Consider the following 72,089-nt stretch of genomic DNA (forward strand, 5'->3'; position numbering starts at 1 on the left):
CTTCCCCTTCAGATGCCAGCGGGGGAACTTGAAGACAGGCACGCCATCCTTCTCTGCCTCCTTGGCTGTGTAGAGGAAGGGGCAAAGAGATATTCGAATGAATGAATGAATGAATGAATGAATGAATGAATGAATGGTCTTTATTGTCATTGATATAGTACAGGTACCAAACAACGAAATTTGGGAGGGGGGGCTCCCCTGGTGCTAGGAAAAAAAAACTAAAAACAAGAAGGGAAAAGAGCTGGTTTACATAAATAAAGGCTATGTACACTATCCACTATACTATACTATACAAATAAAACACTGTGCTGTACTCTATGCTATGCTATACCTATTCTAACATTTCCTATTCTCTGAAACTTATGTACCCTACGGTTGTCATATTGCACATAGTGTTATTGCACATTCATTTAAAGTGTCGCAGTTTGCAGGTTTGAAATGTACACATTTGTGTTTCAGTATTACACTTGATTTCAATCTAGTAGCTGCCATCAATTTGTCTAGATTGTCCAGGGCCTAGAACCTAGGTCTTTGCTGTGTTCAGGGCCTGAATGGCCCTGGGGTAGAAGCTAAGCTTCAGTCTGTTTGTCCTTGCGAACATGGTCCTGAACCGCCTGTTCGAGGGCAGCCGAGCAAATTGTTCGTACCCAGGGTGGGATGGGTCTCTGGAGATCTTGGAGGCCTTCCTGAGGCAGCGTGTGTTGTACAGCTCTTCCAGAGAGGGGAGGGGGGCGCCGGTGATCTTCTGGGCCGATCTCACGACTCTCTGTAGCGCATTCCTCTCTGCGGCTGTGCAGCTGGAGAACCAGATGCAGATGCAGTAGGTGAGGATGCTCTCCACTGCGCAGCGGTAGAAGGTCACCAGCATCTCCTGTCCGATGTGGTCTTTCCTGAGGACTCTCAGGAAGAAGAGCCGCTGTTGTGCCTTCTTGATGATGGCTGCTGTGTTGATCTTCCAGGACAGGTCATCCTGTATGTGCACCCCCAGGAATCGGAGGGTTGAGACTCTCTCCACGCTCCCTCCATCGACGAGCAGGGGCTGGACCTCAGATTTTTTCCTCCTGAAGTCCACGATGATTTCCTGGGTCTTTGACTGGTTCAGCAGCAGGTTGTTAACCTTGCACAGCTTGCTCAGCTGCTCTACCTCATCCCTGTACGCCGCCTCGTCCCCCCCCCCGAGATGCAGCCCACCACGGTGGTGTCGTCTGCAAACTTTACGATGGAGTTGCTGGGGTGGACGGGGGTGAAGTCGTAGGTGTAGAGGTTGTAGAGGATGGGGCTTAGCACGCAGCCCTGGGGGGACCCAGTGCTGAGTCTGAGGGCTGTGGAGGTGTGGGAGCCCACCCGCACCCTCTGGGGGCGGTGATAGGTTTGAATAATGTTTTCATAAATGTTTAATGTTGTGAAAATGTTTGTTGAAGAGTACATTTTGAAGAGTACATGAACTCTATACATTTCTGTTCTATTCTGAGAATTCAACTGTGTGCTTCTTAAGCACAACTATACAAGGCCCCTTTCCACTCCTTATCTTCTATCCCAGCCTGGGTAGTTTTCCCTTCCTGACATTGTGTTGTCAGAGGGGCCCTGTCGTAAATCTGATTTTGCTAAACGCTGTACATTTCCATGAGAATGTTTGTGTTGGGCAGAGCAGTCCATGGGAATGTATATGTTAAGTAGACATTTCCATGAAACTGCCTCCCACTTTTCCATGTATGTTCTTAGCAATGTGGGCTTCCTCACGGGGCTTGGCCCCCCTTCCCCTGTGTGTGTGTCTTCCTGTACGTGTGTCTTTCTGTATGAGAATAAAAGACTGGCTCTCAGGAGGAGAGATCAGTATGAATGTGGGGCCTCTCGCAGGAGAGGCCTTATATTCGTCCTCCTTGCAAGTAAATAATAATCATGATGAATTCCGTGTCTCTTTGTTGTTTAAAGTCTACTACGGTCTGTTTGAACTAGCGATGGGTTAGCATGGCCTGCTTTACAACCAGGCTGACCAGAATATAGCATTTAACCCTACTAGAACCGAACAGGAAGTCCTTGATCCTAGCACATATAGAGTGTGATAAGTCCCAGGTCTAGTAGTTTGGTCACTAGCCTGTCTGGAAGGATGGTGTTGAAGGCAGAGCTGAAGTCCACAAAGAGCAGTCTCGCGTAGCTGTTTCCCCTCTCCAGGTGGGATAGAGTGGAGTGGAGAGTCGTCGCGATGGCGTCCTCTGTGGACCTGTGGGCTCTGTAGGCGAACTGGTATGGATCCAGGTTGGGCGGGAGGCGTGTGACTATGTGGGCCCGGACTAGTTTCTCGAAGCACTTCATGATGATTGGTGTGAGTGCCACCGGGCGGTAGTCGTTTAGGCAGCTCACCGTGCTTTTCTTCGGGACTGGGATGATAGTTGAGGTTTTCAGGCAGGGTGGGATGGTGGCCTGGGACAGGGACTGGTTGAAGATGTTGGTGAAAACTCCGGCCAGCTGGTCGGCGCAGTCCCTCAGCACCCGTCCCAGGACGCCATCCGGCCCTGAGGCTTTCCTGGGGTCCACCGCCTTCAGCACGCGTCTCACTTCATGATCTGTGAGGGTGAGGCTGCTGAGAGCTGGAGAGAGTGGTGTTTGTGTTGTGGTTACCTCCGTTCGCCCCTCGTCGAACCGGGCGTAGAAGGAGTTCAGCTTTTCCGCCAGCAGGGGGTCGTCCTCCGCGGCTGTGAGCCTGTTGGCTCTGAAGTTTGTCATGTGCTGAACCCCCTGCCACACCCGCCTGGAGTCGTTGCTCAGGAAGCATTCCTCAATCTTCTCTCTGTGGTCTGCCTTGGCCTCCCGGATGCCGCGCTTTAGGTTAGCCCTGGTGGTGCTGTACAGCAGTGTGCCCTTCCCTGAGAAGGCATTGTCCCTCTCCTTGAGCAGTTTTTGGACCTTCCCAGTCATCCATGAGAGATGAGATAACGTTTATTGCCATTTATGCATACACATTAAGCATACACATATAGGAATTTGATTTGGCGTTACAGTAAGAGCATTTCTAAATGCAATGCAAACAAAACAACACAGGACAGACAGCAGTGCAGACAGAACACAACAAACTGTAAAACCATAGCTGCCATGTGCGGCGCTGTGTTGGGGTAGACCCGGACCCGTTTGTCCACGGTGGCTGAGTTGGTGCAGTTCACTATGTGGTTCAGAACCGACGACGTGAACTGTTCCAGGTCCTCATGCTCATATTCCTGCCATGAGGTGTCATTCAGGCAGATCTGCAGTGGAGCGGACCCTGCTGGCCAGGTTCTGACAGTCTTAGTGGTGATGGGAGCACTTTTCCTCATGGGAGTGTAGGCTGGGATCAGGAGGATTGACACATGGTCAGACATGCCTAGATGAGCTAGCGGTCTAGCCTTGTAAGCAAGCTTGATGTTGGTGTATACCGTATCCAGTGTTTTTTCTCCTCTTGTTGCACATTTAACATGCTGATAGAACTTCGGCAGTACTACCTTCAGGTCAGCATGATTGAAATCTCCTGCGATGATGTGTACGTTTTCCTGTGAAGTGCAGTGTATTGCATTTGTGTATGAAATGGGCTTTTTATAAAGGTTCATTTAATTAGAAGTTGGGTGTTTGAGGGTACCCTCAAGGTGTACATGACTCTTGTGATGCCAATGTTTTGTTGAAGATCTCCTTAAAACCATAATCTGTGTGGCCAGTGGTCTAGCACTCAATGCTCATGTCAACATGGCTGCTCTGCTCACATGCCTTACTTTCCTGTATCTATCCAATCCAAATATAAGAGCGGGATTGCCCCACTCAAAAAAAAATAGCCTTAAAAAAACACAATCTGTAAATAGTTTTTGGATATAGCAATTTATTACATTCCCATTTATTATTGAGTAATATGTGACAGGGTCTGGTAAAAAAAAATCTGAAACTAGAGTGTGCAGCTTCTACTTCATTCAATAGTATTTTTCAGTTTTTGACAGATTATGAAAGGGCAGATTGTAAGCTTTCAAATGATGTGTCATACATTGAAATCGGGAGTTTGAAGTGCATTGAAATCAATCACTTTTACCTTCAGATCTAATTCAGATGGCCATTTGTATAAAGTGTTGTGCAAATGTATGTTGTGTGAGTTGTCTGTGTTCACTGCTCATGTGTACTTTAGGTGCTATGGTATGAGGACCAAATATGATAAAGGTTGCACCCATTGCAATAATATGCTCCCAGATATATGTATATACTGTCCTGCAGCGCACTCATGACATCATGACCTACTCACCTAGGGGGTCGGCTTTGCCATCCTTGTCGGGTATTGTGAAAACTCCAACAATGATGTGTCCCTCCTTCCTTAGCTCCTTGTACACCTCCTGGCCGAAAATACTCTGACCTATCACAGCAATCTTCATCCTGAGTGCTCACAAGCTAATGTAGGTAAAGACAACAGACAACAGGCATAAGAGCATTTTATTTTTTTAAGGCAATTCTCTCTAGAGTGTAGTGGGTATTCATAACCTATTAATTTGAAACATATGCATTTGGATTTTGCATTACATAACCAAATCATTACTGTCAAATATTACTCTTATCGTATCCACAAAAGTAGCATGGTTGTTTAAAAAAATAAACGATGTATAAAAGTGTTTAGTGGAAAAAAACGTGTGTGTGTTTTTTTTTAAAGGTTTAATTACTAATGTCTGTATAATAGTTATATAATACTACAGCAGTTTTTGGGTGAAAAGGGCGTGCCCTGTTTAACCAATCAGATGTCACGGCAGAATCATGCATATGGGGGATTGACCAATCGAATCCAAGTGGATTTAAAGTACACTTGACAGCTCGCTAGCGACCCGCTACGTGCAGGAATTTTCTTTCTACATGCAGACTTACTTATTATTAGCAAACACATCATACACATTCAAATGTGCATACATCTGCAAAGCTATTTCCACGATGCACGCTGTTGACAATGTTGAGCTCAATACAAATGAAAGTGCCCTATGAAAATAAAATAAAACAGTTGAGCCACGAAGCAGGTGTTTTAAGATATATATATAGATATATTTCATTTGCATACTAGAACGCGTGAGACAATGTACTGTAGGCTATGCAATAGACATATTCGAGACTGATTAGCAAGCATGCAACCTAAAAAAAATTATCGCGCCCTCAAGAACAAACCAAATAACTAATCATAACTTCAGAAACAGTTAATTCATTCAATACGGGGGTGAGAATGACTAGTTATGATGACAGTTAGATATCTTGTTATAATATAAAAATGGAACGTACCCCTGTCTTTCGTGACCAACAGTCTTCTCTACTGGTGTGAAAAGAGTGATTGATTGGATCAGGTTGTTGCTCTGATGTCGCCTGTGTGTGTCGCTGCCATAAGCGAGATACGGTCATTACTAGTGTTGTTCCGATACCATTTTTTGATCCCGATACCGATACCGATACCTGACCGTGCAGTACTTGCCGATACCGAGTACCGATCCGATACCACGGCGTTTAAAAAAAAATAAAAAATATATATATAAATCACAGAGAATGGCGTGGACCTTCAATAATAAGTAATAATACATTATTAAGTAAATATAAACGACAAGTGAAAATAAAAACACAAGAGAAAATACAACATTTTAGAGTAAGACAAGAACAAAGAAGTAGGCTAATGTTACCTTGGACTTTGGGATGTTCCAGTTAAGCAGCATACTCTCAATTGCTTCTGCAATTGCTTCACCAGTGTGGGACCCCTTGAACTCGTTTGCATGCAGCACAACGCTTTCCCGGTTGTATGATTCGGAGTCCACCCAGTGAGCAGTTAAACTAAGCAGGGACAGTGGGGAGACGTCGCTGGTCCAAATATCCGTAGTGAAGCTGATGGCCTGCACCTTTCCTAGTTTATCTGAAACATGCTCAGTCACCTTCTTATTGAGGACAGGGACGGCCGTCTCCGTGATGTATTTGCGACCTGGTATTTTGTATTTAGGTACCGCGTGAGCCATAAAAAGGCGGAATCCCACATTGTCAACAAAGGAGAGGGGCAGGTCACAGAGCACAATCATTTCAGACATTTTCTCAGTCATCTTTCTTGCCATTTCACTCGTCGCGTCCCACTGGTCCTTTTTATGGAATGCGCTACTCAGCATTTGTTGTTTTGGTCCATCCGTTCTCTTGCTCGCTGTCGCTGCAGTAGATGACAGAAACTCGTCGTGCTCTTTAATATGTTTTAGCTTTAAATGCTTAATTAAGTTGCTAGTATTGAAACTGGCAGCTTTAGTGCCACCCCTCGACACATTGAGACCGCAAATTGTGCATTTAGCCGTTGTCCACACCGGACTATCCACCTTAAAATATCTCCAAACCGCCGACATGTTTTCCTCTATAGCATGCGTGTTTGTTTTTCCGCGATAGTGAAGTGAAAACAAAAGCTGCCACGCCATTGGTTGAGAGCAGCTGCTCTGGGAGGAGCATGCCTGGGCATGTCTGCGCATGTCTGTGTTAGGAAGGCGGTGTCAGGTTACAGACAAGCTGAGAAAAACGCAACGTGGTATCGGGAGTTATTATTTGTTAGTACTCGCCGATACCGATACCAGCATTTTTGTGCGTATCGGTGGCTATGCCGATACTAGTATCGGTATCGGAACAACACTAGTCATTACACAACAGTCCCATCGTGTGTTCGGATAGGACAGTCTGGGCCAAGAGAGGAGGGCATTGGGCGTAAACTTTGTATTACCAATGTGTAACAAGAAAGCAAACAATTGCAATTACAGTACAGGCCAAAAGTTTGGACACACCTTCTCATTCAATGCGTTTCCTTTATTTTCATGACTATTTGGTACATTGTAGATTCTCACTGAAGGCATCAAAACTATGAATGAACACATAGGAATTATGTATTTAACAATAAAGTGTGAAATAACTCTAAATATGTCTTATATTTTAGATTCCTCAAAGTAGCCACCCTTTGCTTTTGTGTTGTTAATAAAATATATAATAATAATATTAAATATAATGTGTTAATAATAATATGTTTTCAGTTATTTCACACTTTTTTGTTAAGTACATAATTCCTATGTGTTCATTCATAGTTTTGATGCCTTCAGTGAGAATCTACAATGTAAATAGTCATGGAAATAAAGGAAACGCATTGAATGAGAAGGTGTGTCCAAACTTTTGGCCTGTACTGTAAATTCAGGTCAAGTACGACAAAAGATTTGACTCTAAAAGCAGCCTATCATACAGTGACATCGTGCTGCAATAGAATAGTAAAAAAAAAAGAATGAAATCCATTCAATGTTATCATCATGAGTGCAGGCTTACGACATGAGTCATATTAAATCAGTCAGCCGTCAATCTGTGAGTTGGTTCAATCCAAACTCAGACATTTTAACTGGGCATATTCAATTAGTTTAAGGCCTAAAGTTAGTCAACAATGTTTAATAGTCACAATTGCCAAGGTAGCATGACATGACAATATCAAAGAAAGCACAATTTCCCTACAAGGTTCATATCTACATCATAAAAAAGGTTGTCAAAGAAAAACAGATAAGAGAGGTCAATAGGTAAACCCAGATAATAGTTTACCCCACTATTGACCATAACTTCCTGCAGACGTCAATAAAGATGATCCAGATATGATCAAAGATCCTGATGTAATTAGTTTCAGAATAATACAAAAGTTGTGTGTTTCATTGACCTTAGATCTCTGGATACCGAGGACAGGGCTGTGAGGCAACTAGAGAGTTGTGTGTTTCATTGACCTTAGATCTCTGGATACCGAGGACAGGGCTGTGAGGCAACTAGAGAGTTGTGTGTTTCATTGACCTTAGATCTCTGGATACCGAGGACAGGGCTGTGAGGCAACTAGAGAGTTGTGTGTTTCATTGACCTTAGATCTCTGGATACCGAGGACAGGGCTGTGAGGCAACTAGAGAGTTGTGTGTTTCATTGACCTTAGATCTATGGATACCGAGGACAGGGCTGTGAGGCAACTAGAGAGTTGTGTGTTTCATTGACCTTAGATCTCTGGATACCGAGGACAGGGCTGTGAGGCAACTAGAGAGTTGTGTGTTTCATTGACCTTAGATCTATGGATACCGAGGACAGGGCTGTGAGGCAACTAGAGAGTTGTGTGTTTCATTGACCTTAGATCTATGGATACCGAGGACAGGGCTGTGAGGCAACTAGAGAGTTGATCATTGGTTGATTTATTCATACTCCCATTGTGTTCTGCTAAGAGCTGAGCTCCTGGAGAAAGCAGTATTGAGTATTTCTGTCAGTCATATCATTATAATTCATTCACAATGATTTATTTGCGTAAAGGCGTTGCAGCAGCTATCTTGCAACGAAGTTAGCACATAAGGTTAAAGGTAAAGTTCATAGTTTGCTAGCCTTGAGATACAAGGTACATAAGTTTGATTGTCCAGCGACAGTCTCAGCCCAGGCTTGCTCAATGATCACTCAATGTCCGCCTGTTACCCAGTGTCCGCCTGTTACCCAGTGTAGTCTGAACCAGCTCATACTGGTTGCCAGTAATCACTACAAGTTCATTATTGACTCAGGATCACCTGACTGCTGCAAGCCCAGCACTGCAGATAATTTGACCATATACTGTTTCAAGTTTCAAGTTTTATTGTTACATCACATTACACAAGTGTAAGAGAGTAACATTTTTTTTGAGTAACAAAAGGCAAGATAAGTCAGGATAAAGGTGACAATAGTACAAGACATAAAACAGGATACAATTAGCAGTACAAATTGTCCATACTCTTAGGGTGTGTGTACTGTAACTCTTAACTCTTAGGGTGTGTGTGCTGTAACTCTTAGGGTGTGTGTGCTGTAACTCTTAAGGTGTGTGTGCTGTAACTCTTAGGGTGTGTGTGCTGTAACTCTTAAGGTGTGTGTGCTGTAACTCTTAGGGTGTGTGTGCTGTAACTCTTAAGGTGTGTGTGCTGTGACTCTTAGGGTGTGTGTGCTGTAACTCTTAGGGTGTGTGTGCTGTAACTCTTAGGGTGTGTGTGTGTGTGTGCTGTAACTCTTAGGGTGTGTGTGCTGTAACTCTTAAGGTGTGTGTGTGCTGTAACTCTTAAGGTGTGTGTGCTGTAACTCTTAGGGTGTGTGTACTGTAACTCTTAGGGTGTGTGTGTGTGCTGTAACTCTTAGGGTGTGTGTGCTGTAACTCTTAGGGTGTGTGTGCTGTAACTCTTAGGGTGTGTGTACTGTAACTCTTAGGGTGTGTGTGTGTGCTGTAACTCTTAGGGTGTGTGTGCTGTAACTCTTAAGGTGTGTGTGTGCTGTAACTCTTAAGGTGTGTGTGCTGTAACTCTTAGGGTGTGTGTGCTGTAACTCGTAGGGTGTGTGTGCTGTAACTCTTAGGGTGTGTGTGCTGTGACTCGTAGGGTGTGTGTGCTGTAACTCTTAAGGTGTGTGTGCTGTAACTCGTAGGGTGTGTGTACTGTAACTCTTAGGGTGTGTGCTGTAACTCTTAGGGTGTGTGTGCTGTATTTTAAAACAGTTTAGGCTATTTTGTCCTTCAAATAATACTTCTCATGACTCAGATATTAATTGCACAGATATTATTTTTCATGTATGTGACAAAGACCCATGACACTTATAATAATGTAATAATAATATAATAAGTAGCCTAATTAAAACAGTTTAGTCTCTATGCCATGTCACGAGTGTCGGTGTGCTTTTGTGTAAACACATCTTTACCATTCAGTATATTACATATACAGCCAATACAGCCATTTACCGATTGTGATACTTTGACACAGTAACCCATCCCTCCATTGAGATACATTTGATAAGTGTCAATGTTAGGAATGTCTCCCATGGCCGTAGGCCGCCACTGATTCTATTAAAATGTATTTAATACAGTATTTAATACAGTACGTGTTTATATTTGGAATGTCACACATGGCCCTACCCCCCAATTTACAATGCCATTGTCTGCAATTGTGCCTCTCTGTAAATGTATATATTTGTTTTTGTGATGATGACTGATGTATAGATGATTCACTTACTTTAAACGTAAGTTGCTTTGGATAAAGGCGTCTGCTAAAGGTCTGCTAAAGGTCAATGTAAATGTTACTTATAACACAGTCATTGATCATATTATTATGCCCGGCTGCAACAGCTAAGCATTAGTACATGATGCCTTTTATGGATAATTATAATGCCATAATTGTAATGTCATAGCAAGTTTTATGGTAACCAATCAGGTCACCATGATTAGTCACCCTGACACATGGATATGCTCAATGTTATATCTATTTCAACCACAGGGCGGCGATTTTGTACAGGAAAAGTTATTTTGATTGCTTATGCCTGCCAGCTGCTTCCAACATTGCCCAGGTTAGGATCTCAAAATCACACTAAGTTCCTATACATATTTGAATATTCCCTGATTGTAGGTTAAAATAACATACAGGTTTCAATCGTCAAATCTCAAGTCAAGTCAAGTCAACTTTATTTATATGGCACATTTACATACAGCAGCAGCTGAACCAAAGTGCTTCACAGATGTAAAACAGGTAAAGTGCAGGATATTAAATAAAATGCAACACAATACAAGATGTGATAACAATTTAAAAGAAGAGAAGATAAAAGGACTAAAAACAATAAAACAATAAAAGCCAGGGACATAACAATGGCTAAGTGGGGGGGAAGGCCAGGGAAATTTAAAAACCTCCAGATCTCTGTTGCTATCCACACATCTGTTCTGCTTAGTATTAAAAGTAAAGCAGAAACTTGTCCTGGTTAAAACAGGAAGAGGAGCTTTTTGATATGGAAGCATATAGTAGACCTAATTCAAATGCTAATGCTATATGAGATTGCAATTGCATGTTCCACTTTTGCATGCATTCTTTCAGACAATATTCAAATTCAAATGCAATTCTAATGATTTTCATTTTCATGTACCTGATGTGCACATTCACTGTCAATATTAAAATGATAATGCAAAGCCATTTGACATTTCATTTTCAAAGTCATGCGCTGCTTTGTAACTGACAAAATTCAAAAGTTCATTCTAATGTGCAAATGACTATGCAATCCCAAAATAGCATATTCATTTGCCACTTTTGCCTGCGTTATTTGAGTCAATATTCAAATTGTAATGCAATAATGTGATTCGCAATTGCATTTACATGTTCTAGTTAACACATCCGCTTTGTAGCTGACAAAATTAAAATGACTATGCAATCCCAAAATAGCATATTCATTTGCCACTTTTGCCTGCGTTATTTGTGTCAATATTCAAATTGTAATGCAATAATGTGATCAGCAATTGCATTTACATGTTCTAGGAAACGCATCCGCTTTACAGCGGACAAAATTCAAACTCTCTATGCAATTCTAACGCATCCGGGTAGTCATGTCCACGCCCCTTTTTGGGTGATAGCAGTGTAGAAGTTTGACTGGCGGTCAATGGAAATTTCTGGTCTTTGCTACTTTAATCAGATAAAATAAGAAAACCGTAGTGCTTTTTAGATATTAGGAGCCCAAATCCGATTGCCAGTTAGGCAAACTATTATATAGTGTCGTTGCCGATCAATGATCGACTTCGTTATATAGAGAAAATGAATGAAATAGGGGTTGATTCATCAGAGCAGTCATACGTCCTCTCCCTGTCATCAGGGATGTGTCGATCTTTGATTTGATTTGCCGTGTAAATCCCCAGATGAGAGTGTTACATTAGTTTTCTTAAGATAGGATAATGAATAAATCTGTTCAATGGGCATTTGCCTACTGTTAATCAGTGCCTACTGTTAATCAGTAGCCTGTATGGTGTATATGAAGATGTTATAGCTAGCTAGCTACAATTTATCATGAAAATAATGAACAGCAAGCTAGATCCAAAACTAGGGCCGGTGGAGGAGGGCAACTGTCACATTGGACAGACTACCGAAACAGAAAAATAAAGTATCTTAACGACAGCAAAAGTGATGGATGTCAGAAATTGCCTACTTTACCTGGAGATTCAATAACGTACTTTTATATGACAGGATATGGGTTAGGGTTATATGACACCTGTAGCGAGATAGATAGATAGAGCCAAAAGTAAAAAGTCGCTGAGAGACGCAACCAGGGTCTGGCTGGTAATTGTATGATGCGCCAAACAATCCGCATTTATTGAATAGAACAATCAAACTTGGCGACGTACAAAAATAATCCATAAGCGATCAAAACCAGAAAAATAACAAACAATGCGTATAGAATATAGAATAGAATAGACTTTATTGTCCTTGTACAGTTGCCTATACAATGAAATTGTAGTGGTTCTTCTGAAGGTGCAAAAACAGAAAAACATATTCACATATTCACAAACCTATACACATAACATATCACAAATATTACACACTAGAAAAATTCAAAAGCGAAAATGCTATAAAACAAGCTAAGAGACAATGAGGTCCGTGGTGTCAAGTGCAAATAAAGACAACAATATTAAGAAAATAAAAACAACTATAAAAGCAAGCTAAAAGACATGAGGTCAGTGTCTCATCATATGACTTCTCAATACGGTGATCAAGGCAATAAACAAACAAGTAAACTCACAATAAACCCAGCCTGTTATACTAAATACCCCCTAAATCATATTCATGCCTCCGACAACACCTCAGGTCTTTGGGTGGTTCATCCACATGGATGGAGGCAGACTGAAAGTCTGTAATCCTACTTTGATTGTTTGTTTATTGCCTTGATCACCGTATTGAGAAGTCATATGGTTATGGGGGGTGATATTGCAAGGTAATTTAAGCACCTGCGCACCTTGCATTGCGGTAGTGGAGAGAGAGGGGAGCAATGTATTTTTGTTGACCGCATTATACGCATATGACGCAGATGAACCACTGATGAACCAGATGAGACACTGACCTCATGTCTTTTAGCTTGCTTTTATAGTTGATTTTATTTTCTTAATATTGTTGTGAATACCGGTATGTGAATATGTTTTTCTGTTTTTGAAGGACTAGCTCGTATGGAGCTTTTCCTGATTATGGTGACGCTTCTGCGACGCTTCCAGTTTGTCTGGCCTGAGGACGCAGGGGAACCTGACTACACTCCTGTGTTTGGAGTTACTCTGTCCCCCAAGCCCTATAGACTAGGTGTAAGGCTGAGAGGGAACCAGTGAGGGGGAAGAGGTCAGGTATAGTCTGATATTATCGATGTGATATAGTTAAACCCTGTATGGTGTTGTTGTTGTTGTTGTTGTTGTTGTTGTTGTTGTTGTTGTACGTAAATCTATTGTACTTGCTATTGTGTTTTACACAAATAATTGTTGCTGTCAGTTTTGCTTTGTATAACCTTGATTAAGATTGATGGAACACTTGGCGCACTGTGTGACAAAATGTTGGTTCAAGTAAATATGTCTTCCTCCTTCGTCTCCTTCCTTACATGCGTTACCATTGAAGAGCATACGTTGTTAAAATGTTATTGGACTGGTATGTAATATTTTTGTAAAATAAATAGTTAGCAAACATTAGTTTAACATAAGTTATGTGGAATGTTTGGCTTGCTGAATTCTTAATAAAAGTATTTATAAATGATTGTTCTGCAGTTGTTCCTCGTCTCTAAAGCATCTTTCACACAGGTCACAACCAATGAATCGAGACTAGCAACCTGTCTTGTACAGTTGCAATCAAAATTATTCAACCCCCAATTGCACATTAGGTTTATTGGCAAACTATTTCTCAGCTGTTTGCAATAAACAAATTACACAATAACTGTTTAAGTAGTTCAATGTCACTAATATATATAATATATAATAATATAATACGTAAAAAAAAAAAATCCAAATTCAACACAAAATTCGACTTGAGTAGGCTACAGCTCAAGCAGGAGTTGAAAATGTGAGAAAGATGCGGTGGCAACAACAGATTAACATCGCTATTAAAATCGATTTTTCTCGGACCTAGCAAAAGTGAACACTCGCATATGGAGTATACGGTTTTAGCAACAATGCATATCAGACTGAAAGGATATTACTATGGAAGGAGTCGCAGAGCTATATTATTTACAGTGCAATAAAATATGAAATAAAATTGTATTGGTCATTTAAACACAATATGCAAGACACAGCGTAATGAAGTGCTTTTGGGCAAACAATGACGCAACAATCAACAATACATTTTGTTGTCCTGGTGACGCCATGACGTAATAATAACATAACGTCATCATACATTGATATATAGCCCATAACAATCATCAACAACATTCAGACACGCTGTATCTATCAGAGAGTACACGTATTGCGACAGACTGCGCTTACTTATCTATAGCCATGGCGATGTTACCGGACCGTTAACATGTCAGCCACTTCAACCAAATTCGTGCGCTTCCGCGTGCCCTTGCAGTCGTCTGCAAGCTTGGATCCAAGCTCGGTTCCAAGGTTGGTTCCCAGCTCGGAGCTTCAAGGTTTCGATGCGGTCATTGGATTGCAGCTCATGGTGTGTATCCTCTCCTTGCTCTGGCTCCTGAGCTGGATGATTAACCGGAGGAAAGGTGGCACCGGCGCGCTCCCGGCAAGTGAGGTAAACTGCGCGTCAATATTAATATTAATGAGCGTCAAGCAACGTTGGGCTAGTGCTGTGTGTTATGATTAGGGTTGTGTGTCAGGGCTGTGTGTTTTAATGCTGTGTGTCAGGGCTGTGTCTTAAGGCTGTGTGATAGGGCTTGCGTGTATTTAAAAGGCTAATACTTACATTACATTCCCATTTTGTATTTGAACAGGAGGAAATCTCGACACCAACAATTGACCAAAAAATGTAAGTGTCATTAATTATGATTTGTCATAATTCTTTGTTAAACTAAAGTGGTTTGATGATAACATGAACAGCCTAAATGCCTGCTGTGTTAGCCAGAATGAGAGCCCTGTTTGTTGTCCTCCTGCAGAAAGCTGTTGAAGGAGTTCACAGACCAAATTTTAAAAAAGCGATTGGAGAAGATGCTGGACATCCTGGAGTTTAAGCTGGATACGCACCTGGGCTCTGACTCCTCCTCTGACTCCGCCTCCTGCTCCAATTGGCCCTCCTCCTCGGCTCAGTCGTCCAGCTGCTGCTCTCAGAGGCCCTGTAGAACGTGTCGCCATAGGAACAGAAGAGGGGGGGGGGACAGGTGTCCAGGCGTGCCAGACTTCTTCCAGTCAAAAAGTTCAGCCTGCCAGCAAGACTCCAGTGCCTGTCACAGTTCCTCTGAGAACACGACCCGTGACCCCCTGCTGTCTCTGGATTTTCAAGACTCTGACCCGGACCTCCATCACAACCAGCACAAACAAGACCTGACCACTAACCCCCACGCCACTCTCAACCAGAGCCCCGAGCAGAGTACTACCCACGCCACTCTCAACCAGAGCCCTACCCCCAGACCGGGCCGGCTGGTCGTGCAGTGGAGGCGTGGACCCCCGGAGGCCCAGTGCCGCCCCAGACGCCCCCTGGAGTCCGGCACGAGTGCCTCCTGCCCACGGGCCAACTCTCCGTGCCAGCCTGTCACCACGGCAACGGAGGGCAAGCCCATCATGATGTTCCTGCGGGCCGCCTCCGTCCCCTTCATCTCTCAGGAGACCAGAGAGAAGTTGGAGTCGCACGTCCGAGGCAAACTCAGCCATCGTCTCTGGGGCTTCCCCCAGCGGGTCAACAGGTACGTGGGAGACCTGACGTCTCTTCTGGTGCCCTCGCTGGCCACGGGAGACAGCAGGGTCATGGGCCATGTGACCGGCTCTGTGTTCTCTCTGTGGGACAGCCGGCTGAGGGACAAGAGCAGACCACAGGTTAACCCCAACCTGAACACAAAGCCTAACCTGAGAACGGTCATCCTGCCCCACCCGGCTAGTACTGGTGACACCAACCCTTCCCAGAGGGCTTTGCAGGAGAAGCAAGAGCCCAGGCTGGACATGAGCCTGAGGAGGAAGTGTCTGGAGGTCAAACTGTCTCACAATCAGGGAGATTCCCTCCATGAACCAGCCAACCAGGGAGGTACCCTCCACCAACCATGTCATCAAGGAGGTTCCCTCCACCAACCAGCCAATCAGGGAGGTTCCCTCCACCAACCATGTCATCAGGGAGGTTCCCTCCACCAACCAGCCAATCAGGGAGGTCCCGTCCACCAACCAGATCATCAGGGAGGAGAAAAAAAAGCTCAGTGGCTGTCAGTGGCTGTCTCGGTGGCTGAGTCAGTGGCTGTCTCAGTGGCTGTGTCAGTGGCTGTCTCAGTGGCTGTCAGTGGCTGTCTCATTGGCTGTCTCAGTGGCTGTCTCATTGGCTGTCTCAGTGGCTGTGGCTGTCTCAGTGGCTGTGTCAGTGGCTGTCTCAGTGGCTGTCAGTGGCTGTCTCAGTGGCTGTCTCAGTGGCTGTCTCAGTGGCTGTCTCAGTGGCTGTCTCAGTGGCTGTCTCAGTGGCTGTGTCAGCGGCTGTGTCAGTGGCTGTGTCAGTTGCCGTGTCAGTGGCTGTCTCGGTGGCTGTCTCGGTGGCTGTCTCAGTGGCTGTCTCAGTGGCTGTCTCTGTCACGTCCTAACTCTGTCACGTCCTAACTCTGTCACGTCCTCTCATTTGAGTGAGGATGCTGCAGTCATGGCTGATGCAACAAGAAACAGCAGAAAAGCTGGTTCAACCCCATGGCTCCCGGACATATTAAGCATTATATTTTGGATATTTTGGATACAGTGGAAGATGTATACATTAAACTGTCTATCTTTCTCTACATATTTCTCAATTTTGTGTTCCTGAGCTGATTGTTGACTTCATGTAGCCTATGGGACCAGCCTCATTTATAAAGCTTTGCGTATAACTGGCGTAAACGGCTTGCGTACCTACGCAAAGCAAGAACATTTACCCACACCAACATTCGGATTAATAAAACGGTGCGCACGCCAGTGGCATTTGCAAGTCCCACACCTGCTTCCATTTATGAATCACAATCAACTCTAAAATGTTGTGCACGTGAACGAGCATCTTGTACCACCCTTTTTGACGCCCATAGTTGCCTATAATAATAACTTTGTATTTGTATAGCACTTTTCCTGCAAACGTTGCATATAAATGGTCAGTCAAAAGCCAGACAGAACTCCGAAAAATGCCTGTAATAACTCCGCATAACCAGTAGGTAATGTGCGTACGTCAAGTCAATTACCTGACGTAGAGCTACGATCGTTTCCACGGTCAAATTGACTCACGTTGAAATTTTATAAATCACTACTTTGACGTGGTTTTCTACGTACGCCACGGGTAAGATCAAATTTGATCCAAAGTACTTTCTATAAATGAGGCCCCAGGAAACGCAGATGCATTTCATGATCATCGATACCCCAAGAGGCGAGATCTTGTGAAACTGTGCGCACCTCTAAGCACACTGGCAGCCATGCGTACGCATAGAAACTGGAGAAATTATCAACTGCGCCTCCGCTGGCAGAAGTATGAAAGAGGAGAAACGCTTTGAAATGGATACCATTTCCACCGACATAAGAAATATTGCCTCATGTATTATGAAGGAGTGCACAAAGGATACGTGCGCACTGCACATATCTTATTCGTCCTTGTCCTGTACGCATCACACTGTATAGATATATCTTTACTGTACATATTGATATTCATGCAAATATATTTACTTTTTACATTCATATTCAGTGCACGTAGCGCGAGGCTACATTAACAACTTGACCACCGTCCGCATTGACTTCACAGTAATCAACGTCACTAATGACTATTCTGAAGAAAATATGCTTGCTTCAGCTTGATAAAAGTATGTACATGTCAATGAATAGACAGTAGGCTACAGTGGTTAATGTGGGGTAATATAACCAGGCTATCCAATTTTATGGAGAGTGAGGACACGATACTGTACTATCAATGAGCAACGACATGGTCACTAGGCTACCAAGGTATGGAAGCATATAGTAGACTGAACTCAAATGCTAATGCAATATGAGATTGCAATTGCATGTTCCACTTTTGCATGCATTCTTTCAGACAATATTCAAATTCAAATGCAATTCTAATGATTTTCATTTTCATGTACCTGATGTGCACATTCACTGTCAATATTAAAATTATAATGCAAAGCCATTTGACATTTAATTTTCAAAGTCATGCGCTGCTTTGTAGCTGACAAAATTCTAAAGTTCATTCTAATGTGCAAATGACTATGCAATCCCAAAATAGCATATTCATTTGCCACTTTTGCCTGCGTTATTTGAGTCAATATTCAAATTGTAATGCAATAATGTGATTCGCAAAACCGATTGCTAAACCGTATACTCCATATGCGAGGGTTCACTTTTGCTAGGTCCGAGAAAATCGATTTTAATAGCAATGTTAATCTGTTGTTGGCACCGCATCTTTCTCACATTTTCAACTCCTGCTTGAGCTGTAGCCTACTCAAGTAGAATTTTGTGTTGAATTTGGATTTTTTTTTAAACGTGTAATATTAGTTTCATTGAACTACTTAAACAGTTATTGTGTAATTTGTTTATTGCAAACAGCTGAGAAATAGTTTGCCAATAAACCTAATGTGCAATTGGGGGTTGAATAATTTTGATTGCAACTGTACAAGACAGGTTGCTAGTCTCGATTCATTGGTTGTGACCTGTGTGAAAGATGCTTTAGAGACGAGGAACAACTGCAGAACAATCATTTATAAATACTTTTATTAAGAATTCAGCAAGCCAAACATTCCACATAACTTATGTTAAACTAATGTTTGCTAACTATTTATTTTACAAAAATATTACATACCAGTCCAATAACATTTTAACAACGTATGCTCTTCAATGGTAACGCATGTAAGGAAGGAGACGAAGGAGGAAGACATATTTACTTGAACCAACATTTTGTCACACAGTGCGCCAAGTGTTCCATCAATCTTAATCAAGGTTATACAAAGCAAAACTGACAGCAACAATTATTTGTGTAAAACACAATAGCAAGTACAATAGATTTACGTACAACAACAACAACAACAACAACAACAACAACAACAACAACACCATACAGGGTTTAACTATATCACATCGATAATATCAGACTATACCTGACCTCTTCCCCCTCACTGGTTCCCTCTCAGCCTTACACCTAGTCTATAGGGCTTGGGGGACAGAGTAACTCCAAACACAGGAGTGTAGTCAGGTTCCCCTGCGTCCTCAGGCCAGACAAACTGGAAGCGTCGCAGAAGCGTCACCATAATCAGGAAAAGCTCCATACGAGCTAGTCCTTCCCCAAGACACATACGAGGCCCTGAAACATTAACAACAATAACAAGAAAAAAGCTCAATCAGCCATTTATTTCCATCCATCATCAACATTTATCTATAGCGATGTACTTTGTTTTGCGCTATATACCTGCAGAGAAGGGCAGGAAGGCCTCAGGCTTCTCAAACTCTCCCTGCTCATTCAGGAAGTTGGAAGGGTTGAAAGAATAGACTTTATTGTCCTTGTACAGTTGCCTATACAATGAAAATGTGGTTCTTCTGAAGGTGCAAAAACAGAAAAACATATTCACATATTCACAACAATATTAAGAAAATAAAAACAACTATAAAAGCAAGCTAAAAGACATGAGGTCAGTGTCTCATCTGGTTCATCAGTGGTTCATCTGTGTCATATGCGTATAATGCGGTGTGAGAGAAAACTATTATATGTAATAAGACATTTTTCTCTATTTAAGATTCAAACTTCACAACAGAAAATTGAATATCTAGAGAAAGCTATAGAAACTGATTTCCTGTTGTAAACACAAAATGAAACCAGTTTCTCTACTTGAAGCTTGACATTGGCTAGACAACAGACATATTTAAATGATTACAAAGACCTGATTGCTCTCTTTTCTACCTAGATGGACTAAGCCATCTAGAGCAGTTTTGGACTTTTGTGTTTCCCCAGACCCAGTACTCTAAGACCAGACTAAACCAGTTGTAGCCATTGTGTTCCTTTTTCACCTTTGTGTCTTTAGGAGAAAGTGGGGGCCGATTCCCCTTTAACCTTCATCCCCCATCATCTTCCTCGATGTACAAATCCACACCCATTGCTCATGATTGGTCTAGACCTCTTACCTGAGGGTACCTGAGTGCATAAATACTGAGATGTAATGAATGATCTTGACTTTACGAGGAACTTTGAATCTTCAGATGCGTCTGACGAACCTGTAAACTTCCTCCTTCTATAGAGGAAAATATTAAATATAATTTCTTAATAATCTTGAAACGAAACAGGCTGCCTTTATTGATAATTTGCTCTAACAGCGGTCAACAAAAATACATTGCTCCCCTCTCTCTCCACTACCGCAATGCAAGGTGCGCAGGTGCTTAAATTACCTTGCAATATCACCCCCCATAACCATATGACTTCTCAATACGGTGATCAAGGCAATAAACAAACAATCAAAGTAGGATTACAGACTTTCAGTCTGCCTCCATCCATGTGGATGAACCACCCAAAGACCTGAGGTGTTGTCGGAGGCATGAATATGATTTAGGGGGTATTTAGTATAACAGGCTGGGTTTATTGTGAGTTTACTTGTTTGTTTATTGCCTTGATCACCGTATTGAGAAGTCATATGATGAGACACTGACCTCATGTCTTTTAGCTTGCTTTTATAGTTGTTTTTATTTTCTTAATATTGTTGTCTTTATTTGCACTTGACACCACGGACCTCATTGTCTCTTAGCTTGTTTTATAGCATTTTCGCTTTTGAATTTTTCTAGTGTGTAATATTTGTGATATGTTATGTGTATAGGTTTGTGAATATGTGAATATGTTTTTCTGTTTTTGCACCTTCAGAAGAACCACTACAATTTCATTGTATAGGCAACTGTATTCTATTCTATATTCTATACGCATTGTTTGTTATTTTTCTGGTTTTGATCGCTTATGGATTATTTTTGTACGTCGCCAAGTTTGATTGTTCTATTCAATAAATGCTCTAAAACGTACTTTTCATCTCAGCGGATTGTTTGGCGCATCATACAATTACCAGCCCAGACCCTGGTTGCGTCTCTCAGTGACTTTTTACTTTTGGCTCTATCTATCTATCTCGCTACAGGTGTCATATAACCCTAACCAATATCCTGTCATATAAAAGTACCTTATTGAATCTCCAGGTAATGTATTTCTGACATCCATCACTTTTGCTGTCGTTAAGATACTTTATTTTTCTGTTTTGGTAGTCTGTCCAATGTGACAATTGCCCTCCTCCACCGGCCCTAGTTTTGGATCTAGCTTGCTGTTCATTATTTTCACGTCATAACATCTTCATATACACCATACAGGCTACTTTGGCAAATGCCCATTGAACAGATTTATTTATTATCCTATCTTAAGAAAACTAATGTAACACTCATCTGGGGATTTACACGGCAAATCAACTGAAGAACTACAAATGCCTGATGACAGGGAGATGACGTATGACTGCTCTGATGAATCAACCCCTATTTCATTCATTTTCTCTATATAACGACGTCGATCATTGATCGGCAATGACACTATATAATAGTTTGCCTAACTGGCCATCGGATTTGTGCTCCTAATATCTAAAAAGCACTACGGTTTTCTTATTTTATCGGATTAAAGTAGCAAAGACCAGAAATTCCCATTGACCGCCAGTCAAACTTCTACTCTTCTATCACCCAAAAAGGGGCGTGGACATTACGGGAGGGGAAAGCACCCGGATGCGTTGCTCTGATGAATACCTCCATTGAGAAGTTGGTGGAGCTCACACAGGAACACCTCTCAAACTTCTCCAGGCACATTTACAATATCAAGCACCAGTTTGAAAGACTGAGGAGTTTGAGAGAAACCCTGACCCAGAATGACATAGTTATTCACGTAGACTATAGTGAGAACTATTCTTGTAAATATAGCAGAGAGATTAAAGAAACTCACTTTGAAGGTGGCAACCAGCAGGTAACCCTCCATACTGGACTGGAGTCATCTATCACAGTGGGGGCAGGGTGGAGTAATTTGCATCGCTTTCAGCCTGTCTTCAACACGACGCCACAGCCACATGGGCTCACCTTTACCCATGACCATGAGGCTTTGCGGCTGCTGCACCTAAACTTTGGAACAGCCTCCCCCTCCACGTACGGGCCGCTCAGACCCTGGAGATTTTTAAATCCCTCCTTAAAACACACCTGGCTCAAAACAAAGGGTGGCCGTGCTTTTACTGTTGGAGCTCCAACATTATGGAATCGCCTCCCCCTCACTGTCAGGTTAGCTGGGTCTGTACCACTTTTTAAAAAAAACGTTTAAAAAACGTAAAAACGTTTAAAAACCCACTTATATAGGATGGCATTTTTATACGTTGTTTTCTCTTTTTACTTCTGATATTTGCATTGATTTGATCATTCGTTCATTTTATCATTTGTTTTATTGCTTGTGTGAAATGCTTGTTTACTTTTTTATGAATTACGCTGGCTGTTTATTTGCTGTGTTATGCAATATTCTACCAAATGTACTGTGAAGCACTTTGTGACTGCTGTCTTAATAAGTGCTATACAAATAAAGAAAAGTAAAGAAAAGTACGGGATGTCTCTTTCTGGCACCATCATGAGGGACTGCGTTCCATATTGCTTTTGCAATTTGGGGTTTGTTCACTGGGAGAAACACTGTTTTTGAGCAGAGCACAGGTGGATACCCACAGAGTTCATACTTGAAGGCTTCAGATAATTTGTTCAGTTTGACTGTGGATTTGTAATCCATGGTGACTGCATGTGCTTTCCTCTTGAAGGTATATTCTGTCACCCTTTTCCCTACCATGTCCTTTAAATGAAGGCTGTTCATAATCGTGGTGTAATCTTTCCAAAGTTACGTGGAGTTTTTCAAAATGTAGAAAGTCCTCCACATTCTCTTTGCAGACCGAAGCTATAAACGCCTCTCGCTTCGACATTGTTATCAAATGCCGTGAGATAGATAGCTATGTTGTGAGATTTAAGACCCTTCTACCAACCTCTTTTGAATGGTCCACATTCACCGTATTATGGGCTGTCACACCAGTGATTAGGTGTTGAAGGTGTTCATACCCGGCAACAGATTTTGTGACTCCAACAATCAAGTATCATCAAGTATTTTGATGTCTGCCTATGTCTGTTTATTTAGTGTCTGCGTTGTCTCTTTCCTGTGTTGATGCAGAACGGTCCTTGTGCTGTTCACTAGTTTCATAGTTTACCCATGTCACTTCTTTCATTGCATTGTTGATTTCAGATGTTGCAGGGTTGGAAAGAACCCACATCCACTAGAACCAAACGTTGTGTTTCAAACATTTCATACTTCGCATGAGGGCTTGTTCTATTACAAGGTCGGGGGACCTTTTGCTCAGCTTTTAACACAATCATCCCCCAGCAGCTTGTACAAAAACTGGATGGGCTGGGAGTGAACACCTCGCTGTGCTATTGGCTGTTGGACTTCCTGACCGACTCTGTGAACCATAGACATTATGGTATTTCATGCAGTTGAAAATCAATCAATCCGCGGTGTTATGATACAGTTGACAGATGACATTTATATAGGCTACTTCATTATTGTCTAATTATGTATAATGAGTAAACATGTACTAACTGTTTATATTTTTTGCTTTATGTCCTGTTTCATTGCAGACAGTCAGCAGGTGGAAAAAAATGAGAGCTTTAGCAAAGGCTAGGCTGACAAAATTCAGAGCCAAAATGTACACCGACCCAGAACTACAGGAAGAGTACAGAAGGTTACAGCAAGATACATTAGCATACAGTAGCCTATGCCCTTGTAGCCAAGTCAATATTGTTTATTATGCTATTTTATTTGTGTTGTGAATTTCCCCAAAATGAGATTGAGATTATTGGTTCCTACCCCGTTAATTACATTGCATACATTTTTTTGTTTCCCGTGGGGGCGCTATTACGGTGACACGCATGGTCCAGCTCAGAACGCGTTTTACTCTGAGCTGGTGACACGGTCTTTTTCTGCTCTCTCCATTGTTATTTGAGATTTTGGGGTTGAATATTTTTGCGACACACACTGTAACAGAATATAATGTGGATGTTTATGTGTTTGCTAAGCTGTGTAGAAGAAATTGTCTTCTTATATTTTGTTTTGATTAAGATTGAGGAGTGAGACTGGCTACTAGGTTTGATTGATTGATTGAAAACTTTATTAGAAGATTTGCAGAAGTAGGTACATGAAAGTACATATTACATACAAGGTCAACTAACAGGATAAAAACCCAAGAAAGCCACTGGCTTATTTCAATTGGGGTCCTTGATTCTCAATTCATCGTTACATGTAAGACAGACAAAAAAACTAGTACTATCTACAAGATAATACAGACAAATAACTAGTACTATCTACAAGATAAACATACATCCAACATGGGAAGAACAATACAACAAAACATAAGGTATGTACAGCGGGTAGGACAGGTGGGGACATACACCACAGGTGGGGGCGGGGGACAAAACACAAAGTATGTACAGTGGGTAGTTCGGGCAGGGGGACAGACATATAATATGTACAATGGGTAGTTCGGGCGGGGGGACAAAACAACAAGTATGTACAGTGTGTGGTCATGGTGGGGGGGGGGGGGGGGTACAAAAACACCAGTAGATTTAGGCGGGGGGGAGGGGGGGCGACATAATAACATTGCGTTTGCTCAGAGTGTAGACCAGGTAGGGGGGTGGGACAAAACAACTAGTATGTGCAGAGGGTATTTCGGGTGTGGGGGGGGGGGGGGGGGGGGTGTGGGAGACATAACAACAAAACCACAAGGTTGTATGCTAGCAGCTAGCCATCGTGTGAACGTGAGGGGAGAGGCGCGCGCTGGTCTTGAGAATGTACATTGTGCCAGTTGTAATGGCGATGTTGCCTCGTGATACAGTATATCGTGAGCTTAGAATGAGAAGGTTCTATCTCCATTTAGGGTAGTTCAGAGATATTGAGCACCAAAGTTTTTACATTCCATTATGTTCTATGAGATGGAACCTTTGTATTTGATTAATTACTAACTGAAAAATGTCAACATTTTAAAGATAACACCACACAGGCATTAATAAACACCTAATGGATCAGATTATGTAGAAAACTAAATGTTGACAAAAATTGAGATAGATATAATTCTAACGTCACAATATGTTGGTGTTCATCATTGTATTTATTTTTTACAGTATGTGGATGGTGGAAGAGAACTGATGTGACACCTGTTTCTGATGTGTCTATGTTAAAGGGAATAAATCCACTGCTCATCCAACCGGTGTTTCTTCGTGAAAAAGACACAACGCAGAATACTAACCCAGCAGAAAGTAACCTGCTACACCCTCATACAGTGTAGGAAGTCAATACCCTACAGTGTTAGGAAGTCTACACACATTAATACTTTTTACAGTCGCCAAAAGCAAAGCCATATGCAAGCTGTGCGCAGTGGAGGTTACATTTTGTGGAAACACCACACATCTACGGAAACCACTTATTGAGGCATCACCCTGACGTGAAACATGGAAAAGCGGATCCGAAACAAGCCTCAGACATCAGAGCAGTCATACGTCATCTCCCTGTCATCAGGGATTTGGAGTTCTTAATTTCAGGGATTACGTCGCTACGACGGATTTCCGTCAATTTATTCCAAGTTGTGACGGATTTATTCCAAGTTGTGACGGATTTTACCTGGTGTAATATGATTTGTAGAGGCATACAATCTATTTTGATGTTGGTATTAGGTATATAAATGATATATAATAGCCTATATAGCCTACATATAGGCCTTTATTGGCTACAACTATGCGACAGTAACAGAGCGGGGTGCACTGCCGCTGAACCCCTCATAGTGATAAATAGGTGGACAATGCGTGGTGCTGAAATAGCCGACATGCGGTGTGTGGTTTGAAAAAAGTAACGCCAGCTCAGTAAATCATTCAAACTTAATGTTTACTTATAGGCTATGTAAATGTGACTGCACCACACATGTGAACAGTAACAAAGCAAATGCAGTTTAATTTTATGAAAAACATTGACAACAAAATCGGCGCAAAAAAAAAAGAAAGCTGAATCCGCTTAGCCTATATGCTCCTGAAACGACAGAGCAAACACGCTACATTACTAGGGATAATAATTACAATGAGCCATTCATTAAAAATAGAAAAAATAATATTAGGCTATTAAATCTCACTTAATGAGAAAACTGGCATCTCCCATCGGTCACTATTTGTTGGCTATCTGGTGATATGGACGTCTTTGAGTGTCTAGAAAAGCGCTATAAGTCTAATGTATTATTCATATTTATTAATATTATGGACGTCACTTTAATCCGGCAGTTCTCAAGGTTTTTATGCATCAATCGATTCCTCTAGTCCGTCTTTATCGCATTCATTGACGAAAGGACGACTCGCATGTATAGGTGGAAGGGAACATTCATTGTGAGCACGTAAAATGTGAGTCTCGCAACGGCTTTGCATTGATGAAACCAGGTAGGATGAATGCATAGTTCGCTGTCCATTCCTCTTTAAATGCCCTGTTTTCACCGTCAACTTTCCTCTTTAGACCTTTAGAGAGTGACATTATGTGTCTCTTGCTAGCTAGCAGGTTAAATGTTTAGCTAACTTCACCCGGCACGCAAACAACCAATCCAATAATAATGTGACCTTGTAAGTCTGGGAGGAGGGGGGAATAATTATCACAATAAAACTATGTTAAATAATTATTAGAATAAGTTAGGCTGCGCTACATCGTCAGTCCACACATTTATTATTCAAAACTATGGATAAGGGTGAAACTACGTTTCAACGTTGTTGAGAATCACAACACAAACTCGCTAGTCAAGCCAAAATACTGCAGCGAAATGGATTGGACTGCTACCTAGTTAACTAGAACACTACTTTACATTGTTAGCAGGCTCACAAAACAAGCTGTGTTAGTTGACTAGCGATGTGTCATTGATTTTATACAACGCGGAAATGTGTTCACATTTTTCGAAAGAAAAGTCAAAGCATTAGAACATAGAACGGAAAATCGCACGCACGCTTTGCGCATGGAAAGCCACCGGCCCCGATTTGGCCTGAATTTCTTTTTCCGTCAGGAGATTTTTTTTTTGCTTTAATCTCTGTCATTTGATTTGCCGTGTAAATCCCCAGACTGCCCAAATCCGATGGCCAGTCAGGCAAACAATTATATAGTGTCGTTGCCGATCAATGATCGACGTCGTTATATGGAGAACATTTATGAAATAGGCAATGAATGTGTGTCCTTTCAGTCTGCCTCCATCCATGTGGATGAACCACCCGACCTAAAGGCCTGAGGTGTTGTAGGAGGTATGAATATGATTCAGGGGGTATTTAGTATAACAGGCTAGTGGGTTTATTGTGAGTTTACTTTGATTGTTTGTTTATTGCCTAGATCACCATATTGAGAAGTCATATGGTTATGGGGGGTGATATTGCAAGGTAATTGAATCACCTGCGCACCTTGCATGGCGGTAGTGGAGAGAGAGGGGAACGATGTATTTTTGTTGACCGCATTATACGCATATTCTATACGCATAGTTTGTTATTTTTCTGGTTTTGATCGCTTATGGATTATTTTTGTACGTCGCCAAGTTTGATTGTTCTATTCAATAAATGCTCTAAAACGTACTTTTCATCTCAGCGGATTGTTTGGCGCGTCATACAATTACTAGCGACTTTTTTTATTAGCGACTTTTTACTTTTGGCTCTATCTATCTATCTCGCTACAGGTGTCATATAACCCTAACCAATATCCTGTCATATAAAAGTACCTTATTGAATCTCCAGGTAATGTATTTCTGACATCCATCACTTTTGCTGTCGTTAAGATACTTTATTTTTCTGTTTTGGTAGTCTGTCCAATGTGACAATTGCCCTCCTCCACCGGCCCTAGTTTTGGATCGAGCTTGCTGTTCATTATTTTCATGATAAAACGTCATAACATCTTCATATACACCATACAGGATAAATACTGATTAACAGTAGGCTACTTTGGCAAATGCCCATTGAACAGATTTATTTATTATCCTATCTTAAGAAAACTAATGTAACACTCATCTGGGGATTTACACGGCAAATCAACTGAAGAACTACAAATGCCTGATGACAGGGAGATGACGTATGACTGCTCTGATGAATCAACCCCTATTTCATTCATTTTCTCTATATAACGACGTCGATCATTGATCGGCAATGACACTATATAATAGTTTGCCTAACTGGCCATCGGATTTGTGCTCCTAATATCTAAAAAGCACTACGGTTTTCTTATTTTATCGGATTAAAGTAGCAAAGACCAGAAATTCCCATTGACCGCCAGTCAAACTTCTACTCTTCTATCACCCAAAAAGGGGCGTGGACATTACGGGAGGGGAAAGTACCCGGATGCGTTGCTCTGATGAATACCTCCATTGAGAAGTTGGTGGAGCTCACACAGGAACACCTCTCAAACTTCTCCAGGCACATTTACAATATCAAGCACCAGTTTGAAAGACTGAGGAGTTTGAGAGAAACCCTGACCCAGAATGACGTAGTTATTCACGTAGACTATAGTGAGAACTATTCTTGTAAATATAGCAGAGAGATTAAAGAAACTCACTTTGGAGGTGGCAACCAGCAGGTAACCCTCCATACTGGACTGGAGTCATCTATCACAGTGGGGGCAGGGTGGAGTAATTTGCATCGCTTTCAGCCTGTTTTCAACACGACGCCACAGCCACATGGGCTCACCTTTACCCATGACCATGAGGCTTTGCGGCTGCTGCACCTAAACTTTGGAACAGCATCCCCCTCCACGTACGGGCCGCTCAGACCCTGGAGATTTTTAAATCCCTCCTTAAAACACACCTGGCTCAAAACAAAGGGTGGCCGTGCTTTTACTGTTGGAGCTCCAGCATTATGGAATCGCCTCCCCCTCACTGTCAGGTTAGCTGGGTCTGTACCACTTTTTAAAAAACGTTTAAAAACCCACTTATATAGGATGGCATTTTTATACGTTGTTTTCTCTTTTTACTTCTGATATTTGCATTGATTTTATCATTCGTTCATTTTATCATTTGTTTTATTGCTTGTGTGAAATGCTTGTTTACTTTTTTATGAATTACGCTGGCTGTTTATTTGCTGTGTTATGCAATATTCTACCAAATGTACTGTGAAGCACTTTGTGACTGCTGTCTTAATAAGTGCTATACAAATAAAGAAAAGTAAAGAAAAGTACGGGATGTCTCTTTCTGGCACCATCATGAGGGACTGCGTTCCATATTGCTTTTGCAATTTGGGGTTTGTTCACTGGGAGAAACACTGTTTTTGAGCAGAGCGCAGGTGGATACCCACAGAGTTCATACTTGAAGGCTTCAGATAATTTGTTCAGTTTGACTGTGGATTTGTAATCCATGGTGACTGCATGTGCTTTCCTCTTGAAGGTATATTCTGTCACCTTTTTCCCTACCATGTCCTTTAAATGAAGGCTGTTCATAATCGTGGTGTAATCTTTCCAAAGTTAGAACTTACGTGGAGTTTTTCAAAATGTAGAAAGTCCTCCACATTCTCTTTGCAGACCGAAGCTATAAACGCCTCTCGCTTCGACATTGTTATCAAATGCCGTGAGATAGATAGCTATGTTGTGAGATTTAAGACCCTTCTACCAACCTCTTTTGAATGGTCCACATTCACCGTATTATGGGCTGTCACACCAGTGATTAGGTGTTGAAGGTGTTCATACCCGGCAACAGATTTTGTGACTCCAACAATCAAGTATCATCAAGTATTTTGATGTCTGCCTATGTCTGTTTATTTAGTGTCTGCGTTGTCTCTTTCCTGTGTTGATGCAGAACGGTCCTTGTGCTGTTCACTAGTTTCATAGTTTACCCCTGTCACTTCTTTCATTGCATTGTTGATTTCAGATGTTGCAGGGTTGGAAAGAACCCACATCCACTAGAACCAAACGTTGTGTTTCATACTTCGCATGAGGGCTTGTTCTATTACAAGGTCGGGGGATAGTCCAGCCTAGTATTAATTTGACGTATGAACAACTTGCAGACCATCTTCCAGAAATCTTTTGTTAACTTGGGGATGTGTGTCTTCTATTTGGCGCATTTTCTGGAGGTATGGAAAAGATCTGAATATTCATTTATGTAAAATAAAGAAGGAACACTAGTATTTTGTCAATAATAATATCTGTTAAACAATAAATAACCAATGATGTCATCAAATACATGTTTGTAATACCATCAAAGATCTAGAAAAAGTTAAGAGACATTTGGAAAAGCTATCAATCGTTCACATTCAAATCAACGACGAAGAGAATTGTATTTGGCCCACATTTTCGCTGTGTATTCAAGTTACAGTTAGCAGGTGCGGGTATAGAATTATAGGATTATTGTATATTTCACATACAAGCTATGTCCGGAGGCAGCCGGAATGAATGGCATCATGTCTGTCAGGGTATCAAGGTGCTGATCCCAATTTCCAGTTTTCTCCAATCTGATGAATGCACGGACTAGGTCAATCATCTCCATGTACTGTGGCCAGAGTGCTGCTGTCCGGTCATCTACCAAGGTTGTCTTCTCTGCCTCCAAGCGCTGAGCTATGATCTCGAGTAATTCACTTGCATTTGTCCCGGTTATGGTGGCAGCCATAACACTGTCATACAGATCTGAGGCTTCTGCTAGTTCCTCTGGTACTTTGGCATGGTCTGTGGATTCTCCATCTGGCTGATCAGAAACTGGTTAATCTGGAGCTGTTTTACTTGTGTGTCCTCGCTGTCATCAGCAACGGCACCATCTTCAGTCAACTCTGACACATCCTCTGAGTCTACTCTACACCATCATTTTATAGCCTACATACTTTTTTAGATGAGATTTTAGATTAGATTCAGACAACGAAATGCAGTAAAAAGTGTGTCTGAAGAGGGATTTGAACCATTGTCTTAAAAGGATGATTTAATACTATGGCAGCGGTCAAAACCACTATGTCATCGTGACAATATGACTATATGTAGCCTGCTACTGATATCACCACAGTAGTAAATATTCATTCATTAAAATATGAACATTTAACAATAACTGGGGCTAGTATGACCTACGCATTTAATCGGTCAGCAATTTCTTGCCAAACCATTTCCCTCGCCTTGTTAATTGCGGCAGTATTGCACTATTTTACATCTTATTTTTCGTCTTCTGTGAACACTGATGACATAAGCCTGATCCTCGTTCGAGGAATCACCTGAGGCTTGAATCCCATTCACGAGTTGCCTGAACGCGACTTTTATTTTAATCGCTGATATACTAATCAACGTACGTGGAATACCCCCCTGCATTGTTTACTAAGCTGTGTGTATGTACAAGTTTGTATGTTTATTGCCGACACACCGAGTTACATGGCATAGCCAAATGTGTTAGTTTGTTAACTATGTAGTAGGTTACATTCCATAGCCAAACATGTTAGTTTGTTAACTATGTAATCACATTCCATAGCCAAACGTGTTAGTTTGTTAACTAGTGTACTGAGTTACATGCTAAGCTGTGTCAGTGTTTACTAGGCTAGCCACACAGGTGTTGGCTTGTTAGCTATCTAGCTTTGTTAGAAGCTTGTTTGTTTGTTTTTTGTTAGTGTGGTTTTGTTTGTTGTGTACGAACGTACACACGTTATTGTGTGTGTGTCAGGGTTTCCGTTAGAAAAAATTGGTGTCGGTCAACGTGTCCGGGAAGATTTCAATTTACCGGACAAACGTGAGATATTCCGGTCATCATATTAAAATATAATATAGATGTTTGTCGCGGTGATTACTGTTGTGTAGCCTATATATGCCGTTTAATGTCTATTTCTCATCCGATACGATTAGATGCGAGCTATATAATAAATATAATAATATAGGCTTTCATGATTCGCATGCGCGCTATGCCATATGTCCAGCGCTGAACGCGCGCCACACTGGGAACTGAACAGACTGCATCGATCAATGAACGGACTCCACATTACGTTAACTGAAGTCTGTTAAATTGTTTGGGATTAATGTGAGTTTTCTATTTTCTCTTTCCAGTTTGACCCTTTTTTATCAATAAAACAACGTCATTTCTATAACCAGGTCTCGCTGGTTGGGAAGGCATTTAGTTTAGCTGCCTGTCAAATCATACTTAATCGGACTCGGGAGTATGACAATGAGGAGAACATAACTGTTTATTGAGAAACAATTGATAGGCAGGCTGGGATACGTATATAAAGAAATACCACAATGTCTAGATTTATAACATTTTATTGAAAAGTGCAAGAGGTTACATGTAGGCTTCTGGCGTGACACATAGGCTAGCCTAATTTCCTTTCATATGCCTTTTATCAGATAAAATAAAATAGAATACAACTTTGAAAATAAATAGGCTGTTAGTGAGGTTATGGGAAAGGACTGTATAAGGTGAATAGTTCAATGAGAGTATGCTCCATTCGCCCCCGGGCGTCGATCAGGACACACATGACAGGAGATTGACTTTGTGTTCAGGTTTCTTTAGTGGGTTCAGGCAGGGTACAGTTCAGGCATGGGTAGGATGATTGCAAACACTACAATGGGTGTATGTGTGGTTCTTGCAAAACCCGTCGTTGACTCATAATTACAGATTCATAAAAATGAAATAACAATTACAACAACATCTGACAACGGAGTTTCATAAAATAACAATAGTGTTACTGTTGCCTTACTGTTGATGTCACACCGCTGGCTAACTGACTGGAGTTGTAACATGAGAAACTTGTGGTACTTTCAACTTCTTCTCCGATCTGAATCAATGCGGTCCTGAATGCACTGCGCACTTAAGGTGGCAGGTGATATTACGCACAGCTTAGCTCTTAAGGTGGAAATGATAACCAAATATAATAATCATGAACTTAGAATATTGGAACCTTTCTTTCTTTCTTTTTTTTTCTTTCTTTCTTTTTTTTTTTTCAAAGATTTATTGATGTTTATTTATTGTAATTGGCAGGAAGAAGTACTAAAAGCATTAGCACTGGCTTTGAGGTTGGAAGGGTTTGAGACTGGCAATCTCAAAAGTGTTTGGTCCCCCTGGTGGATGTGTGAGAGTATGGCACCGGTAGAGAGGAATACATTAAGGGCCAATCCCGATTCCTTTTTCTACCCCTATGGCTCATTTTCGAGTGTGACTCGATTGGAAGCCAAGGCCTTCGAACAGAGCCGCAAGCCATAGGGTCTTTTCTTTGGACTTTGTGTCTCCGTCAACTGTGGCCAAGGTAGGTGCTGACACTGGACACCCATCCACCACCGTTCCATCAGCCCCTCTCTGATCCATCACCTTTGTTTCTGTGTTTCCTTCCCTAGTAGCATCCCCAGTAGAGGATAATTCGTTACGGTTCACATCCTTAACCTCAACCCCGGATTCAGTAGCCATGCCCTCATCTCTCTCTGAAGATCCCTCCTTGAGCAGGGGATCCAATCCAGGATTGAGGGGGGCGATGGTCTCTGATGAATCCAGTTTGAGTCCTGTTGGAAGGCCTGATGTGGACTCCCCTGTGTGTGGCAGTCTATCCTGCGATCCTTGCTGAATGGTTGATGCCACCTTGTCCACTTCTATGCCATCTTGGGTATCTACGGCTGATGATCGCTCAAACTTGGCATGTTCAGGCTGGGTGCTATCCCTTTTCTTGTCATTAGAGGGCAGGCTGCCCCTGTCTGCCTGGGCCCTGGTGGTCTTCCTTAGTGCATAGCCCTTCTTGATGTCAGCCAACAGGTGGTCTATGATGCAGCCCTCCTCCTGAACTGGGGGGGCTTTACGAATTATTTTTCCGTTCTCCCCCCTCGGTCTCTTGGCGTCATCCTCCTCTTGCTGTTTCTTCCTCTTCTCTGCCTTGATGGCCTGCTCTCTCCAGGTCTGGTTGTCCTTGATTGCTTTAAGGAAGAGTCCTCTGAAGGTCTTGATGGTGTTGAAAAGCTCCTCTAGTGAGAGGCGGGACGTGTCCTCACACAGATACTCTGCGAGCTCTTCCTTCTTCTTTTCGATGGAGGCAAAGAGCTCCTGCAGCTCCTCACAGGCCTCCAGGTTCCCCTTCATAGCAGTGAGATACTGCTGCTTGATATCCTCCTGAGAAGAAGAGGACACTTTTTTCTCAGAACCCTTCAACCGTTTGACCAGTGAGCTCGACTCCGCCTGAATAGAATCCACATTTATTCCAGCAGCCTTTTCACAGATCTCTAGATCATCCGGAAGGTTCAGCAAGTCAGCATGGGTTTTCTCCGCCTCCTCCAGGATGTGATGGAGCAATGTGATACGGGACTTGTTGGCTTTGGTTTCTGTGAGCTTCAGCAAGGTGCTGATCTTGAAGCCATCTGCATTGCCTGTGTGACTCCCATAGTTGAGGAAGTTTCCAATGTCAAGTATGAGCTTGCAGAAACTTGGAAGGCGAGTGCTCTCCATCAAACTCTCACAGGCTGCGTCCAGCAGCTCAGCTTTGGGTTGCAGCATCTTTAACACAGAAGCGGTCTCCTCACAGAGAAGCATGCACTCGATCCTCATGGTGTAGCATGAAACTGATAGGAGCTCGAGGTAGAACCGATCCACACCGGCCAGCTTCTCTATCTCCCCTTGGTATGACTTGAGGTTCTCAATCTCATGTTTCTCCGGCAGTAACGTCTGCATCTGTTTCAGCACCTCGACGTCAAACTTGGAACGGTCCCCATTTTGGATCATAGCTACAAAGTCTTTATGTGAGCATCTGAACTGCTTCAAGAATATGTTCAAATTTAGATTTTTCTTGGCATCAATGAAGGATATCTCTTTGGGCTCTCGTTTGACCGTAGTGTTGGTACTTTTGGCCTTTGAGTCAGTCACTGGCAGACATAAGAGCTCCTCAATGCTGGAGTAGTCAGGTTCCAGGGAATCAGACTGCACTGACGACCACATGGATTGGCTTTCAGACACCACTCTGGAGGGCAGCTTCTGCCAGTTGAGCTTCTTCATGCGCAGTGTGGGACAGCGGCTGGCCTTGGGATGCCCCCGAGAACTGCACGTTCTGGGGCACAATAATACCTCCTCCAATACCTGGGGGAGTAGGTGGTGGGGGAGGGGGGCCCATACCAGGCAGGGGAGGGGGAGGTAGGGGGCCCATACCAGGCAGGGGAGGGGGAGGTGGGGGGCCCATACCAGGCAGGGGAGGGGGAGGAGGTGGACCTCCCTGCCCCATCCCTGGTAGAGGTGGTGGAGGAGGAGGTGGCATCCCAGGTAAAGGAGGAGGTGGTGGGGGTGCACCAGGGGTGGCGCACCAAAAGTGTGCCAGAAGTGATGCACCATAAGTGGTGCCTGGCAGGGGTGGGGGTGGGGGAGGAGGAGGGTTTGGGGTAGCAGCAGGAAGTGGAGGGGGAGGAGGGGGAGTTACGGAAGCCATGTCTGATTGGTTGGTTGTGCTGCCGAGCAAGTCTGTCTGGATTGCCCTGTTGGTGGTCTTGGTCTTGGGACTGGCTGAGATCTGTTGTCTCATGGAAGAGAGCAGGCGCTCCATCAAACGTTCAGCGGAGTCCATTTGTGAGTCGTGGGCCAGCAGAGTGGCACGTTCAATATTAGAACCTTTCTAACATAGGATTTAAATGAACTTGCAATGCGCATACGCCTATGCCTTTTCTCAGATAGGGGATAGCCTTAAATAAAATAGCCTAGAGTAAAAACTGAAAATAAACTAAAAAATAACAATGGCTGCTCATATCATTCAGCTACTTATTACGTCGCTTTTTGGCAGCATTGAAGCGTGCAGCTGCGGACTTGAAATCAAAGGTGCAAAGTGTCTCTCCGCAACTTGCAATGCGCATTAGCCGTGTGACCTTGCCCTCCCCAAGGCGACTTCGGTGCGCAGTTTTAATTCGGTTCTGCAGAGAGAATCCTCTCTCTGCAGGCACACTGGAGACGGGAATCAAGCAGGCTATGTTGGCCAGTGTGGCCCACTCTGGGTAAATTTCGCTGAAGTCTCGGATGAGGACTTCGCAGGCTGTTGAGAAACGCAAGCCCCCATAACCACGAAGCGCTGTCATGACACCGATGGCATCTCTTTGCACGTTTATGGCATCGATGTCCGGGGCTGTGGCTGGTGTTGAGTCATCATCGCTGGTCATTTCTTGGCCAAAATGACCAATGATGGTCTGGATGGCCGGTTCGGCATATTCTTCAAGCGCTGAGGACGGAATGAGTGATAATGAATCAGTGATGGCCTGTTTTTTTATGACAAAATGACATCAACAGCCAGATTAACTGAAAAGTAGGAAGGTTTAAATGTTATCCTGTTGTTTTCATCATTGTTGTTATTATAGCCTAATAATAATTATTGTTATTATGATGATGATAATTATTATTAGCCTATGATGGGCGGCGGCCATAGTCTACATTTCGCAATTTAGACAAGCATTTTAGGTTATTCAAAAAGGATAGGCCTATTTAAAGAATTATACTATGCATTTTGCAACCAACTTAATTAAATAGGCCTAGCTTCTACTTACCATCCTGTGTCTGTGGGTATTGGGAGGGGTTCAGAAGGATGTCGAAGCTGTTCAGTACATCTAGCCGCTAGATTGTATATGCAAGGAAATTGAGCATTCCATTTGGTTACAGATTGAGAAATGTCCAGCGCAGGCACATGGCCAGACATTGCTGTTTGGTGGGCCACGGCGTTGCGTCTGTGGATTTCACTCCCAGAAGCATGGGCGTCACCACCATATATTTGGGGGGGGACGTGTCCCCCCCACCTTTGAAACAAGGTCGTTTGGACCCCCCCACATTTGCCATCAAAAATATGTTGCATGACTGGTCAGCGTTATTTTCATTGCTTCACAATCAAATCCGTTCCACTTTATGAGTAGGGGATTGCCCATATCCAGAAGTCCACTCCGCGTTTTACTTCTGTTTTTAACACGGCAGCAGCCGCATCAGACACGCACGCAGATTCAAAACATTCAGACTGAGGCAAGACGATATTTAGATCATCCACCAAGATGGATATAAGGAAAACATTTTCTAAGAAGAGAAAAGTAAGTCAAAGTCATCCAAGTTTTCCCGTGAGTGGCCAAACAGCAACATTGCGTTCTCCCAAGGTCAAACACAGCCAGCTTTTCTGATAAGAATGTTAGCACCTTATGAGACATTCTCTGTATTAGCAATAGAATTAGCATAGCCTACTAGCAACCAAATACGAGCTAGATCAGCTATATGGCACTAGCAGTTTTGTTAGGCATGTTTAAATGCAGAACAGACACAGGCGAAATGTCATCAAAAGCACAGAATGGCGACAAACACCTCACAGTGCTTACCTGTCCTGTCATTATTGCATCTCCTGCCCGTGTTCATTGCCCTGAGCATTTGCACTATTTAATTTGGCCATTGCACCCACCCAAAGAATCAATTTTGCATCTGATTGCTTGAGCTAGGGTTAAAAAATAAGAAGAAAACACCTGTTCCATTTATTTTTCTATTTCTAAAATGCTTGTGATTGTATTTTTTGTATTGATGATTGTATTTCTATGTCAAATGTTCTATTAGAGAAAAACAATATGAACAAGTGCTCAATGCATCCCCATTTCTCCTGATATAGGTGGTTGAGAGTGAGAGTGAGTCAGAGGCAGGGGCAGCAGGCAGGGGCAGTGGAGACAGCTCTAATTCACTCTTTGATTATTATTTTTTTGTTATAGTTGTATGTTCTGCAATGCACTGAAGAGGGCTAAGTTTGATTGTAATAGGCTCTGTGTAGCCTAGGTACATATTTTATGTTTCCTCATAACTTTTTATTCAATTTGTTGACTCAAAGTTACCTCATTCTTTTCTAATTCACTCTTTGATTCTTTTTGAATCTTCATATTTAATAAAGTACCTAAAAAGTGCCACGTGTCAGTGTCAGGCCTCTGTGTGTTAAACTAAAACATAATAGTAGTCAGTAATTGCAGACCATGCCAGCTCCAAGGAAAAACAAAGAAAGAGGGAGATTATTTTGGGTGTAAAACGCACCAGAATGCAGGAAATTGAATCTACTATTTAAAAAAATTCGGGGGGGGGGGGGACCCCCAGACCCCCCGAAAAATAAGTGTCCCCCCCACATTCAAAAAGCTGCTGACGCCCATGCCCAGAAGGTAATGAAATGTAACTATTTGTCATGCTGAAAAATGATCCCATTATCAGTCTCTCTTATTCTGGTAATTGATACTTACCAGAAAGGTTTGACCGTTTTGAGTTTTGTTTTTGTTTGATCAAATGTATGAGCAGACAAGTGTTCTGAATGGTTGACTGTTATACCTTTTAATTGTCAGTTTAATACGTTTGAATTGTTGGCATAAGAATATATTTTCTGTGTGTCTTTAGCAGTCATCCAGTGTTCCATCGGCACCCACATCTGCCTCTGTGACTGCTGCTACTACGGTGCAGGGTCCAGCTCCACCTCCTGCCATGCTGCTGCCACAGCCTCAGTCCCTGCCATGCCTGTGCAGAGTCCTCTCCGGCCTGGGCCTGCATTGACTGTCTCAATGGTGAATATGTCCATAACATTTTGCCATGTTATTCATTCATTTTATCCAAGCACTGTTTTGTCATAATTTTATTCTGCTGACCAATTAAATTTGCCATTCTTCTCTTCAGTTTAAAAAACCCCGGTTTGGAGGGGCCTCTGGTGCTGCAGCCAAGCCAAACCTTGTGGCTAGGAAGCCTGTTGAGGTATTACATTGATTTGGTGATGTTATTAGTGATGTTATTAGTGTAACTCGTGTATGACTAATGTGGTTTCTGCCTACAATCACATAGATACATGCACAATCTACAGCGTCTGTGAGGACCACCTCTATCACCTCTACCTCTCAGGCTACAGTGCACACATATGCCCATGTCGGCATGGGTTCGAATCCGGCCCATGCCCTGCTGACATGCCCTCTCCTCCGTACTTTCCTGTCTACCTTCACTATCTCTATCCAATAAAATGAAAAATATGAGTGGTACTGCCCCACTCTGAAAAAAATAACCTTTAAAAAATAAATAAATACTGAACTCCTATGAAGGGGAAATGTATTGTCATCGTCTGCTCTGGAAACATCGCCACCTCGGGGTCCTCCTGTAATTTTTAACCAGCTCACTAGTGATCATGATCTAGCTAGCAAGCTAATTCAGTCAATGCAAGAGGGAAAATGTGCATAGGGGTTTCATACGCATGTGACTATTCAATGTGAAAATTCAAGCTGATGCAGGTGACGTAACAAAAGTTTGTGTGTAAAGCAAGCTCGCTAGTTTGGGTCAGTATCCCAGAATGCATTTCACACCGGCCGGCAGCAGGGATTTTATAGCAGGCTAGGGGCCCTATTATGCACTTCATCAATAAGACGAGGCAGTAGATCTAAACTTAAGACGTGGAGGCGTGGTCAAGGCCACTTTGCTATTATGCGTGCTGTAGTGGGCGCCTAAAACCCGGCGCTAAGCAAAGAAATTAGTCATGGGTGTGTTTTGGGCGTCTTCTCAATCAACCCAATCAGCGTGCCAGGTGCCATTCCCTTTAAGAACCGGCTGCGTTGAGTCATTAGCGCTATGCTATTATGGAAGTCCTGAGAAGGAGGTCAGCGCGCTTCTCTGCCTCTCCCTTCTGAAATAAAGCATTTATACTGTGACCGTAATTGACGTCTTGCCGTGGAGCCACGTGCGTGTTCATGTGTGCCCACATGCATGCGCAAACCGCGGAGGCGCGCTCGTGTTTCAAAACGTGCATGAAGTCTAAACTTAAGAACTTTTCAAACCACTTCTTAGCGATAGGAGCAAAGTCAGATCGCATAATAGCAGGGGCGCCTAGTGCACTTCATTAACATATGAACACTCCCACAATGAGCAATATATGCACAGGAGTTTTACGTCTTATGTGTGGGCGCCTATCGACACCTGCATAATAGCAGTAGCGCGTATGAAGCGCATAATAAGGGTGGCGGTAGGTCTTAACCTGGCAGTGCGTCTTAATTAACACTTAAGACGGCAAGTTAAGAAGTGCATAATAGGGCCCAGCACCTCCATGGGCTAAGCTTTTGTAAATGTGGCCCTACAACATTTGGCGAGAAAGTACCCATGTATATTCCCAAAATGTAGCCAGTTTGTTTACCACCTATGTAGGCTAGCGTTAGCTAGCTAGTCAGCTAGATACCCTTACTGTGGGATTCAGCAGACACGTTGGAACATAATATCTAGACAAGTTGTAGGGGGGGGGGTCAATATCTTTAGCTAGCTAAAGTAACTAGCTTAATGTTGTCTTAGCAGTTGGTTAAAGAATAGGGGCCGGTTGCATAAAGATAGATTTAGAGATTGCTGCTTGCTACGTGACGACCATGGCCGGTGAGTATGCAGGGTGGATCGTGCCACATTCACCCTCCATGATAGGTGAGAGGGGCGGAAGTGAAAATCAATCTCTGAGATCTCTCAATTCAGATATTCCGACCTATGTGAAGTTCATTAATCGAACGGAACAAAGCGCCACAATATGGTGGCTCAACTTCACCGGACGGCCCGTCTCGTACGGAGACATACCACCGGGCGGGTATAATCGCATGGATACTTTTCTGACTCACCCGTGGGTTTTTAGAGCCTCTCTTACTGGCGCAAATCTTCAAGGGAACCTGGAAGACGTTTATATGCCAGCCCCCAATGAAGAGGATGGTCACCCGGAGTATCTGGATGTCACCATAACAAGGCCAGTGTACTCTTTACAAGAATACTGCTTGATGTTGATCCGACTGTCGGTGAGGGAGGAAGACTATGGTAGACTCGACATTCCAGAATCACTGAGGCAGGACCTCAGCCGACCGCCAAATCTACTAGAGTAATTTCAACTCTTGAACTCAGCTGGGAAATGATTTCTTTGATTTGTCATGGATTCTTGTTGACAAATGGTGACTTTTCCCTCCCCCAAGTAAACTTGGTTTACCCACCTTTTATATTTTATTTACCAGGTTTTCACCTACCAATATTATTTGCTAAAGGGTTTTCCCACCTAATCAATCCATGGTGTTCAGGGTTCAGTCACCTATTTTGTTTGTTTACCACTACCAACCTGTCCTCGACTATTACATCGATGAGCCAAAACATTATGACCACTGACAGGTGAAGTGAATAACATTGATTATCTTGTTACAATGGCACCTGTCAAGGGGTGGGATGTATGAGGCAGCAAGTGAACAGTCAGGTCTTGAAGTTGTATGTGTTGGATGCAGGAGAAATGGGCAGGAGTAAAGACCTGAACGACTTTGACAAGAGACAAATTGTTATGGCCTGACGGCAAAGCTTGTGGGGTGCTCCCGGTCAGCAGTGGTGAGTACCGACAGTGGTCTGAGCAGGGACAAACCACAAATCGGTGACGCTCCAAGGCTCATCGATGCATGAGCATATTAGGCTTATAATATCAACAGCATATTAGGCAGGTGGTCATAATGTTGGCTCATCAGTGTATGTGCTCTATGTGTATACTATATACTATAGCATGTGTTCATAAAGTAGGCTGTTTACCACATGATAATGGAACACACAATATCAAACCCTCTGAATTAACCTACTGTGACACACTTACACAATACTGATTTCTCAACCATATATTTTTTCTGACTAGTGGGTGTTTTACTTGCAAGTGTTACTTGTGAATGTTTTACTTGTATTAAAACTAATTAAACCAAAAAAAAAAAAAAAAAAGATAGATTTAGATCTCACCTTAAGTCAGTCTTGCTATAGACTCTAAAATGTTCCCATAATAGAGTAATATGTTTTACACCTGAAACTGTAGAGAAGGACGATGTCCCAGCCAGACGGCGTCCTCCACAGACATCGGTGCTGACACCACCCTCTGCTGTGTTGTTGAAAAAAAAGGGTCAGATTTCTCCCAAATCCAAATGGAGTCCTGCTGATCTTCAGGGAAGTGGGGCGTGGGGAGCGGTATGATATAAAAACTGTCTAAAATAAAAAAAAACTCATGGAAGCTATTCAACTGGGCCCTGCTCTGTGTGTGTGTGTGTGTGTGTGTGTGTGTGTTTCTAGGACTGTTCATATAAGATGACCAGTGAGCCGCGAGGTGTCTGTCTGATCATCGACAACGACCAGTTTACAAAAGAGTCCAAACTGAAACCCAGACCTGGATCAACCCAGGACAGTGGTGAGCAGACCTCTTAATCAAAGGTGTGGATTATATTGATAATAACCTGAGGGGATTTAGGAGAATCATAGCAACTAGTTTGAAACCTGAACAATTAATTAATTCCGAGATAGCTACCCATACCCATCTTCATCACACACACACGTCATTGGCTGGTAACAATGGAAAATCATCTGGTGTAGTGACCGCTCATTAGCGAGCAGAGTATTCGTAATTCACGGCGTTCCAGCCTTGTACAAAGCACTGTTGATATGTTTGTGTTTACTCAATCACCCAGGCTGCTTAGCGGGTGATATGATGGGATATAAGTGGGACAAAGATGAATGAATGTTGTTGTTGTCAGTACGCATGCAGAGAGTGAGAATAAAGCACATGATTGTTTTTCTACCGGCAAACCGACTACATCGTCCTGTTATTGCCGTCACTCCTACATTGGTGACCCTGACATTCTCTCGAACGTTTTCGGAGATCATTGAAACATGACAACAAACGCAGTTTCACTCAAGCTGCCCGTTTTTTGGGAACAAAATGCCATAGCATGGTTTGCACAAGCTGAAGCTCAATTCGCCCTCAGAGATGTTACCGTGGATAATACCAAATACTACTACGTGGTAGAAGCTCTAACCAATTCAACGGCAGCGAGAGTGGTGAGTCTTATTGAAAACCCACCGGCACAGCACAAATATGTTACCTTGAAGGCGCACCTTATAGATACTTTTTGTCTGTCTGAATCTGAACGTGCACGCCAGCTCCTCTCCCTCCCTGGGCTCGGTGACACAAAACCCTCTGAACTGATGGACCACATGCTAGCTCTGCTGGGCGACCATCAGCCGTGTTTTCTTTTTAATGAGCTTTTTCTGCAACAGTTACCAGACCAGGTTCGTTTTTCAATGGCTAATTCCATCAAAACAGACTTTCGTCAGCTAGCCAAGGAAGCGGATATATTTTTCTCAGCTGGGAAGAAGTGTTTTACAGCCACCATGGATGAGTTTGGGTTCCAACCACTCTCCATCTCCGCTACTGCTGTGGCCCGACGGGTGAGGCCGTCGGGGTTGTGCTTTTACCATATGAAATTCGGGGACAAAGCTAAGAAGTGCCTGCCACCATGCAACTTCAGTGTGTCGGGAAACGCACAGGCCGCCACTCATTAGCAGCTGTGGGTGCCGGCCATTCTGCAGGCTTGCTGTACGTCACTGACTCCCTCTCCGGCCGCCGTTTTCTGTGTGACACAGGTGCCCAGGTGAGCGTGCTGCCTGTATCGGCAATAGACATTAAAACAGCGAAACGAGGACCCTCCCTTGAGGCTGCCAATGGCAGTGCTATCGCTACCTTCGGCAAGCGCACTGTGAGTTTGTGTTTTGCTGACCAGCGTTTTACCTGGAGTTTTGTGTTGGCCAAGGTGTCTACTCCCCTCTTAGGCGCTGACTTTCTCTGCGCTAACAGCCTCCTGGTGGACGTGGGGAACCGCCGACTCGTCAACGCTGAGACATTCGGCTCCTTGTCATGTGAGCGCAGTGACGCAGCCACAATGAAGCTGTCCAGTGCTGTCTCGCCGGCTGACGATTTCTCTCCTCTTCTATTGGAGTTCTCAGACATCACAACACCTACCTTCTCGGCTGCTACCACCAAACACGGCGTCATGCATTACATCTCCACGGAAGGCCCACCAGTGCATGCCAGGGCCCGTCGCCTCGACCCACACAAGCTCACCATCGCGAAAGAGGAGTTTGCAGCCATGGAGGCACTTGGCATCATTCGCCGTTCTGACAGTCCTTGGGCCTCGCCTCTCCATCTCGTTCCCAAGTCCAACGGAGGCTGGCGTCCGTGCGGCGACTACCGGCGTCTAAATGATGTCACCACACCTGACCGTTACCCCGTTCCACATATTCAAGACTTTTCAGCCCATCTAGCGGGCGCGTCTATTTTTTCTAAAGTGGATTTGGTACGGGGATACCACCAGGTGCCAGTTAGCCCTCAGGACGTCCCCAAGACAGCGGTTATAACACCATTCGGACTTTTTGAGTTTTTGAGGATGCCGTTTGGCCTCAAGAATGCTGCCCAGACCTTTCAGAGGTTGATGGACGCCATGCTGGGCAACCTCCCTTTTGTGTTTGTCTACCTAGACGATATCCTGGTAGCTAGCACGTCCAAGGCAGAGCACCTATCCCACCTCCGTCTCCTCTTCAGTCGCCTCCGGGAACATGGATTAATCATCAACCCAGCAAAGTGCCAGTTTGGACTGCCTGCCATGGATTTCCTCGGCCACCACATCACTACTGCTGGGGCGGTCCAGCGCAGGCACATGGCCAGACATTGCTGTTTGGTGGGCCACGGCGTTGCGTCTGTGGATTTCACTCCCAGAAGGTAATGAAATGTAACTATTTGTCATGCTGAAAAATGATCCCATTATCAGTCTCTCTTATTCTGGTAATTGATACTTACCAGAAAGGTTTGACCGTTTTGAGTTTTGTTTTTGTTTGATCAAATGTATGAGCAGACAAGTGTTCTGAATGGTTGACTGTTATACCTTTTAATTGTCAGTTTAATACGTTTGAATTGTTGGCATAAGAATATATTTTCTGTGTGTCTTTAGCAGTCATCCAGTGTTCCATCGGCACCCACGTCTGCCTCTGTGACTGCTGCTACTACGGTGCAGGGTCCAGCTCCACCTCCTGCCATGGCCCTGCTGCTGCCACAGCCTCAGTCCCTGCCATGCCTGTGCAGAGTCCTCTCCGGCCTGGGCCTGCATTGACTGTCTCAATGGTGAATATGTCCATAACATTTTGCCATGTTATTCATTCATTTTATCCAAGCACTGTTTTGTCATAATTTTATTCTGCTGACCAATTAAATTTGCCATTCTTCTCTTCAGTTTCAAAAACCCCGGTTTGGAGGGGCCTCTGGTGCTGCAGCCAAGCCAAACCTTGTGGCTAGGAAGCCTGTTGAGGTATTACATTGATTTGGTGATGTTATTAGTGATGTTATTAGTGTAACTCGTGTATGACTAATGTGGTTTCTGCCTACAATCACATAGATACATGCACAATCTACAGCGTCTGTGAGGACCACCTCTATCACCTCTACCTCTCAGGCTACAGTGCACACATATGCCCATGTCGGCATGGGTTCGAATCCGGCCCATGCCCTGCTGACATGCCCTCTCCTCCGTACTTTCCTGTCTACCTTCACTATCTCTATCCAATAAAATGAAAAATATGAGTGGTACTGCCCCACTCTGAAAAAAATAACCTTTAAAAAATAAATAAATACTGAACTCCTATGAAGGGGAAATGTATTGTCATCGTCTGCTCTGGAAACATCGCCACCTCGGGGTCCTCCTGTAATTTTTAACCAGCTCACTAGTGATCATGATCTAGCTAGCAAGCTAATTCAGTCAATGCAAGAGGGAAAATGTGCATAGGGGTTTCATACGCATGTGACTATTCAATGTGAAAATTCAAGCTGATGCAGGTGACGTAACAAAAGTTTGTGTGTAAAGCAAGCTCGCTAGTTTGGGTCAGTATCCCAGAATGCATTTCACACCGGCCGGCAGCAGGGATTTTATAGCAGGCTATACCTCCATGGGCTAAGCTTTTGTAAATGTGGCCCTACAACATTTGGCGAGAAAGTACCCATGTATATTCCCAAAATGTAGCCAGTTTGTTTACCACCTATGTAGGCTAGCGTTAGCTAGCTAGTCAGCTAGATACCCTTACTGTGGGATTCAGCAGACACGTTGGAACATAATATCTAGACAAGTTGTAGGGGGGGGGGTCAATATCTTTAGCTAGCTAAAGTAACTAGCTTAATGTTGTCTTAGCAGTTGGTTAAAGAATAGGGGCCGGTTGCATAAAGATAGATTTAGAGATTGCTGCTTGCTACGTGACGACCATGGCCGGTGAGTATGCAGGGTGGATCGTGCCACATTCACCCTCCATGATAGGTGAGAGGGGCGGAAGTGAAAATCAATCTCTGAGATCTCTCAATTCAGATATTCCGACCTATGTGAAGTTCATTAATCGAACGGAACAAAGCGCCACAATATGGTGGCTCAACTTCACCGGACGGCCCGTCTCGTACGGAGACATACCACCGGGCGTAAGAGCCTCTCTTACTGGCGCAAATCTTCAAGGGAACCTGGAAGACGTTTATATGCCAGCGCCCAATGAAGAGGATGGTCACCCGGAGTATCTGGATGTCATCATAACAAGGCCAGTGTACTCTTTACAAGAATACTGCTTGATGTTGATCCGACTGTCGGTGAGGGAGGAAGACTATGGTAGACTCGACATTCCAGAATCACTGAGGCAGGACCTCAGCCGACCGCCAAATCTACTAGAGTAATTTCAACTCTTGAACTCAGCTGGGAAATGATTTCTTTGATTTGTCATGGATTCTTGTTGACAAATGGTGACTTTTCCCTCCCCCAAGTAAACTTGGTTTACCCACCTTTTATATTTTATTTACCAGGTTTTCACCTACCAATAGTATTTGCTTAAGGGTTTTCCCACCTAATCAATCCATGGTGTTCAGGGTTCAGTCACCTATTTTGTTTGTTTACCACTACCAACCTGTCCTCGACTATTACATCGATGAGCCAAAACATTATGACCACTGACAGGTGAAGTGAATAACATTGATTATCTTGTTACAATGGCACCTGTCAAGGGGTGGGATGTATGAGGCAGCAAGTGAACAGTCAGGTCTTGAAGTTGTATGTGTTGGATGCAGGAGAAATGGGCAGGAGTAAAGACCTGAACGACTTTGACAAGAGACAAATTGTTATGGCCTGACGGCAAAGCTTGTGGGGTGCTCCCGGTCAGCAGTGGTAAGTACCGACAGTGGTCTGAGCAGGGACAAACCACAAATTGGTGACGCTCCAAGGCTCATCGATGCATGAGCATATTAGGCATAATATCAACAGCATATTAGGCAGGTGGTCATAATGTTGGCTCATCAGTGTATGTGCTCTATGTGTATACTATATACTATAGCATGTGTTCATAAAGTAGGCTGTTTACCACATGAGAATGGAACACACAATATCAAACCCTCTGAATTAACCTACTGTGACACACTTACACAATACTGATTTCTCAACCATATATTTTTTCTGACTAGTGGGTGTTTTACTTGCAAGTGTTACTTGTGAATGTTTTACTTGTATTAAAACTAATTCATTCTAATTCAACTAATTCATTCATTCATATAGACTCTAAAATGTTCCCATAATAGAGTAATATGTTTTACACCTGAAACTGTAGAGAAGGACGATGTCCCAGCCAGACGGCGTCCTCCACAGACATCGGTGCTGACACCACCCTCTGCTGTGTTGTTGAAAAAAAAGGGTCAGATTTCTCCCAAATCCAAATGGACTCCTGCTGATCTTCAGGGAAGTGGGGCGTGGGGAGCGGTATGATATAAAAACTGTCTAAAATAAAAAAAAACTCATGGAAGCTATTCAACTGGGCCCTGCTCTGTGTGTGTGTCTGTGTGTGTGTGTGTGTGTGTGTGTGTGTGTGTGTGTGTGTGTGTGTTTCTAGGACTGTTCATATAAGATGACCAGTGAGCCGCGAGGTGTCTGTCTGATCATCGACAACGACCAGTTTACAAAAGACTCCAAGAAATCTCCAGAGTACTATATGATGTTATTTCTCCAGCCCGACTGCCTTTTTCCGGCCCAGTGTGATGAAAAGTAGCCCCATTGGAGGGTAATCCGCCCCATCTGGCAACCCTGCTATGCACAGTAGCTAAATACAGATGCTAGCTCTACTTTGAAGCTCTCGAGCTAGCCTAGCATAAACGTTTGAAACAAACAATATCCATGTCTTGTCAACTAGAATACACAGACAGGCACTGGAAAAAGTGCCAAACTGACCTAAGCTAACATGGCTAATCGCTAACTCCCTCAGCTGGGCCTTAAAGTGACAAGCGCCCTTTTCTCATCTCAAGCTTCATTAGCTTCATCGGGTCACCACATGTACAGATTTGGTCCCACACACTCCAGATTTGAACCCAAGGTTAGAACCAGGGTTAGTTACCTAGGGTAGAAAGGGCTTTGCTCTCAGACCTTCAGAACCCATTGAAAGTAGGGCAGGGCCCTCAAGGGAATGGCCTAGGACTCTGAAAATTGAATTGGTACAATGTAGGGATACAATGAAGGAGTGTGTAGAGTTTGGTGACTGTGACTCTTTCCATGCCCGTTCCCTGGGCCCAAACGTACGTTGCCAGCAGCAGCAGCAGCAGCCACCCACTTGAATTCAGGCTGCTTTTCCGGCCTAGTGGTTAAAGGAAGGTTAAAGGACTTTAGCGACTCAGCAACCTTAGTAAGTGCTGCCACAGAGACACGGTTGTTCAGATAGAAGGTTTTTCTAATTTAAATCAGTAGATTATTTCCAACTTTAAATCAGTAGATTAAATAGATTAAATCAGTAGATTAAATCAGTAGATTATTTCCAACTTTAAATCAGTAGATTAGTTCCAACTTGACATGACATTGGGATATTTGGAAGGGACTTGAGTCAGACGATGGAGAATCTATTTCAATTGGAAATTGAACGATCAGTCGACCTTCCTCAACTGTTAGGAACATGACTCCTCACATCCTCCAAGTATTGTTGTTGTATAAGGTGAGACATATCAATACGCACCAACATAACATGTACATATCAATCAGCGCACCCACCCACAGTATAGCAACAACATAAAATAGTCCCATCATGCCTATTGCATACATAACATGGGTCTGTCAGACACGTGAGCCAGACATACGGGGGTGGTATGTATGTGGAGCACTCTTATAGATATTCAGCAGGTAGCAGGTAGCAGGTAGCTATACACCTGGTCCAGCTGCTGCTCCTCATCCTCCAGGTAGGTGTCAGCCGGCACCAGGTACTGTCCCTTAAGGCAGATTTGTTCACATTTTAATAAAATAAAATAAAACATTGTTTTACCAATTTGAGTAAAGTCAAATGAACCCTTCCAACATTCCAAAAATGTGGTTGTCAAGAGTTGGTTTTGATTCAAAATAATTGGCATTGATTCTAGAATGTTGGAGTTAGGATGTTTGGTTGATAAGCACCAACATTCAGTCTTGGTGGTAACAACCCTAAGACTAGACCTGAAACTTATTGCTCCAATCTATATCCCATAAATCTTCAGAAATGAGCTTTTACGTCCAGCAACATCATCAGCTTGCACCACGCATGGCACAAAGAAGACAGCATCTTCCTTTGCCACCATCAAATGGTGAGTGTCAAATTCTACAACATTGATTTTGAAAGTAGGAATAGTTTCATGTCTTATTTCACTGATTTGTTCACATTTTAATTAAAACACAACAACATTGTTTTACCAATTTGAGTAAAGTCAATGTAACTTGTTAACCAATATTGAATGTGTATTCTAGTGCCTGGTCCTGTGCAGCACATAGACCTCTTTCTCCAAGAGTCTCCAAGAGTCCAGCAACATCATCAGCTTGCACCACGCATGGCACAAAGAAGACAGCATCTTCCTTTGCCACCATCAAATGGTGAGTGTCAAATTCTACAACATTGATTTTGAAAGTAGGAATAGTTTCATGTCTTATTTCACTGATTTGTTCACATTTTAATAAAAAAACAACAACATTGTTTTACCAATTTGAGTAAAGTCAATGTAACTTGTTAACCAATATTGAATGTGTATTCTAGTGCCTGGTCCTGTGCAGCACATAGACCTCTTTCTCCAAGAGTGGGACTACATCGAGCAGTGCCAGCAGAACCAGTTCCACCGCTACATCTCTGAGCAAGAGTACTGCCTCTGGCTGTTACAGCACGACCCAATGGTTCTCCACTACCTGCCTGAGGAGACAAGGGGGTGTATGTTCAGCTTCTTCTTAGAGCAGAGGGACAGAGCTATGCAGGTACGCTCAGTGGAGAGAAAGGTCAACAAGAGCACAGTAACACAGCTGAGGAAGAGAAAGGCCCAGGAGGAATGGATGGTGCCTCCTCAGAAGAAACAGTGTGTGAGCTCAAACCAGCAGCTGCTTTTCACTGAGGAAGAGATGGAGAAACTGGAGGTCATTCCAGGGATTCTGGACCTGGCTTTGGAGATGGGCTTCCTATCTGAATGAATAATTTGTTCTGTCTTTGAATAATTAAAATGTATTAATTTAGTAGTTAGTAGAAATATGTTAGTTATAAGATATATTTATATCAGGTTTATAAATAAAATACAAATAAAACATTATAAATAAAGAATAATTTCACTTATTCAAGTTGTGATGCGTTTTTCTTTATTTAAACCTGTGTCCATTTGAGGCTGAAATTTTCTTTCTCTCTCTCTCGCGTGAACTTCAGAATGGCACTAACCAAAAATGTACGCTGTAACATCCACAATAATGAACTACGAGAGCACTTAAATAAATAAAAAGTTAATGATTATCGATCAAAATATTTTGTGATCGACCAAGATCCTTATCGATCAATTATCGATCGTCGATCATTGATGCCCACCCCTAGTTTTGATTCAAAATAATTGGCATTGATTCTAGAATGTTGGAGTTAGAATGTTTGGTTGATAAGCACCAACATTCAGTCTTGGTGGTAACAACCCTAAGACTAGACCTGAAACTTATTGCTCCAATCTATATTCCATAAATCTTCAGAAATGAGCTTTTACGTCCAGCAACATCATCAGCTTGCACCACGCATGGCACAAAGAAGACAGCATCTTCCTTTGCCACCATCAAATGGTGAGTGTCAAATTCTACAACATTGATTTTGAAAGTAGGAATAGTTTCATGTCTTATTTCACTGATTTGTTCACATTTTAATAAAAAAACAACAACATTGTTTTACCAATTTGAGTAAAGTCAATGTAACTTGTTAACCAATATTGAATGTGTATCTTGCCTCTCCCTTCTAGTGCGGCAGCTTAGCAAAATAATGGGGACGCGCCGGACAAAAGCACCAAACTTTTTCCATGTGCTCTACATCACCATAGCTTTCAATTTTTGGTGGGAGCCACTTCATCAAGATGGCCGATGGCGGCCATCTTGGATTTCCAAGGTGGCCGCCATGTAAAATCTATAAGTGCAAATATCTCGGCTTCCAAGCCACATACAAGGTCAATCTTGGTGTCAAAATATACATTTTCTGGGTCAAGGAATGCATTAAAGCTATTGAGAATATCACTAGATGATTATTTGTGCCGAGATCAAATAAATATGTTCATTCTGGCAATGTATCCATAAGTTTCAACTCGGTTCTTAAGCAGCTGGACATATATTAATATGTATGTTTTCAATGGCATGTATATTGAAAAATGGACAACATGCATTAATTGAATTGAACTTTATGTGCTTCACTTTTTAACATAACAAAGCATTTTATATCATCAAATTATCGGTCACATTTACAACTGCAAAGCTCTGTGCATTTCCAGTGTGCTTTCTTGCATGAGCACTTTGCACCACAGCCACTTGCGCTTTTACAGCCACATTTGACCAGTTCAGTGCAGCTTTCAAAAGCCATTGGTAGAATGCTCCACACAGGAAGCCAGACCTGGCTGTCTCTATCCAATGTCCATCCACATCCTTCTGGACTGGGTGTCGGCTGCTGAGCCAGTTCAGATGTTGCCCAGATCCCAGACTGGTAGGCAACTCGCTTCAAGTGCTGCAGAAGGGAATCTTGTGTTGGTGGAATGTGTTCCATGGTTCTGTTCTTCTGGCAGAACAACTCTCTCCGTGCTTCATTAATAGATTCCACATCACTCATCTTGTCGTAAAGGACGATTGTGTAGCGCTCCAGAAGTTGAAATTGCTGGGCATCTATGGTCACGGGAGTGTGCGGATTCGCTGCCATGTAGTTGAAGGCCTGGGTGACCTCGGGGTAGGACTTCCCAAGCCTCCAATGCTGACTTCTTCCCCTTCCCACAGAATGCTGAGGTTGTGTCACAGCCTGTGAAACAGTGGAAGACTGGAAGTGCTGTGGACTTACCTTTGCCCAGAGTATGGCAGATGTTATTGATATGAAGATATCTGTAGTTCTTGCCAGTGCCAAAAGCGACCCAGATGTCTGCAGCTGGATACTTGGAGGGCAGGGCATGGAACTTGCCGATGAGGATAACGACAACATCTGTATCCACAGTGCGTACCAAGCAGGTAGAAGAGCGATGCTCCAGGGCATCAAGCAGATGAATCAGTATCCTGGTGTCGGCCTCTTCATGGTTACATGGCAGTATGAAGTGGCTGGTGTCTGTGCCGACCACTCTGGTGCCAGATGTAATGAAGACCTGCTTACCATCTGGCCAGGCAATGGATGCAATCTTCCTGGAGAGGAAGGTGAAGAGTTCCTGCTTGTTCATAGGGTCACGCAGGAAATCTGGCCAATTCCCTGGCAGCTTGTTCTGACCAGCCACCTTCCGTCGTATCCCTTTGCCTTGCTTCTCCCTTGTTGACTCTTTTATGCTGCTGGTGATGTAAGTATCCCAGACCACATCAACTCTTGCAGAGGTCTCCAAGTGCTTCATGATGTGGGTGGGAACAAAGACACAACTGGCATATTCGTCGAATGTGGTAATGTTGGTGGTGGACAGGAAGTGCACAACAGCAGCACCGTCGAGTACTTTGACATCAAAAGTCCCTGGAGGTAAAAAAGAAAGTTAGTTAAAAAACGAAAAACAAACTTTAAATAAGGACTCTCTACAGACCTTGAAGAGAATGATATGCACTTTTTTCTGATTATTACTGATACTACTTAATGCCACTGACTGATTACAACTTGTTTGTAAAAAAAAAAAAAGTACCTGGAGGTTCCTGTTGTGTCTTCTCTGTCAGAACAATTAGCAGATCTGACTTCTTTCCCAAGCGTAGTTTCCCTCTGTCAGATAGGGAGGGAGGGTATGGATGGTTTTCGTGCTTAAAAAAGGTGCTCATGTCACCCTCTCTGTGTTGCATGGCTATATATAATTGGGAGAAGAGTGCAACATCATCCTTCAACATTGAGGTCTGCCCTGCCTGCTTGGTCTTGGTCTTGGGTGTTGGGCATCTGAAGAGAGGCAGTGAGTTATTTTTGATGGGCTCGTGAATGGAGTGTGTGCGGTTCCTGATCACTCTCTCATGGTACTTGTTGTACTGATCTCTGCCCACTGATTCCACATTGCGGACTGTGTTAACCACAGACTCGTCAGTTATATTTCGTGTGTCCAGCATTAGAAGCTCGGGGGTATCATCTAGGAATGGATTGCTCATCCCAGTGATGGTGTGCACCAGAGCTAGTGCTTGTTCTTTGAATGTCTTCTGTGTAGACATTCCTTCTTCATGGTGTTGTTGTTTATTGCCTTCTTCTGAACTCCTGCTCAAACTCTTTTAGGAGTCATGCTTGTTCAGGCCCTGCGATCATCCACTTCTTGAATGCTGAGGGATTCTCGGTGAGTCCCACTGCACCCCCAGAACCCTTCACCAGATCATTATTCTGCTCATGAGCCTGGTCTATCGGTATGCTTGAGAATCTGTTTGTGGTCTTGGGAATAACCCAGTGACCATGTTCTTCAAATTCATTGTGAATGGACATGGGCAAGCTTTCCATGTCGCGGATGTGGACAGGAATCCATCTGGCATAGTTCTGGTGATCAAGGGCGAAGAACCATGGGACGAGAGCCTTCAGTGACTCCACATAGAGGGGGAAATCCTGTTCTCTGTGGACACGTACAAATATCAGACCCATTATTTCCAAGTTGAGGATGGTATCCCAGTACTGGAATGTTGGACTCTTGGTGATCATATCTTGTCTCCAAGCTTCTTTGATCTTCTCATCACGTGGTCCCTCAGTCACCATGTCCAAGAAGGCATCCTGCTGCAGCTTCCCCAGTGCCAGAGCGCTCACTTGGTGGGCATGTCTTGTCCTAGTGAGGTGGGATGCTTTGAGGAAAGAGTCAGCTGTGCCAGAGGATGCGATACCAGCCTCAGTCAGTGCAGTGGTCCAAAAAAAGAAAATCACATAATGATATTCTCAATAGCTTTAATGCATTCCCTGACCCAGAACATGTATATTTTGACACCAAGATTGACCTTCTAAGTGGCTTGGAAGCCGAGATATTTGCACTTATAGATTTTACATGGCGGCCACCTTGGAAATCCAAAATGGCCGCCATCGGCCATCTTGATGAAGTGGCTCCCACCAAAAATTGAAAGCTATGGTGATGTAGAGCACATGGAAAAAATTTGGTGCTTTTGTCCGGCGCGTCCCCATTATGTTCAAATATGGTCTTAAGCCACCGCACTATTCTGAAATAAAGCATTTATACTGTGACCGTAATTGACGTCTTGCCGTGGAGCCACGTGCGTGTTCATGTGTGCCCACATGCATGCGCAAACCGCGGAGGCGCGCTCGTGTTTCAAAACGTGCATGAAGTCTAAACTTAAGAACTTTTCAAACCACTTCTTAGCGATAGGAGCAAAGTCAGATCGCATAATAGCAGGGGCGCCTAGTGCACTTCATTAACATATGAACACTCCCACAATGAGCAATATATGCAGAGGAGTTTTACGTCTTATGTGTGGGCGCCTATCGACACCTGCATAATAGCAGTAGCGCGTATGAAGCGCATAATAAGGGTGGCGGTAGGTCTTAACCTGGCGGTGCGTCTTAATTAACACTTAAGACGGCAAGTTAAGAAGTGCATAATAGGGCCCAGCACCTCCATGGGCTAAGCTTTTGTAAATGTGGCCCTACAACATTTGGCGAGAAAGTACCCATGTATATTCCCAAAATGTAGCCAGTTTGTTTACCACCTATGTAGGCTAGCGTTAGCTAGCTAGTCAGCTAGATACCCTTACTGTGGGATTCAGCAGACACGTTGGAACATAATATCTAGACAAGTTGTAGGGGGGGGGGTCAATATCTTTAGCTAGCTAAAGTAACTAGCTTAATGTTGTCTTAGCAGTTGGTTAAAGAATAGGGGCCGGTTGCATAAAAATAGATTTAGAGATTGCTGCTTGCTACGTGACGACCATGGCCGGTGAGTATGCAGGGTGGATCGTGCCACATTCACCCTCCATGATAGGTGAGAGGGGCGGAAGTGAAAATCAATCTCTGAGATCTCTCAATTCAGATAATCCGACCTATGTGAAGTTCATTAATCGAACGGAACAAAGCGCCACAATATGGTGGCTCAACTTCACCGGACGGCCCGTCTCGTACGGAGACATACCACCGTGCGGGTATAATCGCATGGATACTTTTTTGACTCACCCGTGGGTTTTTAGAGCCTCTCTTACTGGCGCAAATCTTCAAGGGAACCTGGAAGACGTTTATATGCCAGCCCCCAATGAAGAGGATGGTCACCCGGAGTATCTGGATGTCACCATAACAAGGCCAGTGTACTCTTTACAAGAATACTGCTTGATGTTGATCCGACTGTCGGTGAGGGAGGAAGACTATGGTAGACTCGACATTCCAGAATCACTGAGGCAGGACCTCAGCCGACCGCCAAATCTACTAGAGTAACTTCAACTCTTGAACTCAGCTGGGAAATGATTTCTTTGATTTGTCATGGATTCTTGTTGACAAATGGTGACTTTTCCCTCCCCCAAGTAAACTTGGTTTACCCACCTTTTATATTTTATTTACCAGGTTTTCACCTACCAATATTATTTGCTAAAGGGTTTTCCCACCTAATCAATCCATGGTGTTCAGGGTTCAGTCACCTATTTTGTTTGTTTACCACTACCAACCTGTCCTCGACTATTACATCGATGAGCCAAAACATTATGACCACTGACAGGTGAAGTGAATAACTAATTGATTCTCTTGTTACAATGGCACCTGTCAAGGGGTGGGATGTATGAGGCAGCAAGTGAACAGTCAGGTCTTGAAGTTGTATGTGTTGGATGCAGGAGAAATGGGCAGGAGTAAAGACCTGAACGACTTTGACAAGAGACAAATTGTTATGGCCTGACGGCAAAGCTTGTGGGGTGCTCCCGGTCAGCAGTGGTGAGTACCGACAGTGGTCTGAGCAGGGACAAACCACAAATTGGTGACGCTCCAAGGCTCATCGATGCATGAGCATATTAGGCATAATATCAACAGCATATTAGGCAGGTGGTCATAATGTTGGCTCATCAGTGTATGTGCTCTATGTGTATACTATAGCATGTGTAGATAAAGTAGGCTGTTTACCACATGAGAATGGAACACACAATATCAAACCCTCTGAATTAACCTACTGTGACACACTTACACAATACTGATTTCTCAACCATATATTTTTTCTGACTAGTGGGTGTTTTACTTGCAAGTGTTACTTGTGAATGTTTTACTTGTATTAAAACTAATTCATTCTAATTCAACTAATTCATTCATTCATATAGACTCTAAAATGTTCCCATAATAGAGTAATATGTTTTACACCTGAAACTGTAGAGAAGGACGATGTCCCGGCCAGACGGCGTCCTCCACAGACATCGGTGCTGACACCACCCTCTGCTGTGTTGTTGAAAAAAAAGGGTCCGATTTCTCCCAAATCCAAATGGAGTCCTGCTGATCTTCAGGGAAGTGGGGCGTGGGGAGCGGTATGATATAACTGTCTAAAATAAAAAAAAACTCATGGAAGCTATTCAACTGGGCCCTGCTCTGTGTGTGTGTGTGTGTGTGTGTGTGTGTGTGTGTGTGTGTGTGTGTTTCTAGGACTGTTCATATAAGATGACCAGTGAGCCGCGAGGTGTCTGTCTGATCATCGACAACGACCAGTTTACAAAAGAGTCCAAGAAATCTCCAGAGTACTATATGATGTTATTTCTCCAGCCCGACTGCCTTTTTCCGGCCCAGTGTGATGAAAAGTAGCCCCATTGGAGGGTAATCCGCCCCATCTGGCAACCCTGCTATGCACAGTAGCTAAATACAGATGCTAGCTCTACTTTGAAGCTCTCGAGCTAGCCTAGCATAAACGTTTGAAACAAACAATATCCATGTCTTGTCAACTAGAATACACAGACAGGCACTGGAAAAAGTGCCAAACTGACCTAAGCTAACATGGCTAATCGCTAACTCCCTCAGCTGGGCCTTAAAGTGACAAGCGCCCTTTTCTCATCTCAAGCTTCATTAGCTTCATCGGGTCACCACATGTACAGATTTGGTCCCACACACTCCAGATTTGAACCCAAGGTTAGAACCAGGGTTAGTTACCTAGGGTAGAAAGGGCTTTGCTCTCAGACCTTCAGAACCCATTGAAAGTAGTGCAGTGCCCTCAAGGGAATGGCCTAGGACTCTGAAAATTGAATTGGTACAATGTAGGGATACAATGAAGGAGTGTGTAGAGTTTGGTGACTGTGACTCTTTCCATGCCCGTTCCCTGGGCCCAAACGTACGTTGCCAGCAGCAGCAGCAGCCACCCACTTGAATTCAGGCTGCTTTTCCGGCCTAGTGGTTAAAGGAAGGTTAAAGGACTTTAGCGACTCAGCAACCTTAGTAAGTGCTGCCACAGAGACACGGTTGTTCAGATAGAAGGTTTTTCTAATTTAAATCAGTAGATTATTTCCAACTTTAAATCAGTAGATTAAATAGATTAAATCAGTAGATTAAATCAGTAGATTATTTCCAACTTGAAATCAGTAGATTAGTTCCAACTTGACATGACATTGGGATATTTGGAAGGGACTTGAGTCAGACGATGGAGAATCTATTTCAATTGGAAATTGAACGATCAGTCGACCTTCCTCAACTGTTAGGAACATGACTCCTCACATCCTCCAAGTATTGTTGTTGTATAAGGTGAGACATATCAATACGCACCAACATAACATGTACATATCAATCAGCGCACCCACCCACAGTATAGCAACAACATAAAATAGTCCCATCATGCCTATTGCATACATAACATGGGTCTGTCAGACACGTGAGCCAGACATACGGGGGTGGTATGTATGTGGAGCACTCTTATAGATATTCAGCAGGTAGCAGGTAGCAGGTAGCTATACACCTGGTCCAGCTGCTGCTCCTCATCCTCCAGGTAGGTGTCCGGCACCAGGTACTGTCCCTTAAGTGCATGGCACAAAGAAGACAGCATCTTCCTTTGCCACCATCAAATGGTGAGTGTCAAATTCTACAACATTGATTTTGAAAGTAGGAATAGTTTCATGTCTTATTTCACTGATTTGTTCACATTTTAATTAAAAAACAACAACATTGTTTTACCAATTTGAGTAAAGTCAATGTAACTTGTTAACCAATATTGAATGTGTATTCTAGTGCCTGGTCCTGTGCAGCACATAGACCTCTTTCTCCAAGAGTGGGACTACATCGAGCAGTGCCAGCAGAACCAGTTCCACCGCTACATCTCTGAGCAAGAGTACTGCCTCTGGCTGTTACAGCACGACCCAATGGTTCTCCACTACCTGCCTGAGGAGAAAAGGGGGCGTATGTTCAGCTTCTTCTTAGAGCAGAGGGACAGAGTTATGCGGGTACGCTCAGTGGAGAGAGAGGTCAACAAGAGCACAGTAACACAGCTGAGGAAGAGAAAGGCCCAGAAGGAATGGATGGTGCCTCCTCAGAAGAAACAGTGTGTGAGCTCAAACCAGCAGCTGCTTTTCACTGAGGAAGAGATGGAGAAACTGGAGGTCATTCCAGGGATTCTGGACCTGGCTTTGGAGATGGGCTTCCTATCTGAATGAATAATTTGTTCTGTCTTTGAATAATTAAAATGTATTAATTTAGTAGTTAGTAGAAATATGTTAGTTATAAGATATATTTATATCAGGTTTATAAATAAAATACAAATAAAACATTATAAATAAAGAATAATTTCACTTATTCAAGTTGTGATGCGTTTTTCTTTAGTTAAACCTGTGTCCATTTGAGGCTGAAACTTTCTTTCTCTCTCTCTCGCGTGAACTTCAGAATGGCACTAACCAAAAATGTACGCTGTAACATCCACAATAATGAACTACGAGAGCACTTAAATAAATAAAAAGTTAATGATTATCGATCAAAATATTTTGTTGATCGACCAAGATCCTTATCGATCAATTATCGATCGTCGATCATTGATGCCCACCCCTAGTTTTGATTCAAAATAATTGGCATTGATTCTAGAATGTTGGAGTTAGAATGTTTGGTTGATAAGCACCAACATTCAGTCTTGGTGGTAACAACCCTAAGACTAGACCTGAAACTTATTGCTCCAATCTATATTCCATAAATCTTCAGAAATTAGCTTTTACGTCCAGCAACATCATCAGCTTGCACCACGCATGGCACAAAGAAGACAGCATCTTCCTTTGCCACCATCAAATGGTGAGTGTCAAATTCTACAACATTGATTTTGAAAGTAGGAATAGTTTCATGTCTTATTTCACCGATTTGTTCACATTTTGATAAAAAAACAACAACATTGTTTTACCAATTTGAGTAAAGTCAATGTAACTTGTTAACCAATATTGAATGTGTATCTTGCCTCTCCCTTCTGAAATAAAGCATTTATACTGTGACCGTAATTGACGTCTTGCCGTGGAGCCACGTGCGTGTTCATGTGTGCCCACATGCATGCGCAAACCGCGGAGGCGCGCTCGTGTTTCAAAACGTGCATGAAGTCTAAACTTAAGAACTTTTCAAACCACTTCTTAGCGATAGGAGCAAAGTCAGATCGCATAATAGCAGGGGCGCCTAGTGCACTTCATTAACATATGAACACTCCCACAATGAGCAATATATGCACAGAAGTTTTACGTCTTATGTGTGGGCGCCTATCGACACCTGCATAATAGCAGTAGCGCGTATGAAGCGCATAATAAGGGTGGCGGTAGGTCTTAACCTGGCGGTGCGTCTTAATTAACACTTAAGACGGCAAGTTAAGAAGTGCATAATAGGGCCCAGCATCTTCCTTTGCCACCATCAAATGGTGAGTGTCAAATTCTACAACATTGATTTTGAAAGTAGGAATAGTTTCATGTCTTATTTCACTGATTTGTTCACATTTTAATAAAAAAACAACAACATTGTTTTACCAATTTGAGTAAAGTCAATGTAACTTGTTAACCAATATTGAATGTGTATTCTAGTGCCTGGTCCTGTGCAGCACATAGACCTCTTTCTCCAAGAGTCTCCAAGAGTCCAGCAACATCATCAGCTTGCACCACGCATGGCACAAAGAAGACAGCATCTTCCTTTGCCACCATCAAATGGTGAGTGTCAAATTCTACAACATTGATTTTGAAAGTAGGAATAGTTTCATGTCTTATTTCACTGATTTGTTCACATTTTAATAAAAAAAAAACAACATTGTTTTACCAATTTGAGTAAAGTCAAATTAACCCTTCCAACATTCCAAAAATGTGGTTGTCAAGAGTTGGTTTTGATTCAAAATAATTGGCATTGATTCTAGAATGTTGGAGTTAGGATGTTTGGTTGATAAGCACCAACATTCAGTCTTGGTGGTAACAACCCTAAGACTAGACCTGAAACTTATTGCTCCAATCTATATTCCATAAATCTTCAGAAATGAGCTTTTACGTCCAGCAACATCATCAGCTTGCACCACGCATGGCACAAAGAAGACAGCATCTTCCTTTGCCACCATCAAATGGTGAGTGTCAAATTCTACAACATTGATTTTGAAAGTAGGAATAGTTTCATGTCTTATTTCACTGATTTGTTCACATTTTAATTAAAAAACAACAACATTGTTTTACCAATTTGAGTAAAGTCAATGTAACTTGTTAACCAATATTGAATGTGTATTCTAGTGCCTGGTCCTGTGCAGCACATAGACCTCTTTCTCCAAGAGTGGGACTACATCGAGCAGTGCCAGCAGAACCAGTTCCACCGCTACATCTCTGAGCAAGAGTACTGCCTCTGGCTGTTACAGCACGACCCAATGGTTCTCCACTACCTGCCTGAGGAGACAAGGGGGTGTATGTTCAGCTTCTTCTTAGAGCAGAGGGACAGAGCTATGCGGTCACGCTCCATGGAGAGAGAGGTCAACAAGAGCACAGTAACACAGCTGAGGAAGAGAAAGGCCCAGGAGGAATGGATGGTGCCTCCTCAGAAGAAACAGTGTGTGAGCTCAAACCAGCAGCTGCTTTTCACTGAGGAAGAGATGGAGAAACTGGAGGTCATTCCAGGGATTCTGGACCTGGCTTTGGAGATGGGCTTCCTAACTGAATGAATAATTTGTTCTGTCTTTGAATAATTAAAATGTATTAATTTAGTAGTTAGTAGAAATATGTTAGTTATAAGATATATTTATATCAGGTTTATAAATAAAATACAAATAAAACATTATAAATAAAGAATAATTTCACTTATTCAAGTTGTGATGCGTTTTTCTTTAGTTAAACCTGTGTCCATTTGAGGCTGAAACTTTCTTTCTCTCTCTCTCGCGTGAACTTCAGAATGGCACTAACCAAAAATGTACGCTGTAACATCCACAATAATGAACTACGAGAGCACTTAAATAAATAAAAAGTTAATGATTATCGATCAAAATATTTTGTGATCGACCAAGATCCTTATCGATCAATTATCGATCGTCGATCATTGATGCCCACCCCTAGTTTTGATTCAAAATAATTGGCATTGATTCTAGAATGTTGGAGTTAGAATGTTTGGTTGATAAGCACCAACATTCAGTCTTGGTGGTAACAACCCTAAGACTAGACCTGAAACTTATTGCTCCAATCTATATTCCATAAATCTTCAGAAATGAGCTTTTACGTCCAGCAACATCATCAGCTTGCACCACGCATGGCACAAAGAAGACAGCATCTTCCTTTGCCACCATCAAATGGTGAGTGTCAAATTCTACAACATTGATTTTGAAAGTAGGAATAGTTTCATGTCTTATTTCACTGATTTGTTCACATTTTAATAAAAAAACAACAACATTGTTTTACCAATTTGAGTAAAGTCAATGTAACTTGTTAACCAATATTGAATGTGTATTCTAGTGCCTGGTCCTGTACAGCACATAGACCTCTTTCTCCAAGAGTCTCCAAGAGTCCAGCAACATCATCAGCTTGCACCACGCATGGCACAAAGAAGACAGCATCTTCCTTTGCCACCATCAAATGGTGAGTGTCAAATTCTACAACATTGATTTTGAAAGTAGGAATCGTTTCATGTCTTATTTCACTGATTTGTTCACATTTTAATAAAAAAACAACAACATTGTTTTACCAATTTGAGTAAAGTCAATGTAACTTGTTAACCAATATTGAATGTGTATCTTGCCTCTCCCTTCTGAAATAAAGCATTTATACTGTGACCGTAATTGACGTCTTGCCGTGGAGCCACGTGCGTGTTCATGTGTGCCCACATGCATGCGCAAACCGCGGAGGCGCGCTCGTGTTTCAAAACGTGCATGAAGCCTAAACTTAAGAACTTTTCAAACCACTTCTTAGCGATAGGAGCAAAGTCAGATCGCATAATAGCAGGGGCGCCTAGTGCACTTCATTAACATATGAACACTCCCACAATGAGCAATATATGCACAGAAGTTTTACGTCTTATGTGTGGGCGCCTATCGACACCTGCATAATAGCAGTAGCGCGTATGAAGCGCATAATAAGGGTGGCGGTAGGTCTTAACCTGGCGGTGCGTCTTAATTAACACTTAAGACGGCAAGTTAAGAAGTGCATAATAGGGCCCAGCACCTCCATGGGCTAAGCTTTTGTAAATGTGGCCCTACAACATTTGGCGAGAAAGTACCCATGTATATTCCCAAAATGTAGCCAGTTTGTTTACCACCTATGTAGGCTAGCGTTAGCTAGCTAGTCAGCTAGATACCCTTACTGTGGGATTCAGCAGACACGTTGGAACATAATATCTAGTTGTAGGGGGGGGGGTCAATATCTTTAGCTAGCTAAAGTAACTAGCTTAATGTTGTCTTAGCAGTTGGTTAAAGAATAGGGGCCGGTTGCATAAAGATAGATTTAGAGATTGCTGCTTGCTACGTGACGACCATGGCCGGTGAGTATGCAGGGTGGATCGTGCCACATTCACCCTCCATGATAGGTGAGAGGGGCGGAAGTGAAAATCAATCTCTGAGATCTCTCAATTCAGATATTCCGACCTATGTGAAGTTCATTAATCGAACGGAACAAAGCGCCACAATATGGTGGCTCAACTTCACCGGACGGCCCGTCTCGTACGGAGACATACCACCGGGCGGGTATAATCGCATGGATACTTTTCTGACTCACCCGTGGGTTTTTAGAGCCTCTCTTACTGGCGCAAATCTTCAAGGGAACCTGGAAGACGTTTATATGCCAGCGCCCAATGAAGAGGATGGTCACCCGGAGTATCTGGATGCCACCATAACAAGGCCAGTGTACTCTTTACAAGAATACTGCTTGATGTTGATCCGACTGTCGGTGAGGGAGGAAGACTATGGTAGACTCGACATTCCAGAATCACTGAGGCAGGACCTCAGCCGACCGCCAAATCTACTAGAGTAATTTCAACTCTTGAACTCAGCTGGGAAATGATTTCTTTGATTTGTCATGGATTCTTGTTGACAAATGGTGACTTTTCCCTCCCCCAAGTAAACTTGGTTTACCCACCTTTTATATTTTATTTACCAGGTTTTCACCTACCAATATTATTTGCTTAAGGGTTTTCCCACCTAATCAATCCATGGTGTTCAGGGTTCAGTCACCTATTTTGTTTGTTTACCACTACCAACCTGTCCTCGACTATTACATCGATGAGCCAAAACATTATGACCACTGACAGGTGAAGTGAATAACATTGATTATCTTGTTACAATGGCACCTGTCAAGGGGTGGGATGTATGAGGCAGCAAGTGAACAGTCAGGTCTTGAAGTTGTATGTGTTGGATGCAGGAGAAATGGGCAGGAGTAAAGACCTGAACGACTTTGACAAGAGACAAATTGTTATGGCCTGACGGCAAAGCTTGTGGGGTGCTCCCGGTCAGCAGTGGTGAGTACCGACAGTGGTCTGAGCAGGGACAAACCACAAATTGGTGACGGGGTGTTGGGCGCTCCAAGGCTCATCGATGCATGAGCATATTAGGCATAATATCAACAGCATATTAGGCAGGTGGTCATAATGTTGGCTCATCAGTGTATGTGCTCTATGTGTATACTATATACTATAGCATGTGTTCATAAAGTAGGCTGTTTACCACATGAGAATGGAACACACAATATCAAACCCTCTGAATTAACCTACTGTGACACACTTACACAATACTGATTTCTCAACCATATATTTTTTCTGACTAGTGGGTGTTTTACTTGCAAGTGTTACTTGTGAATGTTTTACTTGTATTAAAACTAATTAAACTAAAAAACAAAAAAAACAAAAAAGATAGATTTAGATCTCACCTTAAGTCAGTCTTGCTATAGACTCTAAAATGTTCCCATAATAGAGTAATATGTTTTACACCTGAAACTGTAGAGAAGGACGATGTCCCAGCCAGACGGCGTCCTCCACAGACATCGGTGCTGACACCACCCTCTGCTGTGTTGTTGAAAAAAAAGGGTCCGATTTCTCCCAAATCCAAATGGAGTCCTGCTGATCTTCAGGGAAGTGGGGCGTGGGGAGCGGTATGATATAAAAACTGTCTAAAATAAAAAAAAACTCATGGAAGCTATTCAACTGGGCCCTGCTCTGTGTGTGTGTGTGTGTGTGTGTATGTGTGTGTGTGTGTGTGTGTGTGTGTGTGTGTGTGTGTGTGTGTGTGTGTGTGTTTCTAGGACTGTTCATATAAGATGACCAGTGAGCCGCGAGGTGTCTGTCTGATCATCGACAACGACCAGTTTACAAAAGAGTCCAAACTGAAACCCAGACCTGGATCAACCCAGGACAGTGGTGAGCAGACCTCTTAATCAAAGGTGTGGATTATATTGATAATAACCTGAGGGGATTTAGGAGAATCATAGCAACTAGTTTGAAACCTGAACAATTAATTAATTCCGAGATAGCTACCCATACCCATCTTCATCACACACACACGTCATTGGCTGGTAACAATGGAAAATCATCTGGTGTAGTGACCGCTCGTTAGCGAGCAGAGTATTCGTAATTCACGGCGTTCCAGCCTTGTACAAAGCACTGTTGATATGTTTGTGTTTACTCAATCACCCAGGCTGCTTAGTGGGTGATATGACGGGATATAAGTGGGACAAAGATGAATGAATGTTGTTGTTGTCAGTACGCATGCAGAGAGTGAGAATAAAGCACATGATTGTTTTTCTACCGGCAAACCGACTACATCGTCCTGTTATTGCCGTCACTCTTACATTGGTGACCCTGACATTCTCTCGAACGTTTTCGGAGATCATTGAAACATGACAACAAACGCAGTTTCACTCAAGCTGCCCGTTTTTTGGGAACAAAATGCCATAGCATGGTTTGCACAAGCTGAAGCTCAATTCGCCCTCAGAGATGTTACCGTGGATAATACCAAATACTACTACGTGGTAGCAGCTCTAACCAATTCAACGGCAGCGAGAGTGGTGAGTCTTATTGAAAATCCACCGGCACAGCACAAATAGGTTACCTTGAAGGCGCACCTTATAGATACTTTTTGTCTGTCTGAATCTGAACGTGCACGCCAGCTCCTCTCCCTCCCTGGGCTCGGTGACACAAAACCCTCTGAACTGATGGACCACATGCTAGCTCTGCTGGGCGACCATCAGCCGTGTTTTCTTTTTAATGAGCTTTTTCTGCAACAGTTACCAGACCAGGTTCGTTTTTCAATGGCTAATTCCATCAAAACAGACTTTCGTCAGCTAGCCAAGGAAGCGGATATATTTTTCTCAGCTGGGAAGAAGTGTTTTACAGCCACCATGGATGAGTTTGGGTTCCAACCACTCTCCATCTCCGCTACTGCTGTGGCCCGACGGGTGAGGCCGTCGGGGTTGTGCTTTTACCATATGAAATTCGGGGACAAAGCTAAGAAGTGCCTGCCACCATGCAACTTCAGTGTGTCGGGAAACGCACAGGCCACCACTCATTAGCAGCTGTGGGTGCCGGCCATTCTGCAGGCTTGCTGTACGTCACTGACTCCCTCTCCGGCCGCCGTTTTCTGTGTGACACAGGTGCCCAGGTGAGCGTGCTGCCTGTATCGGCAATAGACATTAAAACAGCGAAACGAGGACCCTCCCTTGAGGCTGCCAATGGCAGTGCTATCGCTACCTTCGGCAAGCGCACTGTGAGTTTGTGTTTTGCTGACCAGCGTTTTACCTGGAGTTTTGTGTTGGCCAAGGTGTCTACTCCCCTCTTAGGCGCTGACTTTCTCTGCGCTAACAGCCTCCTGGTGGACGTGGGGAACCGCCGACTCGTCAACGCTGAGACATTCGGCTCCTTGTCATGTGAGCGCAGTGACGCAGCCACAATGAAGCTGTCCAGTGCTGTCTCGCCGGCTGACGATTTCTCTCCTCTTCTATTGGAGTTCTCAGACATCACAACACCTACCTTCTCGGCTGCTACCACCAAACACGGCGTCATGCATTACATCTCCACGGAAGGCCCACCAGTGCATGCCAGGGCCCGCCGCCTCGACCCACACAAGCTCACCATCGCGAAAGAGGAGTTTGCAGCCATGGAGGCACTTGGCATCATTCGCCGTTCTGACAGTCCTTGGGCCTCGCCTCTCCATCTCGTTCCCAAGGACGTGCGGCGACTACCGGCGTCTAAATGATGTCACCACACCTGACCGTTACCCCGTTCCACACATTCAAGACTTTTCAGCCCATCTAGCGGGCGCGTCTATTTTTTCTAAAGTGGATTTGGTACGGGGATACCACCAGGTGCCAGTTAGCCCTCAGGACGTCCCCAAGACAGCGGTTATAACACCATTCGGACTTTTTGAGTTTTTGAGGATGCCGTTTGGCCTCAAGAATGCTGCCCAGACCTTTCAGAGGTTGATGGACGCCATGCTGGGCAACCTCCCTTTTGTGTTTGTCTAGACGATATCCTGGTAGCTAGCACGTCCAAGGCAGAGCACCTATCCCACCTCCGTCTCCTCTTCAGTCGCCTCCGGGAACATGGATTAATCATCAACCCAGCAAAGTGCCAGTTTGGACTGCCTGCCATGGATTTCCTCGGCCACCACATCACTACTGCTGGGGCGGTCCAGCGCAGGCACATGGCCAGACATTGCTGTTTGGTGGGCCACGGCGTTGCGTCTGTGGATTTCACTCCCAGAAGGTAATGAAATGTAACTATTTGTCATGCTGAAAAATGATCCCATTATCAGTCTCTCTTATTCTGGTAATTGATACTTACCAGAAAGGTTTGACCGTTTTGAGTTTTATATTTGTTTGATCAAATGTATGAGCAGACAAGTGTTCTGAATGGTTGACTGTTATACCTTTTAATTGTCAGTTTAATACGTTTGAATTGTTGGCATAAGAATATATTTTCTGTGTGTCTTTAGCAGTCATCCAGTGTTCCATCGGCACCCACGTCTGCCTCTGTGACTGCTGCTACTACGGTGCAGGGTCCAGCTCCACCTCCTGCCATGGCCCTGCTGCTGCCACAGCCTCAGTCCCTGCCATGCCTGTGCAGAGTCCTCTCCGGCCTGGGCCTGCATTGACTGTCTCAATGGTGAATATGTCCATAACATTTTGCCATGTTATTCATTCATTTTATCCAAGCACTGTTTTGTCATAATTTTATTCTGCTGACCAATTAAATTTGCCATTCTTCTCTTGAGTTTAAAAAACCCCGGTTTGGAGGGGCCTCTGGTGCTGCAGCCAAGCCAAACCTTGTGGCTAGGAAGCCTGTTGAGGTATTACATTGATTTGGTGATGTTATTAGTGATGTTATTAGTGTAACTCGTGTATGACTAATGTGGTTTCTGCCTACAATCACATAGATACATGCACAATCTACAGCGTCTGTGAGGACCACCTCTATCACCTCTACCTCTCAGGCTACAGTGCACACATATGCCCATGTCGGCATGGGTTCGAATCCGGCCCATGCCCTGCTGACATGCCCTCTCCTCCGTACTTTCCTGTCTACCTTCACTATCTCTATCCAATAAAATGAAAAATATGAGTGGTACTGCCCCACTCTGAAAAAAATAACCTTTAAAAAATAAATAAATACTGAACTCCTATGAAGGGGAAATGTATTGTCATCGTCTGCTCTGGAAACATCGCCACCTCGGGGTCCTCCTGTAATTTTTAACCAGCTCACTAGTGATCATGATCTAGCTAGCAAGCTAATTCAGTCAATGCAAGAGGGAAAATGTGCATAGGGGTTTCATACGCATGTGACTATTCAATGTGAAAATTCAAGCTGATGCAGGTGACGTAACTAAAGTTTGTGTGTAAAGCAAGCTCGCTAGTTTGGGTCAGTATCCCAGAATGCATTTCACACCGGCCGGCAGCAGGGATTTTATAGCAGGCTAGGGGCCCTATTATGCACTTCATCAATAAGACGAGGCGGTAGATCTAAACTTAAGACGTGGAGGCGTGGTCAAGGCCACTTTGCTATTATGCGTGCTGTAGTGGGCGCCTAAAACCCAGCGCTAAGCAAAGAAATTAGTCATGGGTGTGTTTTGGGCGTCTTCTCAATCAACCCAATCAGTGTGCCAGGTGCCATTCCCTTTAAGAACCGGCTGCGTTGAGTCATTAGCGCTATGCTATTATGGAAGTCCTGAGAAGGAGGTCAGCGCACTTCTCTGCCTCTCCCTTCTGAAATAAAGCATTTATACTGTGACCGTAATTGACGTCTTGCCGTGGAGCCACGTGCGTGTTCATGTGTGCCCACATGCATGCGCAAACCGCGGAGGCACGCTCGTGTTTCAAAACGTGCATGAAGTCTAAACTTAAGAACTTTTCAAACCACTTCTTAGCGATAGGAGCAAAGTCAGATCGCATAATAGCAGGGGCGCCTAGTGCACTTCATTAACATATGAACACTCCCACAATGAGCAATATATGCACGGGAGTTTTACGTCTTATGTGTGGGCGCCTATCGACACCTGCATAATAGCAGTAGCGCGTATGAAGCGCATAATAAGGGTGGCGGTAGGTCTTAACCTGGCGGTGCGTCTTAATTAACACTTAAGACGGCAAGTTAAGAAGTGCATAATAGGGCCCAGCATCTTCCTTTGCCACCATCAAATGGTGAGTGTCAAATTCTACAACATTGATTTTGAAAGTAGGAATAGTTTCATGTCTTATTTCACTGATTTGTTCACATTTTAATTAAAAAACAACAACATTGTTTTACCAATTTGAGTAAAGTCAATGTAACTTGTTAACCAATATTGAATGTGTATTCTAGTGCCTGGTCCTGTGCAGCACATAGACCTCTTTCTCCAAGAGTCTCCAAGAGTCCAGCAACATCATCAGCTTGCACCACGCATGGCACAAAGAAGACAGCATCTTCCTTTGCCACCATCAAATGGTGAGTGTCAAATTCTACAACATTGATTTTGAAAGTAGGAATAGTTTCATGTCTTATTTCACTGATTTGTTCACATTTTAATAAAAAAACAACAACATTGTTTTACCAATTTGAGTAAAGTCAAATTAACCCTTCCAACATTCCAAAAATGTGGTTGTCAAGAGTTGGTTTTGATTCAAAATAATTGGCATTGATTCTAGAATGTTGGAGTTAGGATGTTTGGTTGATAAGCACCAACATTCAGTCTTGGTGGTAACAACCCTAAGACTAGACCTGAAACTTATTGCTCCAATCTATATCCCATAAATCTTCAGAAATGAGCTTTTACGTCCAGCAACATCATCAGCTTGCACCACGCATGGCACAAAGAAGACAGCATCTTCCTTTGCCACCATCAAATGGTGAGTGTCAAATTCTACAACATTGATTTTGAAAGTAGGAATAGTTTCATGTCTTATTTCACTGATTTGTTCACATTTTAATAAATTTAAAAAAACATTGTTTTACCAATTTGAGTAAAGTCAATGTAACTTGTTAACCAATATTGAATGTGTATTCTAGTGCCTGGTCCTGTGCAGCACATAGACCTCTTTCTCCAAGAGTGGGACTACATCGAGCAGTGCCAGCAGAACCAGTTCCACCGCTACATCTCTGAGCAAGAGTACTGCCTCTGGCTGTTACAGCACGACCCAATGGTTCTCCACTACCTGCCTGAGGAGACAAGGGGGTGTATGTTCAGCTTCTTCTTAGAGCAGAGGGACAGAGCTATGCGGTCACGCTCCATGGAGAGAGAGGTCAACAAGAGCACAGTAACACAGCTGAGGAAGAGAAAGGCCCAGGAGGAATGGATGGTGCCTCCTCAGAAGAAACAGTGTGTGAGCTCGAACCAGCAGCTGCTTTTCACTGAGGAAGAGATGGAGAAACTGGAGGTCATTCCAGGGATTCTGGACCTGGCTTTGGAGATGGGCTTCCTATCTGAATGAATAATTTGTTCTGTCTTTGAATAATTAAAATGTATTAATTTAGTAGTTAGTAGAAATATGTTAGTTATAAGATATATTTATATCAGGTTTATAAATAAAATACAAATAAAACATTATAAATAAAGAATAATTTCACTTATTCAAGTTGTGATGCGTTTTTCTTTAGTTAAACCTGTGTCCATTTGAGGCTGAAACTTTCTTTCTCTCTCTCGCGCGTGAACTTCAGAATGGCACTAACCAAAAATGTACGCTGTAACATCCACAATAATGAACTATGAGAGCACTTAAATAAATAAAAAGTTAATGATTATCGATCAAAATATTTTGTGATCGACCAAGATCCTTATCGATCAATTATCGATCGTCGATCATTGATGCCCACCCCTAGTTTTGATTCAAAATAATTGGCATTGATTCTAGAATGTTGGAGTTAGAATGTTTGGTTGATAAGCACCAACATTCAGTCTTGGTGGTAACAACCCTAAGACTAGACCTGAAACTTATTGCTCCAATCTATATTCCATAAATCTTCAGAAATGAGCTTTTACGTCCAGCAACATCATCAGCTTGCACCACGCATGGCACAAAGAAGACAGCATCTTCCTTTGCCACCATCAAATGGTGAGTGTCAAATTCTACAACATTGATTTTGAAAGTAGGAATAGTTTCATGTCTTATTTCACTGATTTGTTCACATTTTAATAAAAAAACAACAACATTGTTTTACCAATTTGAGTAAAGTCAATGTAACTTGTTAACCAATATTGAATGTGTATCTTGCCTCTCCCTTCTGAAATAAAGCATTTATACTGTGACCGTAATTGACGTCTTGCCGTGGAGCCACGTGCGTGTTCATGTGTGCCCACATGCATGCGCAAACCGCGGAGGCGCGCTCGTGTTTCAAAACGTGCATGAAGTCTAAACTTAAGAACTTTTCAAACCACTTCTTAGCGATAGGAGCAAAGTCAGATCGCATAATAGCAGGGGCGCCTAGTGCACTTCATTAACATATGAACACTCCCACAATGAGCAATATATGCACAGAAGTTTTACGTCTTATGTGTGGGCGCCTATCGACACCTGCATAATAGCAGTAGCGCGTATGAAGCGCATAATAAGGGTGGCGGTAGGTCTTAACCTGGCGGTGCGTCTTAATTAACACTTAAGACGGCAAGTTAAGAAGTGCATAATAGGGCCCAGCACCTCCATGGGCTAAGCTTTTGTAAATGTGGCCCTACAACATTTGGCGAGAAAGTACCCATGTATATTCCCAAAATGTAGCCAGTTTGTTTACCACCTATGTAGGCTAGCGTTAGCTAGCTAGTCAGCTAGATACCCTTACTGTGGGATTCAGCAGACACGTTGGAACATAATATCTAGACAAGTTGTAGGGGGGGGGGTCAATATCTTTAGCTAGCTAAAGTAACTAGCTTAATGTTGTCTTAGCAGTTGGTTAAAGAATAGGGGCCGGTTGCATAAAGATAGATTTAGAGATTGCTGCTTGCTACGTGACGACCATGGCCGGTGAGTATGCAGGGTGGATCGTGCCACATTCACCCTCCATGATAGGTGAGAGGGGCGGAAGTGAAAATCAATCTCTGAGATCTCTCAATTCAGATATTCCGACCTATGTGAAGTTCATTAATCGAACGGAACAAAGCGCCACAATATGGTGGCTCA

At 43.1% G+C, this 72,089-nt stretch overlaps 1 pseudogene across 1 annotated transcript; it reads right to left on the reverse strand.

Moving 5' to 3' along the window:
* Nucleotides 1-19,017: 19,017 nt before the first annotated feature.
* Nucleotides 19,018-36,026, reverse strand: LOC308171214 (inverted formin-2-like; annotated as a pseudogene). Its single transcript has 4 exons — nt 35,816-36,026; nt 33,604-35,223; nt 19,311-19,353; nt 19,018-19,205 (listed from the first exon to the last, which is right to left on the reverse strand). The product of its transcript is annotated as an inverted formin-2-like (transcript).
* Nucleotides 36,027-72,089: the final 36,063 nt, after the last annotated feature.

This window comes from Nansenia antarctica (genome assembly GCF_963989245.1).
Source record: "Nansenia antarctica genome assembly, chromosome: 15".
Taxonomy (NCBI): Eukaryota; Metazoa; Chordata; class Actinopteri; order Argentiniformes; family Microstomatidae; genus Nansenia; species Nansenia antarctica.